The sequence below is a fragment of the Macrobrachium rosenbergii genome, chromosome 45, assembly GCF_040412425.1.
Source record: "Macrobrachium rosenbergii isolate ZJJX-2024 chromosome 45, ASM4041242v1, whole genome shotgun sequence".
In the NCBI taxonomy this organism is placed as follows: domain Eukaryota; kingdom Metazoa; phylum Arthropoda; class Malacostraca; order Decapoda; family Palaemonidae; genus Macrobrachium; species Macrobrachium rosenbergii.
The window spans coordinates 10,252,662-10,324,750 of NC_089785.1; the positions used below are offsets into that span (position 1 = coordinate 10,252,662).

The 72,089-nt window shown below is 35.9% G+C and overlaps 1 long non-coding RNA gene across 1 annotated transcript; it reads left to right on the top strand.

Annotated features, from left to right (window-relative positions):
- The first annotated feature begins 24,903 nt into the window (after window positions 1-24,903).
- LOC136829669 (uncharacterized) lies at window positions 24,904-47,004 on the top strand. The gene is made up of 2 exons (XR_010850435.1): window positions 24,904-26,211; window positions 44,962-47,004. It is a non-coding gene; the product is annotated as an uncharacterized lncRNA (long non-coding RNA).
- Window positions 47,005-72,089: the final 25,085 nt, after the last annotated feature.

Sequence of the window (72,089 nt, forward strand, 5' to 3'; positions counted from 1 at the left end):
AAGTAACTATATTGAATTCATGCATCTGCGGCAATAGCCTACTGGAAGGTAAATCGTACCTAATTTTAAGTTATATATACAAAAACTCAAAGTAAACCCCCACCGCCACAAGAAAAGCAAAATCACTTAATTCATTGAGTTATTACTCGCTGACCTAAACCTTGGAGCACAGCTTCATACCTGCAGCAGATCATTCCGTAATGGGGCGTTTGTGTTAACCACTAATTGAAAGAGATAAGAGGAAGGAGAAGTCATGAGGTGCTCAGCGCGTTCTCGTAAGGCTAAAAAGTTTCTCTTTTTCTTCCAACTTTTCGAATGTGCAAATTCGCGACAGACTGAGCTCCGAATTGCAATTCTATTGGTGGTGTTTTTCCTCTTAACTATGACGAGAGTTTAAGAAGTAACCTGCATGTGTGTGTGTGTGTGTGTGTGTGAGCGCGCGCGCCTATAGATATTTAGTAATTTCGATATATTCTAGAAGAGTAAAAACTGCGTGGTACAATTTTCGAGACATCACGCAGATCTTTTCAGAGCAAATCCACAGAGCTCCTAAAACCCAAGTTATTCTCTGTTCGTAAATTTAAATTGTAAATATATTCAAGGTTTGGAATTATAGGGAACAAATAACCACTGACGAAAGGGACAATCATTCTCGCACTATTTTCGTGATTTTTGCCTGCATAATGTTGGAGATATCTGAGAAAATACGGCCAAAAATTTCCACATTCAATGGATAAAGTTCAGACGAGTTTTATCTTCTTGCTCGCTTTGGGTGGAGGAGAAATTCCCCATTCATGGATGAACTTGTTACTGGAATCACAGCAGCCTAACATGTTGATTATAAGTGCAAAATTATTTTATAAGAATAATGAAGGTATGTTTATTAATTTCTTATTAATTTATTATTGATTGGGCTAACTGAAAATACCTGCAACTTGGGTCATTAAAGCCTCCACTCTTGATGACTGACCGATATCTCACTTTCACGACCAGTAGGCTAAGCTACAAATGTCGTTTAATATCAAATTCGCTCAACCTGGGAATAGACGCCGAGGAGGAATTTATAAGTGAAACGCGATCCTTCACCTTATCGCTTATAAATCCCCCTTCCGGGAATGTTATTCCCAAGTTGAGTGATTTTGACAATAAACGACATTTGTTGTTTACAGTGTGTGAATATTAAACACTCTTACGGCGTGTGTGACAAAAATATATCACTTTATATATGTTCAAATGATATGCAATCATGATAGTAACCAAGCCATCCTATAACCACTGCTTTGTGTAATTTTTCGAATTAACGAAACTATAAAATTGCGCGCCCTTTGAATGACAAAAATAAATAAAACATAAGTGTATCAACACTTCAGCATCTGGTCTCCATTCCACCGATCAGGGTTAGCTTTAATGACCTCGACTGAGGATATTTACGTCAGGTTTCATAATATTTTTATGGTGGTGGATGTGTAGCTCTTATGTTGATACAACTCATAGAAGTTCAGCCTTCGTCCACACCACTACTGCTGCGCTGTATTTGATTACTGGCACTGCCCTTGTGTTTATGGCTTTCGTCATGTTTCCAAATACCAAAATCTAAAAGGATTCAGTATATCCACTATATTCCACCGACAGCAATTTCGAAATTGGTGTCTAAAATCTCTGACAAGTGAAAGGCCGAACATATGTATAATTGTAATAGTAAAGCAGTGATATGACATTGTCAGTAATAATATGACCTATATCGTCATGAATTCCAAATCAAGTTCTTGACGCAACATCAACACCATAGAACAATAGAGGATCTCTGTGGTGAAACACTCCACAAAGACGCCTGCAGCTTTAAAATCTATTCTTTTTTTCTCCGAGTCATACAGATTGCGCTGCCAAGAAGCATATTGGCTTCATACAGCAGCGGAATTCCGATGTTGAAACGGAAAGAGAAACAAACGTTTTCTCCTGACCTTTTTTCCTTCGTTGGCTTGCGTATAGCATTGACAACAGCCGTCACACTGCATATCAACTAGACCAAAGTTAACAAGGCGACATTTTAGGGTTTGAAGTGTTTCAAGGTTTTAGTCTGGTCTCGAGAGTGCAGCTAAGGTTTGTTCTCTAAAGATAATGGGCAAAATCTTATTGTAAAGAATGAATGTTTCATTAACGCAGTGATTAATTTGGGAGTTGTAACTGGTTTTCTGCAGATCTTATGCCAAAGCGGGTGATAGGATAATAGTAACAGCAAAACCGGCCCTCAAATTTCTGGGGTTTTGCAATTATTATTTTTGAAATTAATGTGCAGTTCTTTTATGATAAATTTCGGTCCTTGCTCTAAAGTCACTATTCCATCAATTGTTCCACCAAAGGAGAATCCAGCATAATTTAATAAACAGGAATCCTTGAAACACAACTGAATATAATTATTCTGTCACAAGATCTCGCTTTAACCTCAGGTCAAACATTCCTTAATCACCTTCAGCGAACATCGGCTGATGTTCACTTAATGGAATGCTAATATTATCGTTCAATTCCGTAACAGTAATTGATTGCTGGAAGGCACAGCCCTCTTTGTTTACTGATCAATATTAAGAAGTGATAGGAATTCTCTTCTTCCGTTTTGCATAATCACTGAAGCTATGCTGGTTTTAGGGGAAGGCTCTGCCGTTTACTCCTGTTTTTAAAACTTTTATCATATTGCAGTTTTCTTTTCATGTGTCTTTACACTTCATCAAATAAAACAGTTCATCGCCTTTTCTGACTTAACAAAGAAACTTAAGACGTGGCTTATTTACCGAGTATCAAACATTATAATATTTTGTAGCATCATTCTTTGTACAGTAAAATATTTTGCAGCATAATATAAACACTTTTCAGCAGACGTTCAGATGCATCTGGGTACGGCACAGAAAGAGGAGTCATTCTAGACATCCAGTAATGGGAGCAATTTGACAGAGAGAGAAATGAAGTAGGGGAGACGGGAGTGAACAGAAGAATGAATATGAAAGTAAAAGCAAAGCTAAGAGTGAGAAAAAAAGTGAGACCCTTCAGTGGCATAAAATATTGAGTATGTCGGAAAATTAGGTTTTTATTTATTTATTTATTTATTTATTTTTGTATCTTTGAGATAGAAAGAGCCTTTAAATCAGGAATATACTATCATATAATGCCAAACCGGAGGTCCTCTAAACATAATGGGCGTTCCGGTTTCAATTAGTGATACTTTGGAAGAGTTTATCCTAATCTCTCTCTCTCTCTCTCTCTCTCTCTCTCTCTCTCTCTCTCTCTCTCTCTCTCTCTCTCTCTCTCTCCATTTGTCTGTCTATCTTGCTGTCTGTGAATTAGTGGTAACAGGACACGTTCGTAATAAGTTCTCAAATGTTTCCGTGTTAACGATGGTTGCTTTGTTAACTATTCATGCTACTCCCTCTCCCAGTACTACAGCTGCAAATGATAATAATATTATTAACAGTGATTATTGCCTCCATTATTGCACCATCAATATTATTGGCATAATAGTTATCATTCTTTATTATTATTCCTTTAGACTTTATTGACTTATTAATTCTGAGGTTAATACGTTGTCACATTTCCTAAATCAAAACTCTTTCAGCACTTTTAACATTTTTAGGTAGACAAGTTATGAAGGTGATATAATTTCTCCACTGAGGACATGATGTATGAAAGTCGACCTTTTTCCTGGATATTTCTCGTCATCATAAGATTGAAGATTGAGTTTCCATTGGGATTTCTACATCGTAGAGTTCAGGAGAGAGAGAGAGAGAGAGAGAGAGAGAGAGAGAGAGAGAGAGAGAAGAGAGAGAGAGAGAGAGAGAGAGAGAGAGAGAGAGAGAGAGAGAGTACTATTGCTCTGGTGTTGATTTGAGTGATTTTAGTGTTTCGTTTTCTGGAGCGTTTGTACAACTCTTGTGTGTGTGTGTGTGTGTGTGTGAGAGAGAGAGAGAGAGAGAGAGAGAGAGAGAGAGAGAGAGAGAGAGAGAGAGAGAGTACTATTGCTCTGGTGTTAATTTGATTGATTTTAGTGTTTCGCTTTTCTGAAGCGTTTCTACAAATCTTGTGTGTGTGTGTGTGTGTGTGAGAGAGAGAGAGAGAGAGAGAGAGAGAGAGAGAGAGAGAGAGAGAGAGAGAGAGAATGGAGTCCTTTGTAGTTATGCTTCTAATGTCCTAGTTACAAACAGCTCCATTCCATTTGCCCCAAGAGCCGCCATATATTTTTAATCCCTCTGACGCTGCGGGTTTTGTAGCATAAATCCCACACAAAAACGTCCAAACTTTCCACCACCGCTTAAAAACGTCTGAAGCACCTCACTACATCCCCTTTTAGAAATTTCTTTCGTTGCTCCTACAAGAAATCGCCAGTAAGGAATTTTTGGAGGTTCACTTATTGACTTGCCACGAATATAAATTCCTTCAGATATATGCAGTTTTGCAAAGCGGTGTTGAAGCTAAAGTGAAAGATGTGGATTTCACTTCATTTCAGTAATTTATGGCCTTATGGTAAATATAGCATAAGCGATAAACATTACCAGTTTGCGTTTCAGATTAAATTACTTCCAGTGGAAGGGTCGCGTTTGTTTTGATCAATTTTATATCTGCATAAACGGTTGTAGGAAATATTCTTGAAAGTATGTGAAAGCTTTGACAGTTTTTCATCTTGATTATAGAGACTATACAGTGTTACTGTTTACAGATGATATCTTTCAAGTTAATTATATTTTTATTTGATTCGTAGTATAAAAAATGACAGTAACGGAAGAGATGGTTAAGACTGCAAATCTGGAACCCAGTGGCCGTCATAGCGTCACTCACTTCGGGCCAAATTACCATAACTCTTTACAACTTATCCAGAGGTCTTGGTAAGAATGCTGGACCCGGACAGAATTACGGAAAGTCTTAAAAACGTGGGGTTTAGAATTTATAGGCCACCGTTGAAACAAAGGAAAAATTATATAGATGCATATGATATTTAATACAGTATGCTTTTTAATCCACTTCATTCACTATCGTTGGAAAGGATCCCAGCAATGTAAATAATTACAGACCAATTTCTTTAACAAGCTGCTTATGCAAATTGTTAGAGAAAATGGTAAATGCTCGACTAACATGGCACATTCGAGAAAAATAAAATTTTAACTCCCACTCAGTTTGGGTCTCAGTGTAACAGATCCACATTGGATTCTCTCTGTAACTTAGAAGACCATATACGTAGAGGTTTTGAACGAAAACAAATTACTATAGCTGTCTTTTTGACATTGAAAAGGCATACGATACCACATGGAGGTATGCTATATTAAAAACTTTACAAAACAACAACATCCGTGGACATTTACCTAGGTTTATACAGAACTTTTGACAAACCGCAATTTTCAGGTGAGAATTGATGATGATCTGTCTAGAACATTTCCACTTGAAAACGGTGTTCCACAGGAAGCGTCCTTAGTGGAACACTGTTTTTTAGCAATTAATGATATCAGTAAAATCTACCTATTGGCATTAAAAAGTAACCTATACATGGATGATTTTGCCATATATTATTCAGCATCCCGAATAAAACATGCAGAACGAATCATTAATAAGAGCATAGTAAAAATAGATGAATGGGCCTCATCTGTAGGCTTTAAATTTTCCATAGATAAAACTCAAGCAATCATGTTTTATAAAAACAAAAAGTGGAAAAAAGGTGAAGAAATAGATTTAAAAATCAAAACCATAGTATACCAATTGGCCAAACAGCAAAATTTTTAGGATTAGTATTTGATACCCACTTGAACTGGAGAGCCCACATTACATATTTAAAATCTAAAAGTAAAAGAGCATTAAATCTAATTAAAAACTATCGAACACTACTTGGGAGCCATAGACATACCGGTTTTACTGTGCTGTATAAGGCAACAGTTCTGTCCATCATTGATTATGGAAGTGAAGTATATGGCTCGGCATCTGACGCAGTTCTGAAAATGTTAGACCCTGTTACAACGAAGGCCTTAGAATATGCTCAGGAGCCTTTAGATCATCACCAAAATCATCGCTACAAGTTGAATGTGGTGAACTGCCTTTGTCTCTCCTCCCAGAGAGCTAGTAACAATGAAAAGTGCTTTAAGAATTCAAACTAGTGATTCTCCAACCAAAAAATTATTTGAATTAAAGATGTATTTATAAACAACCATCCACCACCTTTCCCAATTAGAGCTAAAAGATTGTTTGAGTCGCTGAATATAAATATACAAGTGCCTGTAATAGTAAAATCACCTCCTCCTGGACAATGAATAAAAACGAGAATAACACACACCTCAAGTATTTATCAAAAAGTAACTCATATACAACAGAACACCATAGACAGCATACAATAGAGCATATAAACCGAAAAGGTCCACATTATGCAATATATACAGATGGATCTAAATCAGAACACGGAGTAGGATATGCTGCAGTGTCCCAAGACAAAATTTATCAGTTCTCCTGCCCAATAATGCTTCTGTATTTACAGCAGAATTGTGTGGAATTGCATCAGCTATAAAAATAATTAAAGAATCATCATTCAATAATTTTGTAATTTTCAGTGATTCAAGAAGCGCTATAGAAGCTATTCAAAGTTACAAATCTAATAATAATATAGTACAACAAATTAAATTATATCTCCATAAATTATATAATAATACAAAAAATGTAGAAATATTTGGATCCCTGCCCATCCTTTAAGGGATCAAAGGAAATGAAGATTTTCAGACAAAGCAGCACAAAAGCAGCAACTCCATGACAAAATCAAATGTGAATATCCCTGTTACAGATTATGTAACTCACATAAAAATGGGTATCATAAATAAATGGCAACATATATGGGATGATTTTTTTGAAAGTAATAAACTGAAAGAATTAAAACCTAATGTTAAAAATGGAGTTCATCATATCAGAGAGAGACACGCACAAGTAATTTTAACACGCCTCAGAATAGGCCATACTGTCTGACACATGGGCATAATGAGCAGCCCACATGGCCTGGCTCCCGAGTGCTCAGAATGCAGAGTATTAATAACGGTCAGACATTTGTTCGGTGAATGTCCAAAGTATGACCGACAACGAATGTCTACTTTTGGAAATAGGACAGTGAAAGAAATTTTGTCAGAATCTTTCACATTTTTCAATCATTCCAATTTTGATGTTCTTGAAAAACTGTAATTTAATTAACAAAATATAAAAATAGGTTAATAATAAAATATGAAAATCCTTTTAAAATTTGAATTTTACAAAAAGAATTTTTCCAGCATTTAATTTATATTCTCAATTTTAATATACCGTTTTAGTATGTATGGCTGAGAAGTCTAAGTAAATGTATTTATTGTATGAGAGCATGTCACTCATGTGCAGTTTTTAATTTCATTGTAATTCATCCATCTTAGTATTGGATGATCTATTAGGTCCTAGGACTTGACTTCAGGCTTAAAGACCTAGTATTTTAATCAAATCCTTGGGCCAGCCCTAGAGAAAAAGTCAGCTCAGTGGTCTGGTTAAACTACTTTAATAATAATAATAATTCACTAACGTTGTTTTAAAGATAACATTTAAGACAAGGTTATTTCTGTAAGTGCAAAGGTCAGTGGCATGGTGACCTAATGTCCCTTTGCTAGCCTGACAGGAAGAATAAGGGAAAAACCCGTAAGAAGAAAGTAGGAAATTAACATAAGAAAAGGTGTAAGAACTGTGTCCCCCTTTGAGGAAGAAGCGTCATCTCAGGGGGCATCCCCACTGAGGTGAAACAAGTTGTAAACACGTCGGCCTCTTATCGCACGCACATCACAAAAAGATTAGAAATATTGCTATTAAAATAGTTTAACCAGACCACTGAGCTGATTAAAGGCTCTCATAGGGCTGGCCGAAAAATGAAAATGAAATGGAGTACCCGGTCTAGGCCTTAGGCTTAGCACTGGGCTTAAATGATGAATTAAAAATGAAATTATAGAAATAAATATGCAAAAAGGCATATGCTTCCACACTAGAATACACACACACATTAAATACATTTACTGAAGTTTCCATCTGCATAGTAAAAAAAATAGAACTCAGAATAAGTTAATGTTTTTAGAATTCAAATGTTTAAAATCTATTTATTTATCAAATGCCCGTGGGTTTTTGTATTTTCATAAATTACTTCATATTTTATCAATTAATTTAGTATTCCTCACAAATGTCAAAATTGGGACAATTAAAAATGTCGTAGATTCAGACAAAATTTCGACAATCGACTTATTTCGAAAGTTGTTAACCATTGTTGGTTATATTTGGGACATTCACATAACACATGTTTAGCTGTTATTACCACTTTGCATTCTGAGCATTCGGGAGGGAGGAGCAGGGTCATCACTTATGGGAGTTCTTCTAATCAGGGCTTCGTACGATTATCCAGCATTTGCCAAAGGTTCCTTCTCCACTTCCGGTCGTTGAGTCGTATTCAACTTGTTTATGATATGAATGCAATAAGTTGCCGACGAGTGTATATGGCATGTTTACTGCAGTGTTGACTTACCCTTGCGTGCGTTTGCGTGGACGCTTTAGGACAATATCATCTTGAATACCGTACATTTCAAATAATTGATTTCCATAAGTCGTCCGTCTAGTCTTCGAAAAACAACGCAAAAGATGCTTATTATATTTGCTGGAATTTTAACATGGAAATTTAATACATTTTTGCACTTGAGAATTATAAAAAGGTCTTTATACCAATTCTAAAATGAGAGATGCATTTGTGCATGAGACAAGCATACAAATGTCGTTTGAGGCACCGCAACAAATAATAGACAACAAGCCCTTACCCTCGGTCGTTTCCTGAATCCTTGGTTTTTATGACCCAAGCATGACCCCATTTCCTGGAACTTAATATTAAATGCGTTGACTTAACTACGTTTGTCATTTTCTCTCGAGGAGGAAGTGCACGAGATTTGGATGAGGGTCATTTCCCCTCAACCTCAGCCGCTGAAGAGTCAAGTTTCTTTTCTTTATTGAGCAGATTAGAAGAGTGAAGGAACTGGAAACTTAATTCAGAAAATATGTTTTGAATGAATCTTGTTTGTCCATTTTTATTTCATTCATTTCATTTTCATACTTTGGATTCTTTCCCTGCTTCTTTTTCCCGATTATAACCTCTCCTCTTTCACGAGGCAGAAAGGTCCATCACATTCTTCGTGGCATCGACCAGTCTTCCTGCCTCATCTCTTGTTGTTTTCTCAGCACCTGAACTACACGGGGTCTTGGGTCTCCTTCTAATATGCGAAAAAGTTTGTTGAATTTCAGGTAAATAAAGTTTGGTTTCAGTGACAGAAGGGAAGGGCAGCTTCGTCCGCTCAGAAGGGTTATGATAACGCAAAACTTTTTAATAAAACAAAAAATAAAAACAAAATTGATATATAACAGAAAAGTCAGTTAGGAAAAAACCTCATCATCAATAACCTTTAAAGCCCTGTCCCAAAAACGGGCGCTGCACTAAAGGCAAACACTGTTTAACCCGTTCCACTAAACTGGCCGACTGAGTATGGAGCCAGAACGATGAAAAAATTCTGGTAACAGCTTAGCGTGAAAATGATAAAAGCTATGCCCGACGGGCATTCGTGGACAGGCCATTAGGATATTCAAGGGGTGTGTTTGCATCAGGAAAAATTCTGAAAAAGTAACGTGAACTGATAACTATAAGGATTCGTGTCATTTAAAACTTGAGAGATGTTTAAGGCGGTAGAGTACAGAACGAGACTTCAGCTAACATTGGACTTGTGAGATAATTATCACCCTGTCTTATTGAATAACATGAATGGGGGTTCGTGGGATATATAAAAAGACACACATAACAAGCATTCATTCATAACGGTTATACTATTACTGAAGTGTTATTAAATCCCACGAACGCCCATCCCTCTTTGTGACGCCACTAAAAAATCTCTCCAAATACCTCGCCATCAGAATCTTCATCCAGGAAACTCATAAAACCTCTTTCGTTTCTTTGTTGTCATTTCTTTACGGTCGTCGCTCTCTTCTGTTGATCAACTTTCCTCTCTCGATTGCACAGTTTGTCTTCTTTTATTGCGACTCAAACGACGCGAATGCAAAACTGATGCTGTTTACGAAGACACAAAGATATTGCTGTGGGATTCAAGGGAAGTTCATCAGTGGCTGCGGGCGCATCGCTATGCATGTGTGTAAGTAAACACGTTCATATGCACATATGCATGCGTACGCTACACTCGGTTACTCCATACCGATGAATACGCAACATAACTTATTTTCGCTAATTTTTCATAATACGCACTTATCGGTTCAAGTCTTGGAATGATCAGTATAAGTGTTCACAGAATTTTTATTCATTTTTATTTATTAGTAAAAAACGCCAGGATTCAACAAATTACGTATATCGATGATACAAAAAAAAAATCAAATTTTTCAGCATTCTAATGTCAATTTGCTACAGCCCAGACAGGAAGATAAGTATTATTATATGCACTGCCAGGATTAATATTTATTCACAGAATTTGAAAATATAAAGTACTTCAAGTTACCTACATGAAGAAAACTTCTCACATTTCTTATTTAATTGTAGAATTGAAAAATAGTTTCTGGTTGAAAGTTGGGACTATGTTATGGAATTTTCGCTAGATATTTCTGTAATATTACATTTCTTATACCTGACATCAGAAGAATTAAGTATTAAATGATGACACAAACAAGTGAAAAAAATAACGTGTAGAAAACGAAGGCTGTTTTGATATTACGCTTGAACCTATTTCGATTAAACTGACATTCTGTGGCATCAGGTTTGAAAGACTTCAGCGCTATAGAACAAAGAAAGAATTAAGCTTCTGGAGTCATTGTGGTACAAAATACAGAATGAAGCAGAAGGCGTTTCATATCAACCTTTCCTTTCTTTTTCATTTGCAGGTCAAATATAACGAGCAGATATCAAAGAAAAGCTGAAAATGCTTATTATTCAAGATTCAAAATGATCATTGCAAGAGAGTATGACGCAGGGAGTAAAAGTCATTTATTAAAAATAGCAAATTTCAGCGCTGGAAGGAAAAGTGAGATGAGTCTTCCTGATGTGTGATGAGGCAAACTCGAGGGATATCGGGGAAAGCTATTTAGGGCAACACGAACCGAACCACAGAAGAAAGATTTACTCGTAAGAGACTAGCTGTTTTCATTTTCTTTTATACACATTTTTACATAATTATGAACAATTGACACAGATGCGCTCTCTTTACTACATCTGTTCCCGGATGTCGCTCATGTTATGCTGATCTGGTTATTTTGAATTCATTCAGCTGTTAATATTATAACAAAAAATTCAGTTTCAGTGTCAGAAGTGCTTTGCAGTTGAAAGGTGACTCTTGTTCTGGGAGGAAATTTATTTTGAATTCTTGTTGAAATTTTGTTGTCTGTTGTGTCTTCGCTTTTCATGATTTATCTTTGCCTTCCCGCTTGTTATATAGATTTTAAATAATCCTGAAAGTCCTTCATCCAGCAGTCATATATTCCGGTACCTTCCCTTGCATTTGAATAAACATATGTTAAATGTATGACATAACGAAAATGAAAACATCACTGTAAATAATATGCCGCTTGCTCTCTGTATTGGGTGTATTGGAAAACATAATTGCTCAGAGCTGCGTCACTTGTCAGTGTTATTTCATTTTAGAAAGGGTGACTGTAAATAATGGTCAAAGTCGCAATTGAAATGCAGTATAATTATTTCCTAATATTTCACTTCATGTACAAATGACATTTAGAAATGTGACTGGACGGGCAGTCTTATCTGTATTTCATGCCCACACCTGAAGAAAACAAGAGTAATAACAAATAAAAAAAAGTGGATGTATGATACCACAGAAGGAGCGACAGAAGCGCCTCTTAATTAAGGAAAAAAAATGTCATGAAAGTTTGAAAGTGGAAGGGAATCAAGTTATCTAACTACGCAACGTATATGTCACTCGGCAGTAGAGCCTTATGCCAGACTCTGCCAAATCCTTTGGAGCTATCAGGAGCGATAAGAATGATGATCAAACCTCGGTAAAGTAGGTCATCTGACTGGACTCAAAAACGCATTTTTTGCAGGACTGTCTTTCCATCTTCTGAGGTACTTTTGACTTTGGCTTTAAAGCAAGCGCAAATACCATGACACCAGTGCGAACCCAAATGATATTATATATGTTTTTGTTCTTTTTCAATCTTTTTCTTTCTATCTCCTGTTAAAGAGAAGGAAGTATGATGTATGCGGTATCTTTTAAGCGATTCATTATTTAAAAATAACGTACTGCCGCTTAATGATTTTGCTCAGTAATTAATTTGTATTTGCATTTCTCCAGTTATGAGAGAGAGAGAGAGAGAGAGAGACTGTGGTCATTGTATTTATATATCATTCGTCTACATGTCTGATAACACTTCCAGAAGGAATCCTAAATGGCTCTCAGAAAAAAAAGATTGCTGTTGTGTTTAGATTGAGAGAGAAAATATTAGGAATAGCCTCATGAAGTAGGCAGGATTTTAAGCCGGCAGTAGCAACAATAGTAATATCACCAGAACAATACCACACGGCGCAGTCAAATGGTAATGAAGCCTATAGTAAGAGATTGTACGGATGACAGTCTTCCAAGAGGATATTAGGAAGAGTAGTTGTTTAATGGTAACCCAAAAATAAACACCCCGTGAATCTGGCCGTTTTCACTCGTTTATGTATTGTCATTATGAATAGTTACCCCCTTTCGTCTTGCGAGAAGATTGGTGTTACATAAAAGCAATTAATTTTATCAAGAGTTGCGAATTTTCCTCTGTTCGTGTTTTGCATAAGGGTTGTGGGGGGCGGGGGATCTGTCTCTTGCGCTTCATTTAAATCCGACCTTTTTTTCTCTCTCTTATTTATTTAGTTCTTTTTCTTTAAGACTTTTTGATTGATTTATGTATTTATGATTATGACCTAAGAAACGTAGGCCGTGATGAATAAAGGAAAACCATCTACCAAGCTGTCTGCTTTAGTGCCTTCTTGCTATGTTGCTGAGGAATAGCCTCGCTTTCACACCAATATATATATATATATATATATATATATATATATATATATATATATATATATATATATATATATATATATATATATATATATATATACTGTATATATATATACTGTATATATATATATATATATATATATATATATATATATATATATATATATATATATATAATGTATTCTTCTTTCGACTTCATTAGTCCCACTGTACAGCAGGGTCGGCTGCTGAGTAAACTTTCTCCATCTATTTCTATTCTTGCATCTTCTTCCTAGTCCCTCCCACCTCCTATCCCTCCTCACCACATCCATCCATCTGGTCCGCTGACACACTCCTCTCCCCTCCCCCCTCCCCCTCCCCATCTTTGACATGTTCTTAGCTCTCTTGATTGGTTCCACCTCCTCTCTTCTTATTACATGGCCATAGTATCTCAGACGAGCTTCCTCCCTAGCCTTCTCCTTTACATTACATAAACCAAACATTCTTCATATATCTTGACTCTCCCTCTTTTCCTGTACTGATATTCCAGCAAGCCATCTCACCATCCTCATCTCGGTTCTTTCCAACAGTCCCTCCTCTTTCCTCTTCAATGCCCAAATTTCTGCCCCACATAATAGTACGTGCCTGATAACTGTCATATAAATCTTCACTTTGACCCTTAACGGCATTTTCTTGTCTAAAACAACCCCAGTTACTTCTCTCCATTTTTGCCATGCTTCTTTCACTATCTGTCTCACTGCTTTCTCAGTACCTCCCTCCTCTGTTATTATTGATCCCAAGTAGTTAAACTCATCGTTCTGTTTTAGCACTGTACCATCTTCCACTTGAATCTTTACTTCATGCCCTTCTTCCCTACTAATCATTAGCTCTGTCTTTCCAATGTTCACTTTCAATCCTTTCTTTTCCAGTGCCCCTTTCCATGCTCAAAACCTTTCTTGCAGTTCTTCTTCTGAGTCTGCTGTAATGACTAAATCATCAACAAACATCATTTCCCAGTTCTTCGTTGTTTCTTATATATATATATATATATATATATATATATATATATATATATATATATATATATATATATATATATATATATATATATATATATATATATATACATATGTATAATATGTGTGTGTGTGTGTGTTTTTGTTTGCAATTTTTCCCTTTCACAATTGTTGTCTTAGTCCGACCTCGTGGACGGCTGGACGGCAAATCTCTATCACCTTCTACCTGGATATTCAAACTCGATTTGCATGTTGCTGTACATATTGCTTCTGTTATTGTTATGTCTCGGTTTGAATTATATCTGTATTTTTATTTTAGTGTTGCTTATCAAGTGTTGTAACGATGGTTTCTTGTGGTGTTTGTCTTGTGCAGTGGTGGAAGATGGCTCCTGTGTTTCTGTGTGCAAGTAATCTTCGCCTGAGAGTCGTAGATGTCCTGCCTATGTAGTTTTCTCTGGAAGGACTGCATTTATCTTTGGGGGAAGTAAATTCATAAACCACATTAGTAGTCACATCTTTAGGTGTGGGTGAGCAGGTGCTTTTTTTCATTACAAGTGATGTCAGCAGGTTGGGTTTGCAATACACCCGTTTGTTTATGTCTGTATAGGGGGCTTGTGGCTTTGACACCCTTATTAATGTTTCATCTTGATGATGTTGATGTTGGTGTTCTGTTGTTAAAGTTAGTTTGGTAATATATTGTTATCTGTTGTCCTGTCTTCTCTTCGTGTTGGTGTGGTGTTGTCTTGCTTGTAGTATCGGTCAAAAAATCAGCGTATTTCTGATTGTATCTTGTTGGCTTCAAGTCCGTTGTTTGTGAGTAGCTGTTGTATTCTGTCTAGTTCCAGGTGTGTCGTTTTCCACGTGGTACAATGGGCAAAGGCCCGTCACACATAATTATGATGATCGCATTACAGACGGTTTATATGCCGCATTCACCTCTCCCATTATCCGATGTTTAGCTTTTGTGTTTACTTCCGTGTCATTTTTTGTTCCCGGTGTTTACTAGTATATCCAAAAATGGTAGAGTTTGGTCTACGCTATTTTCTATGGTGAAATTGAGTACGGATTTTTCTCTGAAGATGTCTTTCAGTGTCTGCGCATCTTGTTTGTTGTTTGTTGCGATGGAAATATCGTCAGTGTATCTTGCATAAATTTCTGGTTTCTTATGATTACTGAAAACGGTGTTCTCTAGATTGGCCATGTATGTATTTGCCATAAGAACGTCGAGGGGCAACCCATGGCTACACCATCTATTTGGCGGTATGATTCATTGTCCTTTGTGGGATAAAATGGCGCTTCTTATGGTCAGACTCTCGTCAAGGTCACCACCAAAATGGAGCCATGCCCAAACACTACAAAAAGAAATCAATTATTTCATTAGGAATACAAGATGTAGAAATAGAATGTAAAATCAATACCGTAATACAGTTACGCCTTGTAATAACATGTAAATATTATGTAAATAACTAACCAACCCCTTGTACCCTAATCCAGTATTGCCGTCAGCTTAGAGGTATAAATAGAACGGATGATGCTTCTACGCACCAGTTCTTGCTTGGAAAAGTCTGAGACACAGGCGAAACGGACCCTGCCACTTACAGTAAATGGAAACCCCGTAACGACTATGCCTACTTATCCAGAACTTTGAAGAAAGATTGAAAACAGAAGTGAGGAAATACGAAAAAGTTAGCATCAAAGAAGTCAGTGCCCATAGGATGTTGCCCATAGATTGTGACCCACAGGTTATGGCCCATAGGTCATGACTATAGCTTATAACCCATTAGTCATGACCCACAGGTTGTGACCCTTAGCTTTTGATCCATAGGTTTTGACCCATAGTTTTTACCCTTTAGGTTATGACCCATAAGTCATGACCCACAGCTCGTGACCCATAAGTTGATAACCATAGCTTGTGACCTATAGGTTGTGACCCACAGGTTGTGAGCTATAGGTCATAACCCATAGGTCATACCCTTAGGTTGTGACTCATAGGTCATAACCCCAGGTCATGACCCATAGTTTATGACCCTTAGGTCATGACCCATTGGTCATGACCCATAGTTTGTGACCTATAGGTCACGACCCATAGGTCATGACATCACTAGTGAGCCTGAACTCAAGGCTTTGTTTCAGACGGAACCTTTTTTGTGTCTCGGGAGATTCATTGTTGATACGAGCCTCACGGCAGGACACCTGTCAGAGCTAATTAACAGCCATCTGAAACCTTAATGGACATCGTTAAAAGCGAATTATAAACTTGAATGAGAGAATAATTGCTGACGAAAGTTTCATTATTCTCTTATAAAATGCCACTTGTATTCCACGCTTCGTGTGTTAATGAGTGCCAGACAGGATAACTCATTGAACATGGCGTTCTTTTTGTATTTACGGGAAATAAAACATCATTTGGGTATTTATGATGGGTTGCGTAGCTGTTTGATGTCCTCCAATTACACAAAATGGCGTTAATGCTGTAGAAAAGGAAAGTGTAGGGCTATGCAAGAGAGAGAGAGAGAGAGAGAGAGAGAGAGAGAGAGAGAGAGAGAGAGAGACAGGGGGGTGGGGTGGGGGGACACTATCAGTCCGTTGAACAAATTATGAAGATAAGTCTTAGATATTTGTCGTGTGAAGACCGATCGTGATGAGGATGAAAAAATTGATAACGAAATATTTGCAGATTTCTAAATGAGAAGTATTGGTTCTGAAGTGATATCTAGTAGCGAACATCTCAGCATAGACGGTGTACCTTCCGCAATAATGGCTTCCCAGCAGAACAGGTGTATTTTTTCAAAATAATCCTCAGCCGTCTACTCGCAAATTGAATTAAAACGCCGTGCCGTAGAATAGTATGCTGTGTTATGCAGAAATTCAAAACAATAACGATGTATTATTGAATAAAACCCTGAGTAGCAAGTAACCACACAATGACCCTTATAAATGCTGTTCTTCATAGTTTGTGAACTATACAAATAGATTACTCACTTTCTCTGTAGTGCAGATATTTACCAACTCAATTTTTCGCGCCCCAGTGTGGGGTATTTTAAAGTTACTTTGGCATATGTTAGATCTTGGAAAAAATATGAAACATGCTAGATCTTGGAATAAGTCATGTAAAATAAAAGGAGAAATTAATTCAAGTTAATCAGAAAAAAATGGTTGCTTCTCTGTAATTAACGCAATATCATGTGATTTCCGAATACTTCGGTTTCCTGTGATAGGGAACAACTTGAAAGGCTGCGTCAGACTAAGCAACTTCAAGACTTATCGATGTTTAAACAAGATTTTTACTGTTAATATAATTGTGTTAGGATGGTATAGCGTGCACCTAGAATTGCATAAGACTTCAGAGTTGAATAACCCACACTACAATATTATGAGGTGTAAGAGATTCACTACGACGCGACCAAATCGAAGACGAAATGAAGCAATGGTCTGAAATTTTAGAGTGGTTGAGAATGGTCTCAAGTGGTCGGCCAAGCTTTGTTTTCGGGGAAAATGACCAGATCTTTCCTTCCTTAGTTTTGGAGCAGGTCAGCTGGTTTTGCCTGGCCTTCACAATGTTGTGGTCCTTGAGTTCGGTCCCCGATGAAGGCTTCATAGATTCCTTACTGCCCTTTTGAGCAAAGATAGATCTACCTGCCGAATCGTCAGCTGCCCCTGCCTGGTTCCCCTGGTCTTTGTACGGCAGGAAATAATCTGTCCTTTGCCTCTGCCGCTCATGAGCAGCCTTTAAACCTTCACAAAATAGCCATGATGATGAGCACTATGGAGGAAGGGAGATACACTTATTTAGAGGTTTTTGCAAAATTCAGTGATAAATGATGACCCCAAAGCAAATGTCCAGTTTAAACGTCATTATAGGTAAAAAATACAGACTTTTGATGAATCATGAATGAGTAAAACTCATCTGCTTCAAAAGATAAAAGTGATAGGTTACCTTTTAAAATTTATTTCCACAAACTGAGTGAAGTCACTTTGAGCTGAGTACTTGTCAACAGTGCACGTTCACATGACCACATTACCTCCCTCCCATTATACCCCCTAGCCAGATAACCCTGGTCTACTTAACTAAAACTTGAGTCATTGAGTTTCCGCCCCTGGAATAAAAGACTCGTGAGAGAGAGAGAGAGAGAGAGAGAGAGAGAGAGAGAGAGAGAGAGAGAGAGAGAGAGAGAGAGAGAGAAACTATAACTTGCTTGAAGATTATAAAATAAATACGATTCGAAGAAGGACAGACGCACAGGTGATGAAATCAGAAGGAGGAGACTTTTGTTATAATGTTCTCAGATTATCACAGCTTTAAAATTCTTATTTATTTCCATTTTGACCTGAAAGAAAGTAAACATTTTTTTTACATTTTACTTGTCTTCCGAAACTTCATCATTTTTTTATTTTATATATGACTTTATTGCCTATTTTACATTTGATGAACTTTGCTTGTGTTATCAATCTGCTTTATGGCTGGATTCTTACAATTGAAGGCGCTTTTAGTAGAACAAAACTAAAATATCCCCTCCTCCCTGTGCACTATTTCGCTACCTCTGCTGGGTTGGTATAATAAAAATCACTTAATTTTCATTATTTTGGTCCATTACGATCTATTATTTTTCCGCTCATTGAAAAACTTAAATAAAAAAATTCCATCTTGTTAGTGAAACTATATTGAATCCATGCATCTACGGCAATACTGGAAGGTAAATCTGTCTTAATTTTACCAAAGCAAACATTAAAATCACTTATTTCATTGGCCCATTATTCATTGACCTAATCCTTGAACACAGCTTCGTGCCTGCCCCAGATTTATAAATGAAAAAGAGTTTACGAAATTCCCTAATGGCGCTTTTGTTTTAACCAGTTATTAACGAAATAAAGGGAAGGAGGAGAAATAAGCTGCTCCGCGCGTTCTCTTGGTGCTAAAAAGTTCCTCTTTCTCTTCCAGCTTTTTGGATGTTCAAATTCGCAACAGACTGAGCTCCCAATTGCAATTCTGTTGGTGGTGTTTGTTCTCTTAACTATGGCGAGAGTATAAGTAATCTGCATGCGTGTGTGCGTTGTGCATGTGTGTGTGTGTGCCGAAAGATATTTCGTAATTCGATCCCTTCCAGAAGAGTGAAAACTGCAAGGTACATTTTTCGAGAACGAACGCAGATTTTTCAGAGCATATCTCTAGAGCTCATAAAACCTAAGTCTTTTTGTTCGTGAATTTAAATTGTAAATATATTCAATGTTTGGAATCATAGGGAACAAGTAACCACTGACGGAAGGCACAATCATTCTCGCACTATTTTCGTGACTTTTACCAGAAAAATGTTGGGGGCAGCTGAGAAAATATGGCTAAAAATGTCCACATTAAATTGATGAAGTTCAGACGAGTTTCATCTTCTTGCTCCCTTCGGGTGGAGGAGAAATTTCCCATTCATGGGTAAATTCGTTACTGGAATCACTGTAACATATTGATTATAAGTGCAAAATTATTTTATAACAATAATGAGGATATATTTATTAATTTCTTATTAATTATTTATTGGGGTAACTAAAAATACCTGCAATACGTGTCATTAAAGCCTCCACTCTTCATGATAGAGATATCTCACTTTCACGAACAGAAACTTACAAACGTCGTTTCATATGAAATTCTCTCAAACTCAAAATAAACACCGAAGGGAATTAATAAGTGATAAGCGTTGCGTCATCTTCCCACTTACAAATTCCACTTCGGTGAATGTTATTCCCAAGTTTAGTTAATTTGATATCAAACGACGTTTTGTATCGTAGCTACTATTTGTGAATATAAATAAATGTCACGATGTATGTGACAAAGATATATCACTTTAAATACTTTTATGTTCAAATGCTGTACAATCGTGACAGTAACAGATAAAATTATCCTATGATCACTGTCTTATATAGTTTTGCAAATGAATGAAATTATAAAATTCCTCGCTCTGTGAAGGAAAGAAAAAAAATAAAAAGTATAAATGTAACAACACTTCAGCATCTGGTCTCCATTCCATCAATCGGGATTAGCTTTACTGGCGTCGGCTGAGGATATTTATGTGAGGTTTCATAAAAACATTTTTATGGTGATATGTGCGGAGTTCTTATGTTGATGCAACTTTATGAAGGTAAAATTATATATTCCATTAGTGCTTAGAGGAAGGAGAGAGAGAGATAATACCACTTTATGAAGGTGAAATTATATATTCCATTAGTACTTAGAGAGAGAGAGAGAGAGAGAGAGAGAGAGAGAGAGAGAGAGAGAGATTATATATTCCATTAGAGAGAGAGAGAGAGATTGATAAAACTTGATGAAGGTAAAATCATATATTGAATTGCTTAGAGGAGATAGAGAGAGAGAGAGAAGTACAACTTGATGAAGGAAATTTATATATTCCATTCATTAGTGAGAGAGAGAGAGAGAGAGAGAGAGAGAGAGAGAGAGAGAGAGAATTGATACAACTTGATGAAGGTAAAAAATTCCATTAGTGCTAGAGGAGAGAGATAGAGAGATTAGAGAGAGAGAGAGAGAGAGAGAGAGAGAGAATTGATACAACTTGATGAAGGTAAATTTATATATTCCATTAATGCTTAGAGGAGAGAGAGAGAGAGAGAGAGAGAGAGAGAGATTCCATTAGAGAGAGAGAGAGAGAGAGAATTGATACAACTTGGTGAAGGTAAAATTATATATTCCATTACTGCTTAGAGGAGAGAGAGAGAGAGAATTGAGAGAGAGAGAGATTTTTGATACAACTTGATGAAGGTAAATTTATATATTCCATTAGTGCTTAGAGGAGAGAGAGAGAGAGAGAGAGAGAGAGAGAGAGAGATTAAAGAAATTGGATCTCTCTTCTCTCATTCAAAGAGAGAGAGAGAGAGAGAGAGAGAGAGAGATTTAGAGAATTTGATACAACTTGGTGAAGGTAAAATTATATATTCCATTACTGCAGTTAGAGAGAAGAGAGAGATTATAAATTGATTTTCAACAACTTGATGAAGGTAAAGTTCTTTTTTTATACATTCCATTTTACGTTTTCCACTCTTTTTTCCTCGAATGCTGTAAATTCATTTCTGAAATGATTGCTTCAGAGAGAGAGAGAGAGAGAGAGATTGAGAGAGAGAGAAGAGAGTGAGACAGAGATACAGAGAGTAAAGATTCAAATTTTCAGAGAGAGAATGTGATATTTTCAACTTGATGAAAAAAAAAAATTATACATTCCATATGGTGAAATTAGAGGAGAGAGAGAGAGAGATCATCATCAGAGTTGATACAGCAAGCGAGATAAGAAGAGACATTTAAATTACAATTTATGTAAATATTATATATTCCATTAGTGCTGAGAGAGAGAGAGACAGAGATTAAAGCCCTCGAAATTGATCATTCTTAATAATTCAAAGCCTAATACGATTTAATCGAACTGGTTTAATTGATCTTCACTAATGTAGGCGACTTGTGGAAATAGACGTCACATCATTTGCCCTACACATATCCGACTTTGTCTGAGACGTAGAAGGTTCTCGCCAAAAATTCAGAGTTCTTCCATTAATTTCCTCAGGTAGCCAGTTATTCTGATATCACCTGAGAGAAGAGTCATTTTCACCATTATAAATTTATTTTAATTTCATTTTTACATGTTTTATTTTTTCTGTTTACATTTCCCTCTAAAGTTCTTTGTCATATTCACTCGTCTATTTTTGTTCCGTTCTTCGTTTTCCAATTCTCACTCTCTCCGGGAATGCTGTAAATGCATTTCTGACTCTTTGCAGTTCACTGGATCTCTCTTCTCTCTCATTCCCCCATGATTTTCTTTCTTATAACTTGACTGCAAACACCCTGCTGACTCATTAGCCCATGCCCATCCTTTAATTTTGCAGAATCTTCTCTCATTCTCATTTTCATCAGAAAGTTATCTTTATGTACAGTTAGCTTGCCAGGTAAAATCTTCTCTGCATTTCATTTCAACTTCTTTTCTTGTATGGCCCAGTTCCCTTCTTTCATCAGACTGGGTTCGATAGTCATTATCTGTTGTGATATTTTCATCTTCTTCCTCCATAATTCGAATGAAAATATCTATCTCTATAATTTTCATTTCAACTATATAGTCATGTAAAGCATTAACTCTTTTGAGATCTGTTATGATATTTGAATAATTATTGTTAGTACACATACAAAATAACGAGTACATGATAAATAAAAGTTACGAAGGGGAATTTTTAGTTGATAATAAATATATCAGAATTATAGACGAGGAATATACAGTATGTATTACAAGGCAACATCATGAATATATATATATATATATATATATATATATATATATATATAGAGCATATTATATATATATATATATATATATATATATATGATATATACAATAGAAATAGATAGATAGATAGCTAAATAGACAGATAGTTGAAAAGACCGTGAGGGTTAGGTGTACAAAGATAGTTGACAAAGAAATCGCTTCAGAGTTAAGTTTACCTCAACGCTTTTCAGTCTTTTCACCTGATTTTTCATACAAATAAATATAACACACACACACACACACATACGTATATATATATATATATATATATATATATATATATATATATATATATATATATATATATATATATATATATATATAAAGAAATTCTATGCCCTGTGTTTTCCTTTGTATTGAGCATTAATATTTTGTTTCCTTTGCCACGATAACTGTGGGCACTGCTTTTGTCATTCCCTGCAAATATTGTACAGTTATCCTGTGTTACGTAAAATTACACATATCACAATATTTAGAACTCAGACTCATTTCAGGGTCACAATAATATATATGAGATTTTTTTATTTTCTGTTATATCTTCAACGGTCGGGGTCATTAAAACCGAGGACCTTTATTTTACACTGTTGAAATTTCCTGTCGGAAACAGCGTGACTTTCTACGTATCGATACATTCCATTCTTTCTGCAAATGACCGCTGGATGCCTCTGACCACTGAAGCTATGAGGGAAGTTTTATTTTTCCCTGCCTTTGTCAGTAGCCGATGATTGCTGGCTTCTGCCTCTGTGATTGTTACAGAGTTTGGGTTTCCTCACGGAAAATGATCGTCCGGGAGGTTTCTGAGAAATGCTGTTCAGTATCACACTAATTCAGTTTCCTCCTTTTTATTGTTTCTTACTCAGTTCTGTTTCCAGTGGATCTGTTTCATATCGCGTAGGTTTATGTTTTTGTCTCTGAATCCCGGCCACGACAATCCATAAAGTTTATGCATCGTGTTTTACGGAAGTAACAGTCTTAGGGAATATTTTCTTTGTCTTTCTTCGTCGTGTATCTAAGATCGACCTGAATTTTCCATCATCCTGTCTGCTGAGTCCTTCACGGAAATTAGACCATAAAATAAATGTTTGTTGTTTTCAGATTTCGAAAAGATGGTTCGTTTTACCATGAGATTTTTCATGATGACTCTTGAAAGCTTTTAAAGTATTTCGAAAGATTAAATGAAAACATCTTTTTGGGAGTTTTATTATTTATTTATTTATTTTCTAATTTATTTATTTATTAATAATTTTATTTCTGGACGAAAGGTCTACCACAAGTGTATAGGTGGTGCTAAGCAAATTTTTTTTTTTTTACCCATTGTTGTTGTATTGTTTAAACAATTTTGTCCTTATTTCTTCGAGATTGTCGGAGTTCTTCAAGGTTGAATCCACCCGAAGGATTGCCAGTGCTTTCTGTTGCCATTACATCATTCGTAATACTTATCCTGCTTCCCGGATGAAAATCACGTGATCTGCTGCACTTAATTTACCTTCGTGTTCACTAGAAAAATTTGGAAAGCAGTCCTTTTTTTCGTTAAACTGAAGAGCTTTTTTCATTTTTATTAATTTTTTTATGGAGGTAGAGGGCTTCAGGGCCATAGGTGGCACTTTGGAATATTTGCCGCTTTTTCATAAAAGTTTTGTGGTGGCCATATTCAGGTTCCTCTCCGCAGTTGTGAAAGTTTTCGAAGGTCAAATTCCACAAGATATTAACGATTCTAGTCTACAAAACTTTGAGACTTGCTGAAGCCATTCTGACACCTCCACACTTATATTTGGGTATGAGTTTTGTATTGGGAAAAAATCCACCCAGCTTTTGCTACTTGTTAACAGCAATGCTGCACTTTTACTATTTAATTATTAAAAAGTCACGTTACCAAACGTATTGGGTATATCCTAATACAAATTCACCAGACGTAGACTCGAGTTACGTTGATTAGCATAGAAAGGTTTTCTCTCAGTTTCTATTTCCACTGGACGGGGCTCCTTTTTGGGGAGGGGGAGGGGGGGGGGAGGGGTCGGGTCTCTCCTGGATACGGTTTCGGGGCACTGCAACGACATAGGTTGGATTTGGCAACTTCATCCTTACAATACTAGTACTATGCTTTGTTAATTTCGGGCTCTTGTCTTCAAAAGTCCATATTTTCTTCCTTCCATCTTACTTTCCTCCACCCTCTCCCAACAGTTGATTCATAGTGCAACTGCGAGGTTGTCAAACCTTTTACTGTTAATTTCCATTTCAGAACTGAATGACCTCATAGGTCCCAGCGCTTGGCCTTTAGCCTAAATTCTATATTCTATTTTATTTTATTCAAAGTCCAAGGTAGACTACCAACTACAATTCAGAACTTCAGTTCATTACCCTTGAAATATTTAGGAAAACTCCACAAACAGGTATATGAAATTCTACTTGAGGTATACTGGACGCAGTAATAACAATGGAAAACCATTCTTTCATCAGTTGGTAATAAATTGAATTTCAAAATCTACTTCCGGTTCAGGGTGGTAGAGGTGGGTCTTCCGTATATGAATGGATCGGTTGGGAGGATGGCAGTACAATGACTAAAGTGATGCTTTGTAGCTTTCGTTCCACCGTTTGGGGGGTCCTTTTTTTCTGTCTCAAAGCCTCTATTTTCGGAATTATGATACTGTTAAGTGTTGACATCGAGGCTGATAACGATAATGAAATTTATACTGATACAGCACAACAATAATAGTAGAATTATATGAACAATGTGTTTGATCAACAGAGGCTAATTTGATTGCAGGAGGAGTTGGCTTTCGTCAATCTGTTTGTGTGTCTCTTTGTACGGTTCCTACTTGTCTTTATCAACTTTGTTAATTAAAAATTTGTTTTTTCTTGCACTTAAGAATTTCCTACCCGGTTCCTCACCCAGGGCACGTAATCTCAGAAAGACCGTGTGAATATGTATCATAAACCCTCTTGAGGAGAAGTTGTTTATCGGTAATGCATCTTCTCAGGGGAAGGGTTTTTCATGGAAGACTGACAGGGCTTGTACACTTTTATTTATTTCTCTCTCTCTTTTTTTAGACTTTTTTTTTTTTTTTTTACCAGCATACCTGTGCTTCTCCGCGATGGCCGGTGAAAGAGGGAAAAATGGCTTTTTCTTCAACGTTTCTCTGTTGCTGAAGTTTTGTATGATTTCTTTAAGCTTTCTCTTTTTACCTATTGTGTAGTGTCCAAATATTCAAATAATTATAGGGGTCACTTCTTTAAATTATGACAATAAATAAGTAGTTTTAGGTAAGCTGGAAACGGAGATCAAACCCTTAAAGATAGGTTTGCTGAAATGTGGCTGAGGAGGACATAATCTCTATTCGAAAACTTTGCACAGCTCCAGGGTTGCATTAATAATGTTTCTGTGAAACGGAAGCGCACTTAGGGACCGATAGCCTGTGCTTTTCATTTCTATTGTAAAGTTTGGACATTAAAAGTTCAAGGTGAATTGCATAGGCTTCATTCCTTACAAGGAATGGGACTGTGGAAAGAGTGCAAAACCACACTAAAATGTTTAAAGAATCATTCCTCGCTGCGACAATTACTTATGATAAACGACGACAACTCCCCTGCTACTCAGGCCCAACCTGCGTTTCTCACTTTGCGGTCAGTTGTCGTTCACTGAGCAAGTGCGTTTAAGTTCTCACAGTTTTCGCAGATTATATTTGTAACTAAGCTTTAGCTAGACATTATAGACAGCTAAGAGGACAGAGGGGAGGCCCATGTGATTGATTGTTATTAAAAAAAAGCTTTTTTTTACAGGAAACTGGGCTCCAGTGCCAAGGAAAATAAGATTAGAAAGTCTTTGAGGAAATCACCGCTAACTGTAACGGTTCAAATGACGGCGTAAGTGTTCCTTTATTAATTTCTTGTACGTTTACCATTATTCTTGGTTATAAACATGCTTTGGTTTTTCCTATGAGTTTTCGGGATCGTGTAGTTTGAGAGCTGGTTTTCGTGTCAGGTTCCAAAATACTTTGTTAATAACTTTATTTTTGGATTGTGTCCCTCGGTGGTTACTGATTCCTGTCGTATTTGGTGTGTACAGTGTTTCCCGTTTGAATGAAATGTTTATTATTTACAGGAAATGCGTTTTCAAAATGGGGAGGCCGGACAGTGAATGTTTTTATTTTCATTATTGTTATAGGTCTGAATTTTAACGTTTTTTGTGTTGCTTTCAAAGACAAGCACCATAATAATATTATTGTTATCAGTCCTTGATGCTAAGGAGAGTCAAAATTTTCTGGTGTTGTGAGAACAAGTTGGTTCCGTTATTTGAAAATTAGTGAAAGTTTTCGTAAAGAATTTTCTGGTGTTTTTAGTTGCATCCAGCCTTTTCTTGTTTAGTTTCCTCGGATTTTGAATGAAAAAACGGAAGGTTTAAGTTCCATCTAAAGATGTTTTTAAGGATGGGAAGTTAACATTTTTATTGGATTATCTAGCATTTTTTCGTTTTATATTTTTAGGAGTACTTTACAAAAGAAATCTTTGTCAAAGCATCGCTAATTATCTGTTAAAAACTGGGCCCCCATTTCTGGGGGCCTGCAGGTTTAATCGGAGTCCTTCTGAGGAAAATGAGTGCCTGAAGGAGGTCCTTCAGGTAATGAATAGCTGAGTCCTTCAGGAAGTGAGCCCGAGGCCACTACACTGGCAGATTTAATGGCGCCGAGTGAAAAGTTGGTCCGGGTTAGTTATGACTTTGATTAGGGAAGAGAAGGTGGAAGGATTCCTAGGTTGTTGCTTGTGGGGCGTCTTTGCTGGGCTTTCCCTTCGGTGTACGAAAAGGGGGAAATTTGGACATAATGAAATGACAGGAATAATTGAAATAAATAGTACCCGTCGGTACACTCAAAGATACATATTCATTCGTAACAGTGAAATTTGCAAACATAACGGGAGCATTTCATTCTGCACATTATTAGTATACCCTGAAATATGACAGCATTACCGAATGATATTAATTTAGGACTCTTTCATACAAAGCGTCCTTTGGGTCCGTCACAGAAAAACTGAAACTAAAGCCAATGAACAAAGTTGGTAGTGAGAACACCGTCTCCTTCCCTCATTCATTATGGATCTCGAATGCTAATGAGGAACTATTTCCGGCGATTGAATGAAATTTTGATTGACAGATATAACTCCTTTGAATTATTCACTATTATTGTATGTTCAGCCGATTAGCCATCTATGAGCGCTATTTCTTTACTTGTAAGCGTATCTGATATGTCTTTGGTCCGTTTCATAGCTGGAATAAGGCTTCATATTAAAAGGCCATTTGCATAATCCTCACCTGGTAGATGCCTTTCACTTGGAAAGAAAAAACATTTAGATTATCTTGATAGTTTTTAAAATTTTTTAACATTTATCATTGCCAAAATGCTGCAAAATAACGTCGAATTATTGTTTGGGAACACGAAACCCAGAATGATTTCCTTGTTCAGTAATACAATGTAAAGGTCAGAGTTCAAAATTATATAGAGGGGCCTTTTGGGAGCGTGGTACGGTTTGGAACGCTCTCCAGTGGGCCATTTTTTTATTCCGAATTGTGCATCACGTTCCAAGTAAGCACTATCTTATTATTATTATTATTATTTATTATTATTTATTATTATTATTATTATTTAACCCAGGACCCAACGCGTTTTGGTCTTGTGTGCAGGTCAAGGCATCTTTAGGGCAACTGGATCACAATTGTTGGTTTAGATTACCCTTGTGTGGACCTCCGGGCTCTGACACGCCAACAAAGACCAAAGAACAGTGGCTACAGTACCAGGGAGTTAATGTCCTCATGCGGACGGAAAAGGGGTTAGTGTTGATGAACGAATTAAGGATCCTGGTGAAGATTAGGCATCAAGTTAATCTGAGGTCAACAGGCTAATCTGCACCCTCCAGCAATTCCGGTATTTAATAATAATAATAATAATAATAATAATAATAATAATAATAATAATAATAATAATAATATAATAATAATAATAATAGATAAATAAATAAATAAATAATAATAATAATAATAAAATAATGATAATAGGTAATCAAGTTGTTCACTGTGATCATGTTTCAGTGTCCATTAGTTAATCTTTCTTGAGCATAAATGTACAAACATTTTGGTAAACAATTGGAAGTACGGCCTTTATAAGATAGAGGATATATTATTTGTATACATAACCTCATCCTACTTTTTATTCGTCAGTCGTGATGCAATTATTGCTTTGCATAAATGTCTTTAGTTGTGTTAATTTTTGAAATCTAAAGTAAAATAAATCTAGCGAACAAAATATGGGTAGAGAGGATAAACTATAAACAACTACAAAACATAATTTTATAAACACTGTTTTGTTTCCTCTAGAGAAATAAAAGAGAAAAACTCGACAGGAGACACCAGTGGAACGCACCCAATCAACATTAGCGATAAAACAGCTGTTCAGGAAGACTTACAATGCTCTTTGCAAAGGAACGATCATAGATGGCACTCGGGGAAAAGATCGTTGAAAGAGAATCTTTCACACACACACACACAGAGAGAGAGAGAGAGAGAGAGAGAGAGAGAGAGAGAGAGAGAGAGAGAGAGAGAGAAGGAATAGGTAATGAATTTCTTCACTAAATACTTGGGCAATTATTGATAGTTTGTTTTGATTAGGTAAATATAATTAGAATAATTTCTTATATTGGTATATTTATGAAGGGGTCCCTCTTATAAACATATTTCATTAAATATTATAGCTGCATCAGCAAAGTTTGATTTATTTGGATTCCTTTTTGTGTTGGAAACAGATCACGTTATTTATTATGTGATCTTTCCTTATACATAGAAGGGGATCATAAAAAAACAAACTTTATATAAATTAAACTTCGTTGATGCAACCATAACGTCTCCTGAAACATGGAATTATTTCTACAACTGCGATGTGATACCCTGAACATACGGACCAAAGTCAGTCCCAGTAATGATGAGAAGAGGGAAAAAGCAAATGAATCGTGTCTAAGAAGTTCTCTCGACGACGGAATCCATTGTCATCGCGCCTAAGATTACAAACTTCGGATCAAGAAAGCCAACAAAAGAATTAGTAGAGGAGAAATAGCCCAAAAATACCCCTTAACCCGGACAAAAAATTATATAAAGCTGAAAAATTGGTATAGAGGTAAGGGATAGTGTCAGGAATATCAGAAAAAAAACCACTGATTGGAACCTGGGAATTCTGTTTTTTTTTGGGGAGGGTATATGGACGAGAGGTCAAAATTTTGAGATGCCCAAATCATTAAAGCTTATACATCATTGGATAAGAAATTTTGTTCTAGAACTGCTCAGATATGAACGTTTCCTTAAAATTGACCATGTAAAGGAGAATTGATATGAAATGATAACAAGAGCTTATAATTACCAATTTCTGTAGTATAGATTATTCATTTATCAAAATATTTTCAGTTAGAATAGATCATCTTCTATCGATTCTAGGATATCTATTCCATCTTCTTCTTTTTCAATGGCACCAAATTCTTCAACTGCCTAAAAAAGAAACAAAGTTTCATTGTTAAACTTCTAAACTTCACCATTAAAAAAACAATGCTAATATTTCAACCTGGAAATAGCGAAAATGTTTTCAACAATTTTTTCTCATTTATATGACATTTCGTTCAACTTAGAAATAAAGTTAAGAATATTTGACTAACAGAATCTTAAAGAACGTAGTTTACCTGTTTATTATTACAATATTCTCCATGACATTCATGACATGCTGACATGCATTTCAAGCCATGTCTTTTACAAGAACACAAATTTGTACCACACTGATTTTTTGATGAAGATTTACACTTGCACCGAATGACTTTCAGTAAATTCGAAGGTGCAATATCTTTATCCGTTGGTATAGGAACTAAACAGTTATCTACTTGTTTCCAACCCCAATTGGTAGGCTCCAAGTTAAGTTTATCGTTGAGCATTTTCCATGTAATGATCTGCAAATGAACTCTTTGCCCATGGTAGTATGCTGCTTGCTCTGTTGGAGGAATTTTATGTTTCTTGGCTTCCTCAATTACAAAGAGGAGGGTGGAGAATATGCATGTCTCATCGGATGGGTTTAGATCAATTATGGGTAAAAACGTAACTGAGGCTTCTTCATAAAGGGTGTTTTGTTGCGATGTCACGTGCATCATGTAACCTGACCAGTTTGGACGTGAATGATTCTTTGAGGTAAAAAAACCATGATGCATGCCATACCAGATCTAAGTTCATTTCAGGGGAGTGGAATTTTCTGAGGAAAAGGTCCTTCATTGGCTTTAGATTCAGCTTCAATAGACCATGGTAACTTGACCCATTGTATGGAATAATTTCGACAGTAGAAGATAAATCCACGCTTGAGTTATGTTTCAAACGTTTTACTGCTTGGTATTTAGGTTTTTAGAGCTAACAGAAATAATGCCCATTCCATGAAAAGGTTTTTTCCAGTCAATGTCCGTATATTGTGGTCAACATTATCTGCCACCCATTGGGTAAAATGGGCTTCCTGATCTTCAAAGGTGGTGAGTTGACAGGCTGCAGCAGACTGTTTGAATAATTTAACCTCATCAGAGGTGACAGAAAATCAAATTTTGCCAGGTGATCCACAAGCCACTTTGTACCAAATGACTTGTCAATATCAATGCCGATTCCAAAGGGTATTGGTACTATTAATGACCTTGGTCTTGATGCTTGTACGATGCATTGACCTATGCTGAGTTGTTTAAGATTGGAAGATACAAGACTGCTAAGAAATATTTTCAAACTTTCAGGCACCCATTTTGTTTCATAATCTATATCACTCAGCTTTTCAGTGGAAGGATATTTTGATTTATCAGCAGTGATCTCTCTGATATCACTTTTGATTATTTTGGCAGCAGTAGTTATGATGTCATTTGGTGTCTGTTCTTTCTTATTCTTAAAGCTTTCTAATATAAAAGAGGTCATGTCACTGAAGCAAACAACGTTTGGCTGACCAGGGACTTCTGAAAAACAGATGTGTTTTCCGTAATGCCCAGCTAGTTTCCGTTTTAAAGATTTCATAGAGTAACACTCACTGCCTTTGCTGAGCTCCTCCATCTTGCTGTGAACTTCTGATAATGTATATAGTTCGCTATCACCCTCTTCTTCCAGCCACTGACAAATTTTCTGAAAATTTTCCATCATTGTTGAATCTAATGGACGTCCACGCTTGTTTTCACTTTCGATCTGGAGTCTGAATCGATTCATACATGAAATATGATAAATTGCCTCCTCAGCAACCAGATCATTGCAAGACATCAAGTGAGAATGTACTTCATCTCCCATTCATCGCCTCTACTTATACAACGCTTAGTTAGCGTTTCAATTAGTGGAAGAGTTTCTACTCTAGCAACTGTTGAGTACTTATGTTCTGCTGTCTTTGTACAAAGAAAACAGGATGTCTTCCAATCAAAGGTGCTTTCGGTTGATGATCGTAATTTTTTTCCTGGCACAACACTAGCAGTATTCGTGCTTTTTCGAAGATCAACAAATTTTCTTCGGCATGTATGATGCACCAGAATTTTTCCAGCTTCCGGTTGCCGTGATGTGTCTTTAAGGAACCTAGAGTGAACAGAAACGTAAGATGCATAAGAGGCAATCAGCTACCAAACGAAAAATTTCACAAGCTAAAATGTATGACATAGCATACAAAATTAATGTATGAATAAATAAACAATACCTGCATAGGTCATGTAATTGTCGTTCTTCACTGATCCGAATCAATGTATTTAGTCCCCTTTTATGTACTTGGACAGAGAGAGGACTCTTGATCAAAACCTTCTTCACACAAAACACAAACTTCAGCCATTTTCTTTAAATATTTCCTGAATTATTGATTAAAGAGCTGTAAGATAAAAGAAATGAACTATTATTTGAAATATTATATTTGCACTGACAAGTGGATTTACATAATTTCAAAAGAAAATCAGTAATTTTTTCACCCCAACATGAATGACTCATCATTTTTGTCAAAATTGGTTATCTATTAAAAAACATTTAATCTTCATAGATCAAGTAAAATTCGGTATGATTAAATCAATTATTTAAAAGCTCTGGCACTTTTATTTATTGGCTTCTATGATCCAAACCGCATTCATTCCTGCATGCACAGAGTTCCGTCATTTTCCCTAGGCCATTTGCATTTTACTTCCCCCACCTCCCCACGAAAAAAAAGGGAGTTCCCAACCCCCAATCAATGGGGCTTTTTTTTCGGTCATTCCTGACACAATCCCCGACCTTTGTGCCAATTTTCAGCTTTATATGATTTTTGTCTGGGTGATTTGCTAATTCCCCTCTAGTAAATGGAGCATTAAACCCCATATGTCTCTCTCTCTCTCTCTCTCTCTCTCTCTCTCTCTCTCTCTCTCTCTCTCTCTCTCTCTCTCTGATTGTGGTTGAACGTCAATTGCGTTATTAAAGAAACCTTTAGCCAGTCCACAGAAAATGTTGGTCTATAAACCCAAGGATTATTAAATTTTTCTTTTCAGTGTAAACTGGTTCCAAGGAATTAGTAAATATATGTGAATGAATACAGGTGCTTTCAAGCACATATGCTTTAGAATAAGTGAATATTTATTGTACTGTATTTTAGTTATTTGCTGCAACTTACTAATTCAAGTAATAAATTCTCCAGCTTATATAATAAAAACTTTTGTATAAATCAAGTTTTCAGAAGTAATGTTATTTTTACTTGACTAATATGTATTTTTCACATTTGGTGGGACCCTGTCAAATTCTTAGAGGTAGGTGCAAAACATACATAAATAAATCTGTGTTCGAGCCATTGTTTCTATTAGAAAGTTTCTACTTTGACCATTTTCAGGTAGCTATCACTTTTCCTGTTTTTACTTTAATACCGGAATAATTTGTGAATTTTATTCCTTGCCCTCTAAGAAACACTTATCCTACCTTTAAAGGAAAAAGGTATAGTGTTCTATTTAGCAGTCTTAGGGACCTTCTTTTATCCGGTCAGGGTCGATCTAGGATGTAGATCCTTGTTGACAGTGATGTCCTGTGGTAATGACCCTCTCCTGGGAGAATTCTTTTGAAATCTTTTGATGATAAATAGCATCCTGTAAATATCCCTCGTAATCTAGCCTCCTTTGTGATTTTTTTTTTTTTTTATGAAGTTCAGCCTGAGAGAAGGGTCTTCTCCTCTTATAATTTGGTTGCTGCAACAATTTCTTCTTCGGCGGCTTTTTCTCCATTGCTCTTATATCTGAACTGGACGCCTTTACAGTGCGTAAGGGGAATGTCATTGTAATATAGTGTGGCTACGACACTGCTGACTCCATGATGATTGAAGGCTTTCTTAAGTTCAGATAATCTCGTTAGGTAAAGTTTCCTTAAGTAAGATTTAATATAATCTTTTCGGGGATTACATTTATTCCTGAGTCTTTCTCAATGTTGGAATCCTCAGGTTCGAACTGACGAAAATACGCAGTATGAATATATATTAACCCATGAAGTAAGAAACTCAGATTGCTCGACAATTAGATGCAAATTATCCATCGACGCCGAATTTGCCTTCTGTGTTATTATATTCTCGTAAAAGGAAAAGAGATAAAATCCTCTCACACAACAGCACACACACACCATTCAGGCACACCTATAAATTCGTCTCATGACTTTCAGCCAGGTAATTGCATACACATTTTGAATGTGCAACATGTAGGTGGAATGTTCATTACTGAGAAGATGGAAGCCTACCAGTCGGTCTGTATCAAGCCCGATATTCCGAACAATTTTAATTATATATTTTTTTTTGGCGAATGCATTCTGACGGATTATTTAAAGTATAACTGTTTCCTACCAATGATGTTTCCAGGTGGTATTGTGAAAATCTGAAATGGATTAATTTTCCGGTAAAGTATACCAGTGCGTATGATATGACTGTGCTCTGGAAATTTAAGAGATTTGTGATAACGTGTATATATATATATATATATATATATATATATATATATATATATATATATATATATATATATATATATATATATATATATATATATATGTAGTCTCACCATTATCCAATCAATAATTGATACACTCGTTTTAGTAATGATATGTGAAATATCTTTTTTAACTTAAAAACTGTGACATTCGTTAATTTTTTACGATTACTTAACAGACTATGAATATTAATTTTTCTTGACTGCTTGCTTCTGTACGTATTCGGCCCACACAGGTCATATGATCGCGTTATACACGTCATATGCTGGGTTGTAGGTTAAACCGTATGATTTAATTTTGGTGACCTTGTCTGCCCTGGTCGTCGTCAGCACGTTGATACGAGTGGTAAAGGATTTAAGAGATCGTGATAGTATATACCGTAGGTATATACATTATATTGGGTGAATAGGGTGAAGGTCATACGCTCTTTACCCTACTCCCATTTATATAACTTAAGAAAATATGATAACAATAATGAAATGAACACATAATCTACAAAAACCAATATATTTTTACTCAATATAATATAATGGAGGGGAATGGGGCGGGCGGCGGAGAAAGGGAGGCCAGGAAAGTGGGGTGAGGGAGGGATGAGGAGGGAAGGGAGAGGGAGGGGAAGGGGGAGGGAGGGACGGGATGGGGACAAAGGACGTCCGAATGCATAGGTTGGCGATGCTTGGCAACACCATGTAAGCAAAGAGCAACGCCTTAACTAACACCGTTTAACAACTCACTATATTACCAAACAGCAGAGGGTAGAGGGAGGTGTCTTGTACACTGTGTCAAAGTATCATTTCGATCAAGTAATTAGTTTGAAAGAGATTTGAGAAAAACGATGACTCGCGGTCCTTGAAATGGATAGTAGGTTGCTTCCCCACTCGGCGGAAAAAACCTGACACTGTGGAAACTGATGTCTTGCAGATCGCAAACAGGTTAAAAGTTAAGTCAACGACAATTAATAGAGAAGGAACCTTTGCCCGATATCGGGTTATCGTATGGTTAGGATTACGGACAAGTCATTAACTTGTATTCAACCTGTTTGTAATGTGTGTGCAACAAGTTAACGACAGCTGGGTAAAATTTAATGACAAGTTTTACTGTAGTGTTGACACACCATGAGTTGTGAGTATAGATAAAAAACTCAGATACAGAAATAAACTTAATCTCACAAATAAAGAAACAGAATAAACGCACTCAGCTTTACCTGATAAAGAAACAGACATGTTGAATTTTTACGCACGCATGCGCGTTCTCATACGCCCTAAAAACATACATAGACAGCCTCTGTCATGAACCCAGTCTTGCAATTCCTCCCCCTGTGATTTGTGAAACCGGCAGGAGAGGCAACTGTAATGTTGGAGAAAGAAGGGCGCTAAGGAAGAGGAGGGGGAGGAGGTAAGAGAATAGGAACTCAGGACGAGTCCTTCGTATCCTTTGGAGTGGCGAAATTAAATACTTTCAAACGGTTATTTTTGTCGAGGGAAAACCGTCGCCTCTCTTGGGAACCAGTGGCTTTGTGAGTTTAGGAATACCTCTGGATTTACTAGTCTCTCTCTCTCTCTCTCTCTCTCTCTCTCTCTCTCTCTCTCTCTCTCTCTCTCTCTAAGTACAATCATATCCATATTTTAACTAAATATGGACACCTTATGATTTACCATCTTTGAATATTTTGCAGTAGACTAACATACGAGTTTTACTTTACCCTCATAATCGTAAATAGGATATGAACTTTTTGTTTCTTCCATTTCCTTGGAATTGAAGCTCTCTAGAATTCACGATTGGGAATACTGAACTCTTATCAAAATTACCCGACCAGCACCCGCCTAACATTATTACTTGGCACAGGGGACTGAGTAATTCATGAAAAAGATATTATTAGTCAGAATCCACAATATATAGCTGAGATCGAGAAACTAGCCCATAACGAATGTTCGACATTGGGCTTTGGAACGGTTACGGTACTCTGTAACATGTAACATATGTGGAATATTAATGCGTTTATTATAAAGGATTATCTTTGGAATATTTAATACGACATAGGAGTAACAAATTAACGGTCATCTTTTAATATGAGGAGGCTCAGTTAAATAAAATGCGTTGGTTTTGCTTAAAAGCGTATCAGTTGTTATTAATGAGAAAATGTTGAAGTTAGTAGCCAGAGAGATTTTTCAAAGAAAATATACATAAGAAAATATAGTTATTACGTAAAATACTACATCGAAGTCAGTTACGTTCACACGAGCTCCATTTCTGGCCTTAATTTTTCTACGGACAAGCTGCTTCCTACTTTCTCTCTCCAAGATTCGATTAACTACCTATATACTGAAAGGAAAATCCTCCTCTTTCTTGTGAATATTAGGATCTCATATTTTGTACCTATTAGTTGTTTTCTTTGTACCCTTGTTTAGGCCAGACATTAATAAGACGTCTGATTGTGAATTTAGTTGATGTGTTCCGTGCAAATGAAATTATTGGTGCTTTCGTTTTATGGTTGGATTTCAGGTTATATACACAACATTGGTGAAAAATATTTTACCAGAATTCGAAAGACGGTTCTTATCCGTGATTGAAATAACAGCTCATTAGAACCTGTACTGGAAATCATTATTCCTAAATATTTGAATGATTTATCTTCATTCATCCTTTATCCATCCAGTGATATCTCATCACTTTGTGTATACTTTTGTCCGCATTACTGTGGTTTTCTTAGATTTATAATGAGTCTCATCTTTGTAGATTTATGTTCCATTCTATTAAGCAAATTAATCTTTTGGTGTTTTCCTTATTCAAACAGCATCGCCTGCATATTTGCTTATTTTAAGTCTGTCGACTCTCATCCGGTATTTCACTCTAAGCCCTCTCTTCCATTACATTTTCATTTTGAAATCTATGAGAAGGGCGAACAACAAAGGTGAAATAACATCCTCATGCAGCACCCCACAATTTTCTGCAAATTGGTTTGACATGTCCCCATCAACATTTACTTTGTATCTACTTTCATGGATAATATCAGTTAGCTTTACATACAGAATGGGAATGCCCTAGTGATGCAAGACTCTCCGCGTTATTTGTCTGTGGACAGTGTCAATGCTTTCTCGTAATTAATATATGTAATCTGAAGGAGATTTTTGGATTTCATACACTTCTGCGCGATATATCTTGAAACGAATATTTGATCTGTGCAGCTCCTGCCATTTCTAAAACCAGACTGTACATCGCTAGACATTTTATCAATTTTTATTCCTCAGTCTGTTGAAGATAAGTATAATAATTTTTTCATTGCAACCGACGAAAGTGCATTGTCTCTATAGGTACCACATTCGGTCAGGTTACAATTCGTTGGTATCTTTGCCTTGAATTCCAGTCCCCAGTCATTAGGCTTTATTTCCCCATTCCTTATTTTGCAAAACTGTTTACTCTGTGAGGTACACTAAGTATTAATTCTTTTAATCTCAGATTATAAGATGGTGTTTCCTATCAAAGTTTCTCTGTAATTGAATCCACCTTAAAAACTGAGTTCATTCATAAGTACATTCAAGCTCTAGTGTGTAGATCAAGTTATCCCTATCTTACCTTTTATTCATGACCTTACACAAGTATTTCGCCAAACGTTCTTTCTTTACTATTACCCATTCCTCCCTCTGACAACTATTTATTTGTTTATCTTTTCACCCCTGAATATTCATTAATAATTTGTGGGCAACCCAAATACCATTGCCACTCCTTGAACACATATGGCTTTGTCAACATCGTCAGCCTTTCCGTCCAAGTATTCCTCTTATCTTTTCTCGATCTTTCTTTAATTTTCTCTGTCTAGATTTTGCTCCTTCAAACGCTTTATTTTACGTTGTTCCTCTCCCTGAACCGTCTGCACGTATTTTGTTGGTGTGTGTGTATAAGCTTCATTGTATCCTAGGACTCGTGCCATATCTGATGTTTCCATTTTGTTACCACATATCCCAGTAATTCTTTTCTAGTAGACTGATAGACATTTTTTATATCAAACCATTCCATATAGAAAGTGCCCTCCTCCCATATAGTTTCTAGAACTGCAAATCTGTCCTCTCTGTAGGAAGATACAGTACGCTTTACCCCCATCCAACCCGTTTCCCTATTCCTTTGTACTGTGATTCATAAACATCTAGATTGTTCATTCCATATCTCATGAATTCATTTTCTGCCTTTGCTATTGTTCTTATATTCCAATTTTCTGTTTTCAGTTTACCCATAGTATTTGTAAACCCAGCGATTCTTAGCTGAATCACTTGCTTGTTACTGGGGCCATTTCTAAATTGCGCTTATCCATTTATTTGTCAGGATCCATGGAGGATTCATTGGCTAAGTACACTAAAGGATAACTAATTCCTTGAAGTGTGCAGTTGCTAGCTGTATAAGTCCATTGACCCCCTGCAACTGATTTTCAATCAAGGTCTTCCACCAGGCTTCCACAGATGAAGCAGAGGAGACAAAGCACCCAACACCTTAACCCTATCCTATTCAGTGCTTCTTCTGAGCATGGCTGCAATTTTCGATTATGGATTTTACCTTTACCTCATGAGGCATCAAGATCCTAATCGGGGTATGAAGTCCGCTACTAACGTTCAGTTATGCCTGCACTGTCGGCCTGTATAGGCAAACCTGAACGTTAATGTGAACAACCTGCATAGTTTTTCTCGTCTGCGCAGGCGGCCTGAGCAAATAGCTCTTCTCAATCAATAAGCCTCCGGCCTAAGTGTCTGCGCATGCGCACTTCAACGTTAATGTGGTAAGGCAACTTTTTTGGCTCAGTTTGCTGTCAGTCCCCGAACGGTTAACGTGTACCACTCGAGAACATAGAGTTGAGTTGTATTAAATTTAAAAGTGTTTATCCCTAAATTGTTGATATACCGGAGGTACTTGTTTTTCAGTTTTCTGAAAAGAAAACTATTGTGCCGTCTTGTCTGTCCGTCTGCACTTTTTTGGCCTCCCTCAGACCTTAAAAACTACTGAGGCTAAATGGCTGTAAATTGGTATGTTGATCATCCACCCTCCAATCATCAAACATACCAAATTGCAGCCCTCTAGTCTCAGTAGTTTTTATTTCATTTAGGGTTAAAGCTAGCCATAATCGTGCTTCTGGCAGTGATATAGGATAGGCCACCACCTGGCTTTGGTTAAAGTTTCATGGGCCCTAGGTCATACAGCATTATACCAAGACCACCGACAGATGGACGTATTTTCGGTGGCCTTGATTATACTCGGTAGTGGCTGTACAGAAAGCTCGATTACACCGAAGAAACTTCGGCGCATTTTTCTTGTTAATAATTGATACGGATATCAGAACAATATAAATTTATAATTTCGCCGTTTTTCCACGGGAAAAGTAATTGTGTATAGTGAAGGCCGAAAGTGGCAGCAGCATTCCTGAATATCTTGTAGATTTCATTGAAATCTATATGAATGAGACTTTGCTTGGGCAAGTAAAATCCAAAGGCTATCGTAACAGATTAAGCCTATGTGTGTTTATTCGTGGTTATAAACCATACATGGAAATCAGTTTTTAAATGAGAATAAATATTTATTATGGAGAAGTAATGTAAAACAAGAATAGGCCTATAATGCGCCTATTCATGATTATGCATAATATAAGTAATTCATTTTTAAAATGAGAACAAAGTAATATTCTACTGTCTGATGAAAAAACAAAACAGTATTAGACTGCATGTTTGCTCTTTGCTCAAATCCCATGTAAGCCAGTTTGGAAATGAAATTATACTGATAAACATAGACTAATAAACACACAAATGAAACAAAGGAACAGGAGTAAACTATGGATGTCCGTTCGTTGTAAAAAATCATAAGAAGTCATTCTTAAAATGAAAACAAATCAATATTCAGCATTTTAATGAAACAGAAATAAACAGTATTAGGCCTACATATGTGTGTGTGTGTGTGTGTGTGTGAACTTTAAAATGAAAACAAACAATTACGAACTTAACATAATTATCTTGTTATGGAACTCTTCCTTCATTCATAAAATATTTATAAACATTATGAAAGTCCTTGGGGCCATTAAACTCTGAAAATTCACATGGGTGTATTGAATTAGTTTTTTTCAACCACTCTTTCACTAAACGTCTTACTTGACGTTTATGAATTTTTTTCTGCTCTCAGCAAGCCAATTGCAGACAGAGCATCATCGTCTGTTGGCACCATGGCTGCTACGGAGGACTGAGGAAAAAAATTGTATCGTTAGCGGTGCAGGTTTGCCTGCACAGGCCGACTGTGCACTGCAGACATAACTGAACGTTAGTGGCGGCCTTGAGGGATAGGGAGCAACTCCTGAAGGTATACACAGATACCTTAATGATTATATATACTGTCTATGTATGTATGTATATATATATATATATATATATATATATATATATATATATATATATATATATATATGTATATATATATATATATATATATATATATATATATATATATATATATATATATATATATATATAGATATATATATTATACATACAGAGAGAGAGGAGTATTTATAGGCCGAAAAATCATTGCAAAATTCTCTCTCTCTCTCTCTCTCTCTCTCTCTCTCTCTCTCTCTCTCTCTCCTCCTCAGCATGAAGCGATTGTCGCTATTCGTGTGGTTAAATATTGGCATCCGGTGAAACCCGAGTTCTTCATAGTATTTTGTAAAGGGCCATTCCCGACCCGAATGGAGCCGGTTCCTGTTTGCTGTGGGAGTTTTATGCAGTTGTAAACATCCCTTATTGAAAGAAAGAGACCGCGAACAAACTCACTAATGACGTCATCGCAACAAGATCACGGAACATGACCCTGTTTAGTCACGCGAGCGTCTATGTTTTTCGGGAGATAATTGAGATGTTGCTGCGTAATTAAACGAATAATAAAACAGCGCGAGAAGTTTTAATTGACGCCATCATTCCATACTTCCGCAGTTTTGTTTGCTTTCTAAAGCCAAATGTATTTTTCATGTAGGTTCAGATGTTTTTGTTTCTTCATTTGCACATTTGTGTTATAAAGTTCACTTGCATATTTATTTTATAAAGATAGAAAATTTAGAAATTACTGAGTAAGATTTGAAAATGGCCATGACATTAAGCCTCCATCAGGGCTGTGCAAGAAGTAAACTTATGAAATATTCTCAAAAAACATAAAGATAAATGAAGATATTTGTGAAATGTTGCCATTATATTGGATGAAAAAATGGATGGAATTCATCAGCCATAGTCTCAAGTTATTACTATCAAAAGGCCCAGTTTCTTCATAAAAGTACCAGATAATTTCTCTATAATAACTGCTACGATGAATAGGAGTTTGATCAAAGTGAACACTTCTAGGCAGGCAATAAACAATCTGGAATATCAAATATAAATGAAATAACGGAATAGACAACCATAAGTGAAATTTCACAGGTAGATAGATCTACTGTACGTTTAAACGAATATCAGCAGGTGAACCTCACCCTTACGAAAAACGAGACCGGGTTCAAATATCAAAATCATATTTCCCTAGCCATGATACCTATGTATTGAAGAAGCCATTGGCGAGAGCAACAGGAGGACTTTAGGGAAAAGCGAAAACAAGTGAAGATAGCACTGCTCAAAATCATTCTCAGTCTGAAAAGGGGGAAATTCAAGCCAGTTAAACCTTGAGTGCTGTCGGAGGATTTGCGTCCGAGAGAGGTTAAAAGAACGATGTCCGGATTTATTGCTCCGTTCTTCCGCTTCTTATTCTTATTCCTGTGCAGCTCCCAAAGCGATGGGAAGAAGAGAGAGAAAAGCAAATGTAAAATGCTTTGGGGAAACAAATTGCTGGAAAAGTTGTATAAAATTCATTCTCGTGCAATGTTGCAAAGAGAGCGTTTATGTTTTTTTTACAGAGTAAATAGTACGTAGCTGGGAAATAATACATACAGAAAATTACACGAATTTAGTACTTGAGAGAGAGAGAGAGAGAGAGAGAGAGAGAGAGAGAGAGAGAATCATTTCATAAGTAAAATAATTATATGATCAGCCAATCAACTGACTTTCAGCTATTATTCCATTTTTTCATCAAGGTGGTGTTCTGCTAATTCTAATCATGACACTGACGTACATTTGCCGATCTGTCATCTGATTATGTAAAGACACAGGGAGAGCACACCTTAGGTGCCATGCTGGTGGTCACACCTTCGGAAACCACATCCAGAAGTCAGGTGAATGCCGCTGGTTTTTAAGAAACTTCACCAATTGAATATAGGCAGCTTGGTTACAGTTATTATTATTATTATTATTATTATTATTATTATTATTATTATTATTATTATTATGAACGCCATTCATATTGAACAAACCCTCTGGGGCCATTGACTTAAAATTCGAACTTCCGAAGAATATGATATTCATTAGAAAGTAGTAACAGAAGTGATAGGAAATAAAGAAAGAAGACACCAACTTTTAGAAAATATATTAATTAAATAAATAGATAAAAATCTAACTTATTAGAATACAAGGAGAGTTGTTTCAAGGTAGTAATACATTGCTTCTTAGCTTGAACTGTTGAGGCTCCAATTGCATAACACGCTCAGGGAGCCTGATCTACAAAGCCTAAATGCAATATAAAAGTTCCCGCTCGAAATTTATGGTTGGTACGTCAGGAAGCGTTGTTAAAGGATTATCAGCGCTTGTTATCATAGGGTGATCATCAAAGCACGCTTGCATGATCTTCTTGTTGCAGTTCGTTAATCTTTTCATCTTGAAGAAATCTCAGTAATCAAAAAACAGTTCATTAGATGTTAATAATGGTATGTTAATAATGGCATGTTAATGATATGTTAATTTTCAGTGTTCTTGTCAACTAGGAAATGTTTGTTTTCTGTAATCATTGCATTTCCTCAGCTGATCTATACATTCTCAGTTCAGATAACAGGTACAGTACCTTGCTATATACCATAACTGGTTAGTGAATTTCGTCGAGGAAATAGTATTCTTAGAAAAATAAATTAACAAATTTAACTTTGTATCAACACAGCTCACTGGAGCCTCCCCAACCCGAGTTGAGAAAAAGGAATTAACTCTTACATTTCGACGGTACGACCAGCTGTTGACCCATCCAACTTCATTAGAATAATTAAGACGAGTAGACAGACAGATAACCGGGGCTCGTTTTTGCCAAGCAGATTATTCGCGGTTTCTTCCGGAGGATTGCGAGGATGTGAGCTTCAAACGTCACTGTTTTAGAGGCTCTTCTGAATGATTATCTGTGGACTTCATTAGTGTTAGTGAAAGTGAAAATGAATTTCGGGTAGAGTCAAGATAATTTAGCCTACACACACACACACACACACACACACCACACACACACACACACACACACACATATATATATATATATATATATCGAGAGGAAGAAAGGATCCAGCTTTGGAGCTTGCTACATAGCTAGTTGGCAATATAATAAATTTATATATATATATATATATATATATATATATATATATATATATATATATATATATATATATATATATATATATATATATATATATAATGTATATATAGACATATATATATATACATGTATATATATTTATATATATATATATATATATATATATATATATATATATATATATATACATATACATACATGTATAATTTTCCGTACAGCCCCGTAGTTTCTCTTCAAGTTTTTAGGAATGAGGTCGCTAGCCCTCCATCCCTTTTTCTTGATCCCACCAGACGTTCGTACACATTTTTGGATGAGGTGAATAGTTACATGGCCCTTTCCTTTTAATTTGTGGCTCACCTCAGTCTACTGATGACCAGGAGCGAAATTCAAAGTGTACTGCAGTAGACGTGAAACGGTTTTTACATAAACAAGCCTTAATCGTTCCGCCTCGCATGTGGGACAAATGCGGACGCTCCCTCTAATGAGGCAAGTGTCTTGACCACTTGTTCCAGCCTTGGGTGAGGTTTTATGGTGTTTACAGATTGCACAGATTTTAATAAATCTATGCAGTATGTATTACTATTTATTATTTTGTGAACCCACCAGGCTAGCTTATCTTTATTTTCCGGGCTCAATTCCAAAATTAGAGATATATTTGTAGGAAGTTTCGAAAAACGACTTCAAATTCGCTTTGACGTGTCTTTGATAGAGAGACTGTATTATTATTATTATTATTATTATTATTATTATTATTATTATTATTATTATTATTATTATTATTATTATTATTATTCAGAAGAAAAATCCCCTTTCATATGGAAGAAGCCTATTGGGGCCATTGACTAGAAATTCAAGCTTCCAAAGAATGTGGTGTTCATTTGAAAAAAATTATTGAAGGCACTGTGAAATACAGAGAGAAGAGATCAGTTATTAGGAAAAAAAGATGAATTAATATTTTTTAGATAAATATAAAGAACTTAGCCAAATACAAAGTGAATTGTTTTAGGGTAGTTATGTAGTGCATCTTTACTTGAACTCTGAGTCTAATTAGACAGCATCCTTAGGAAGACTACAGTATTCCACAGTCTAACAGCTTGAGGAATGAAAGACTCGAGGCATTCCAGTGAATTTGTTCATCTCATGCTTGACCAATTGCGTTCCTTTTCCCGCAGCTTCTCACTGTCCGAGATGCCTCATCCAGTGACTGGTTCAGGCAGTCAAGTTGTAAATCTGACGTGGTGAACGTTTGGAACGATGCTGCGAATCTTGGCCGAGACGAACCACTCGGGGCTGGAAGGGATTGTCAGTGGGATGGCGGAATCGTCTGTGTGAAATAAAATTTTGTTGCTAACAAGTCTTCAGACCGTCTAAGTACAACCAAATTTTGTTGGTAGCAAGCCTTAAAATTGTCTATGTAAAATCAGACTTTGTTTGTCTTATGTCTTCTTAAACACCGAAGAAAAGCCAGTGGGTTTTAGGAGAGAGAAGCAAAAATCCATCAGATGTTTCTCAATAATGAAGAGATTTTCAACCTTGAGTTGATAGTTTCCTTGTAAGATTGTCTCCGCAGTAGACGCCATCTTGTAACTCTTCCTATAGATTCTTCGTAAACTTTAAAGATTTTATCAAATATCCCCGATCATATTTTTTTCTTATAAGAATAATACCGAAAGTGATGAAATTTAAGGAAAACTCTTAAAATGCTAAGATAAATATTTTTAGTATATGACGTAATTACTTGAAGAATGATGTTATTTAAAGAAAATATAAGTATTTCAAATCTGTAGACTCTTTTCTTAAATACACAAACACTGACCATATGACGTCACAAAGAGGCAGCGGGAAAGTCTAAAGAATTAAGATTTGAATTTTTTCCACGAAGAAAACTCCACATCTAGACCTGCGAGAGACGATAAACATAATTGTCCCGATAATCGGTAATTGGGTTTTAGTTAACAGAATTATGGGCACTCAAAACGGGAAGAAAAAATTAATCAAAGGTGAAGGGTATAAGAAAGAGACGATGAACTCAATTCTTTCTTGTTATCAGAAATAAGAAAAAGGACTCGCATTTTTCACACAAAATCCTTTCCACATTATTGATGGTGACATATAATGTTAACTTTATCATGCGTAAATTGCAATTCGTGAGTAATTGGAGCAGATTAGACAAACTCGAACAACCAGCACGCCAAAAACCCGTCAGTGGAAATTTCTTAGCTGGAACGAAAGCCTCATCAATTCACTTGATGTTTTTATTCGGTTTATACAGGCCGTGACGAAGATGTCGTTGGTCAAATGTGCAGCAAAAAAGATCAAAAGAAATGACCTTTTGGTAATGTCGCCAGTTCAGTTCCGTATTTGCCTGCGTAACTTCATGTATTATAGTCCCGTCTTATAACAGTCAAATGCTGATTATGTTCAGGATCAGAAATTTTTCGGGGATGCTTAACGAAGTGGCATTTTCTGTTTTCATGCTGACCTCCAAAATCTAATTGGAAGGTTATATTTCTTGAGTATCATCAATGACATAAAACTAAATTTGAAGTTTTTCCAAAATGCAAATAGAACTGTTGCGTGTTTTGTCTTTCTCGTGTACTGTAATGATTGAGTCTCTTGAGTGCCACAACAGTGAGGTAGAATGAGATTTATTACACTTAATAATTGGTCTTGGTGTAAATTAATTTATTTTCCCAACCTAGATAAATAGCAAGGGCATACGTCTGTAAACATGTACCAAACCTAGCCGTTCATTCAAGTGTACGAACAACCTAGAAAAGACTCGTCAGAAACAGCGACCCTGACTAAGGATTAAGCTGTAAAGAAGGAAGCTAGTAAAGAAATTGGCCTCGGAAGCTGTAGCAATATCCTTTTGTCGATGTTTTCTATTCAAAGCATTTTCATGATATAAGAATCAATTGCAATGTATATTTAACTTATTATAATCTTGGAAGTAAAAAAAAAATTAAGGGAGAACAGTTACTTAATCTAAAGTGACTGAAGGCGTTTCTCCTTCCTCTCTGTGAACTAAAAAAAAGTCTTTAATAGGTTTCTCCATGGTAATTATAATGCACCCATGTGAAGTTCATTAACCTTTGGTTTTTATCATGTTAATGATGTTTGTTAACCTCTGAGAGGTGGTTATTTGAATGTAATCCTGTAATATTCATTAACCTTTGAATTGTGGTCATTTTAATGAAACCCTGACAAGTTCATTAATCTTTTATTTTTGTCACTTTAATCACACCCTGTTAAATTCATTAACCTTAAAGTTAAGGCAATTTTAAAGTAACCCTGTTAAGTGCGCCTACCTTTTAGTTTTGGCAACAAATGTACCCAAGTCATTTTATTGAAAATAGAAAAACTAAAATCCACACTCTTCTACTTCCAATGCAAAGGTCAGAGTTGAAAATAATTCAGCTGGGACCTTTCCAGACCTGAGTAGACCCTGGAAAGGTCCAGCGGTGTTATTTGAAACTCTGGCCTTTTCCTTGTATGAGAGGATTTTAAGCTCTCCGTCAAGTGCTTACGTTATTTGGCAGCATATTTGAAATAATGATAATAATACCTACAGTAATAGTATCAACTGCAGTGGTATTGAAATGTTCCAAAATACCTTTATCTCTCACGAAAATGTAACAAAGTTTTTTTTTTCAATTAGGATTATGCGAAGGCATCTACCCAATCAGGATTATGCAAATGGACCTGTTTATATCCAGCCGAGAACATTGTTAGTATAAACACATCTTCCTCACGCACACACACAATACACATATGTGTATATATATATATATATATATATATATATATATATATATATATATATATATATATATATATATATACATATATATACACATATATATATATAGTATATATATATGTATGTATGTTATATATAATATATATATATATATATATATATATATATATATATATATATATATATATATATATATATATATATATATGTGTGTGTGTGTGTGTGTGTGTGTATGTATATGTATATTATGTGTGTTTACACTAATAGTCGTTTATTTCTTCTTAGCTGCTTCAGAATCCCTTGATTTAACGTCACATTTCCATTCAACAGTTTCATACCAGCAGAAATACGTGTTTTACCAGTTTTGGCCAGGTTTCATGATCAATAATTGACGAATATATGCTCAATCATGCATTTGGGAGAATTGCACTGATGAGCGTTGTGCGTTGCTGCTGTTTAGTTTACCACGCCAACACTAATGACAAATCTTTTGAAAATACAGCATACAATACACGAGTATTATACTTGTTAAAATTAATTTCTGACTTCAATATTACGAGGAAAATCTTGTGGCAAACATTACTGGGTGAGCCTACGAAATACATGAGTAATTACTCAGAAAAGATAAGAGAGTTATACACAGCAACACAGTCAGTGGCCATAGTTCTCCAACCAGCCTAATCGCCGTGACTCCTTCACAACATAATCACCGAGAAGTAATTAGTTTCTCTGGATTTCAGGAAAGCTGAGAAGGATGCGGCAGATATCTATTTGGCGGAGGAGAGGTCATGTTGAATACATTATGATACTGGGAAAGGATATTGCGGCTCATCAAAGCATTACATATGAGAAAAGTCTTTGAAAATGAAACATGTTACAAACCAATTATCATTTGTAGTCATTATCTTTCACCTGGAATTGTATGGAAAATATGAATACCTTCTGTTGCTGGTGTATACCTTTTCTTCCGGTGTGTAACTTTATTTTATGTGTAGCTTTTATATTACAGTTGTTGAGCTGATATTCCTGCAGAATACGTGATTTGGGAAATATTTGTGTCAGCAAGACAAATATTTACCATCTGCATTTATTGGATATTCACTGAATAAAGTCACTTACTAGTGATGACACAAATAGTGATTTAACATTAGTGAAAATTTTGGGATTATCACCTGCTGCCATTCATATTTGGAGTTATTTATTTAATATGGCCATATACCATTTATATATAGGCATATATATATATAGCATATATATACATATATACATATACATATATATATATATATATATATATATATATATATATATAGCAAGATATAGTAGTAAGCCACAGTTTTGTTTAGTAGGTGCTTTAATTGCTGGTTTGTTTTAATAAAGCTTGGTATATTTGTTGAGACTTCTGTGCTCAAAGATACCCATGTTTTACTGTTGTTTTTCTTTTTGCCTGATGATACCATAAAGAACATGAAATGTCGGCAATGTAGTCACCTGATGACTGAGCCATTCCTGTCACCCTGTCCTTCATATACATATATACATATACATACATATACATATACATATATATATATATATATATATATACATATATACAGCAGTTATGGTTATATGACAGGTTTAGTAGAGTAAAGCTTAGTTTATAAGTAACAGTTATAAGGGTTTAATTGAAAGTAAAATGGAACAATCAAAGCAATGTTAATACTGATAATTGACAGTAATCACAGTATTACAAAAGGACATTCACACAGTGGGGACAGTCATCAGGTAATGTTCGATAATTGACACAGTAATACTTCAGGTAATCCCGGATAAAAGGAACAGACTGCACAGTAATACTTGAAATGGGGACAGATCACTACAGAATACCACTGATATAAGGACAGTCAGAACAGTAATCGTTGATAAAATGACAGTCACCACACCCGGACAGCAACCAGTGACCCCAGACAAAGAACACCACAGTAATAACTGATAAATGGGGACAGTTAGCAGTAATACCAGAGGGGTTAGTCAGCATATATTCCTGATAAATATCAGCACAGTGAGGTGCAAGAAAATTTTGTTCTTGTTTGGGCAGCTAGCTGGTCAGCTAGTATATGCATATATATATATACATATATATATATATATATATATATATATATATATATATATATATATATATATATATATATATATATATATATATATATCTGTATATACTGTATATAGTATATATATATATATATATATATATATATATATATATATATATATATATATATATATATATATATATATATATATATATATATATATATATATATATATATTAAGGATCAACCTGGCACTGCCCGAAAAATTCTTGCGTACCAAAAATTTTCCGTACATCCTGTGCTGACTGTCTCTTTATACAGGAATTAATGTGCTGGATTGTCTCGCTATCCAAATATTACCGAACTGACTGGTCCATTTATTCAGGGTAGCCACCGTATGACCGTCCCTTTATCTAGAATTATTGTGGTTAATTGTTCTTTCAAATATTATTAATGCTGATCGTCCAATTCATTCAGAGAGTTATTGAGGTAAAAGGTCGTTTATTTAAGAAGAGTTGCTGGTCATCATCCAGAAAAAGGAAATTGTTTTCATGTCATTTCAAAGAACCACAGAAATGCGCTTATTCTGCAATATTTGCGTAAACACGTTATAAAGCCATGAAATTGCAGTGAATGTCTTCTTCATTTTCCGCCACACACTCCTTCTTTCACGATCCGAGCACTCCGAAGCCTGTTCTTTCGTTGCACCAGCTCAGTGCTCGAAACAATAGCTTTTGGTAAGCTGAATATATTTACGGAAAGATAACATAGAAATTCATCAGAAAATAAAGGATAAAAACATTTTTGGGGAGATATTTTTTTTAGATGATACCCGTTTTGTTGTACTAAAGCTGAAAATAAAAGAGAAATACCCAGTATAGCAAATCTTTCAGGAAAGGGCAAATTAGTTCTTTTTCGTTCATGTAGTGAATATATTAAACGACAGTCAATTTAGCTGTTGAGAAACTGCCAACTGTTGTAAACCAATACCTACATTAAAGACTGTAACCGAGACTTAAAGTGGAGCAGTTAAAAGTTTGTTTCTCGAGTGCACATAACGATTTTTTAAGAACATAAAGTTGAATTGTAATTCACATAAATACCAAATAAAAAAATGGTATATAGACGGAAGCGTTAAGGAGTGATATAACAGCAGCGCGTGCAGGGAGTTGTTGTTGTGCCGGGAGGGAACGTCCGATTAACAGGACGACAGAGATGGTTATTCCCGAGAGCAAGTGAGTCTGTGCTCGACGGGTTCGTAGGATAATGTCAAGCGCGGCGATTTTACCGAAAGTGACAAAAAAAAGAGAGATACGGAAGTTCAAACATCGCCCATTCATCAATATTTCGCAGCGGGCCAGGACGGTCCACATTTGCTAAACAGCGACGGCAGCAAAGTAGGCTCATACTTTTATAATAGTACGCAAATATATTGAGCATTACCGTTAATCTTACATTATTGTTGCTAGTTGTTCATTTAGTTACTTTACTCAAATTCCAAAATATTATAACCATACCTAGCGAGCGTGCCGTCATTGGGATGACATATACCAGTCGTACAAATCAAGTTTATCAACGATTTAATACATACGTTGTGCGCTTTTGACTTGACTTTGTTTAAAACGTTTGTTTTAACAGTGCCCGATTGCTTCGACATATCACCACCTTGCGATCAAATCAGATTGAACACGCTCACACCAAAAAAATTTCACGTACAGGTTTTCAGTTGTTAGTTTAAACCCTCGAGGCACATAAACATCCAGTAAAGTATGGATTTTACCGACTTATAAATTGTTTCCTCATCAGTACTAACATGCAGAATACAGTTGCTCAGTCTGTATTAGGTTACAGAATATGAATATATCCAGCACACATTTGACAAGAGTTCTTCAGCATTGGTGAAAGCTTCTGATACTGTTGTGCAAGTAGATGGCATGTTTACAGCAGCCTGATGGTTTGTAATAGTAATGAACTGCCACGGCACAACAGCAATAACTAATATTAATATCTAAATATATATATATATATATATATATATGTATATATATATATATATATATATATATATATATATACATATATATATATATATATATATATATATATATATATATATATACATATATATATATATATATATAAATATATATATATATATATATATATGTTATACAGTTATGTTACATATATAGCATATAGCAGCATACATACTTGTTATTATTTAATATGTATATACATATATATATATATATATATATATATACATATATATATATATATATATATATATATATATATATATATACATATATACGACTAAAATATATTGATAAGACAAAGAAGATTTAAAAAAGGAAAAACAGTAGTGACCGAAAATCTCTGCTTTTGGCCTAGTGTCAATGTACAGGAAAAGGCATGAATGAAAAGAAATCCTGAAATATCATCGGCATCCTCGCACGTAGCTTCTTCTTCTAGAACATAGACGGTTCGTCCGAATGCCAGTGAGAAAGAGACACAGCAATGCACGTAAGCTTCGAAGAGAGACGAAAATTGTGCTTACCTGTCTTCATCAAAACCAGCCAGTGGGGTCAACGAGCATGTCGATGCGCCAGCCTGTGCCATGTTTCCCAGGACTGCAAAGGTTACTGTCTATTCAGCAAAAAAATAATAAATAACAAATAAATAAATAAACAAATGGGTCAAATGAAAAAATGAGAAATTTGAAGAAAAGCTGGGAGAAAATCTCTCAAAATGGCACGAATGCATGAAACAACCAAATAAGAAAATTTTATATGTGTTCTGTAAAATGTAAGCCATGATGATAGTCAGAATGGGTCTGGTCAGTAAAGTTGATAAGTCTCTGTTTGTAACAAAGCCACATATAGTTTTCTGAAGATGAGAAAGGTCATGCAATTAGTGCAAAGGACATGTTAAAAGATAACTGAAATATTTCATGAGTCACTCTCCTTCAGAACAGACTACGATTTATAAGTGACATTATTCAGTAAAGGTGAGCCCTGCAGTCGACAGATGAAGGCCGTTTATGGCTGATAGTGATGAAATTAGCTTCGCCCGTGATTGTAGCAAGTCAACATGATAAAGCTGAATGTTACCTGCAATTCGTGTTGGATATCTTTTAGCCAGGTCGTGGTAATGGTACTGTGCCAACATTGGATCATCATTCTTTTTAGCAGATCGTGCCCGGGTCTTCACCTTGCATTACACTTCAGTATTTCGTAAAATATCACAATATTGAATGCTTCAAGTGCCGAAAGACTTGGTAACGTTAGTGTTTCCATACACGTAACTCACGAGTCAAGCGTTTCATAGTATCAACTGGGCATATCGCCCGATATATGCCCGTGATATATATACTTCCTGCACCAATTTTTTCCTTATTTGCCGAAATATCCATTATTTACTATACTAGCACGACGAGTTTCGATGGCAATGCCAAAGCTGACAGTTCCCGAAGGATAGTGCTAGAAATACAGTACTCAGCTGGTTTTCACGATTTTCATAGCGATCAACGCAAAGGCGAAATATCACGAGCGTACTCTCAGCACTGCCATAGATGCAGTTTTTCAGATGTATGTTGAATTTCGTTCTCGCCTCAGAGTTGCGCTCAAATGCTTGCTTGAAGTTATTAAGCACAGCTTCTAAAATGTTAATAACAATCGATCGTTCTTCGTTTTAGCAGATACTGTTCATTTTCAATTATATTTATAGATATGAATGAAATTGCAGTAGCTATATCAGGTATATTATCTATAAACGCAGGTTACGTTAGAAAATACTACAACATAAAATGCTGAGTTTCACGCACGACAGCCGAATGGTTGCGGCAGGCCTTCAGAAAATAAAGGTAAAGAAAAGATTCAGCAGAGAAAAAGAGTAGGTCTCCACACAACAGCTTCCTATTTGAAAAAGAAAATAAAAAGTTGTGAAGAAATATTAAATCCTGAAAGCTAGTTATGTTCAGAAAACATTCAATAAATAGTCCGACGGTTTTCTTGTCAAAGAAACTCTTCCAGAAGTGCCATTGAATACTTGGCTTGAGACGCCTCTGAACACTAATGTTGTTTTGTATATATAGGTGACGTTTGCTTAAAACTGTTTAATCGCAATAAAAACTCCGTTTTTCTATTCGACTGCTGATCAATACCAAAAGAATATACATATATATACTGCATGCATATATTATACAGCAGTATACATATATATATATATATAGCATATATATATATATATATAAAGATGATTATTATCACTTCTGGTATGCTGCATACATATACATACATACATACATATACATATACATACATATATATGTTGTTATGTTATTAAGATGACAGCAGTTATTTCTTTGGCAGTCCTGTAATTTTTTTGAGGCCTTCGCTTGAGTAAATGTTTGGGAACATGATGGAATGTTTCAGCGACTGTGGAGATTTTAAGAAAATGAAAATATCAACTCTGCCATACATAAAGGCGTTTAACACAGTGAACGACAAAAAATGGTATCTATGGATGATCGACGATTTTACATAATGCTTATGACGAGATACCATAGTTGTTATGAAGTTTAAGAATGAGCTGACTTCTAAATAGTGAGAATTGGTCAAGTTTTGATTTATTGCATTAGATACTTGCTTTCGTCAATTATTCATAGCTCCTGAGTAGTCGAAGCTGTAAAATAAAGTGAAAATCGATTAAAGTGTCAGCACGCCCATCCGAGGCAGAAGTCGTCGCGTTTTCAGCGAAGAGGGAGTCCAGAACCCTTTCTCACTTTCAGCGCGGAAAGCAGTTGGAAGAATGCGCCGGTTGCGCGAGCACGCGTGTCGTGTTGCGTTAGAATGGTGAACACAGACGTTCACTTGCGGCTGGGGGAGTTTCGCTCGAAGAGGCAGTCGTGCTTTCGTTTTCATTTGGGCTGCACAGTTTGTAGATAGTCACTTAGTGCGATGTCATAAAATACACCAGAATAGCTAAGTGTTTAATATCCTACCTATATACATATATATATGTTGTTACAGCATAGCAGCGATACATATACATATACATACATATATATAGTTATAAATATTAAGTCTCCGAGAATTCATAAGAGATGGAGTTCGGGACAGTGAGAGTCAGAGAAGTGGAGTTAGCTCTAAAGACGAACTGGTGTAGTTCAAGGAGCAGTTCCTTTCAGTTAGTCAGGCAATGGATTAGCAGCCCATTTGGGAATATATTCTAGTAGTAGTCTTGTCCCCTTGTCATGTTAGTTCACTTTCGTGCAGTGGCCTTCATGGGATGTTGTGGGCACCCCTGCTCAGTATCTGAGGCCCATGGAGGAGCACGAGCAAAGCAGACAAGACACTCAAACCAGCTAAACTGCCTGCCTATGCCACCGAGCAGGTCACAAGTACCTGAGTCACCATCCTCATTTTGTTAACGCACGCACAGCAGAACTAGTTGCCTTGCAGTGCACAGTAGTAGCTGGTTGCTCGGCTGAAATACACTGAGCAAAAAACAGTTGACTTTCCTCCTAATTTTCTCATATTTTCATTTCAAAAGTCGCTTTCAGGATACTCATTACGCCAAAATTTACACGGAATAATCTCGTCGAGGCATCACAGTTTACCGATCCTCCAGCGTGATTATTGCAACAGCATAAATTTTCATGACGAAGTTCATCTGAATAAATTGCCATATACGTACACACCAGTTGTTTCGTAATACGCTCGTAATTTGCTATTACTCATTGGCTGCCTGCTAGCGCTATTTCGTTACAAAGCTATCATCTAGAGTTATACCAGTCGTTTTCTGAAAGCTGCTATTGCTCTTTTAATGAGGTTTATTTGTTAATATTTGTTCATTGGTTTCAGTATCACTGTGTCATTTATTCCATTGCGTGGGTTCCCATCTCCGTGTTCTATTAGTCTTCACACAATTATAAAAGGATTGTTGTTGATTGTGCCATCATTGAATGGCTGGATTGCTTTCAGCCCTCAGTTGCCTCTCACTATTGTAAATTTGTTACTGTGTAAACAAGTAATTGTGCACAACCCATTTAGTAGCTAAAGCAGTACGGTAACCTTCTCTTGTTTAATGATACGTGAGCCAGTAGTAACTTGTGTGTGCTACATTTTCACATGTGCCATGGTGTTTAAGTCTGTCTAGCCAGTTATTTTCAATTGTTATATCTATCCAAATATGTAATAAGAAATATATATATATATATATATATATATATATATATATGTATATATAATATATATATATATACATATATGTATATATGTATACATATACAGTATAATATAGGTATTTATATATATATAGTATATATATATATATATATATATATATATATATATATATATATATACATATACATACAGTTACATATATACATATATATATACATATATATATATATGTTAGTTACATAAAAGTTAAAAAGGAATTTTCTCAAAAGGAAAGATCTCAACGAAATAACGTACGACAGATGCACAAGCATAGTTACTTCCACTGGAGATAAATTACGTGAAATGAGTCAAAGTGAACATAACTAAAATAAGATTTATCCTAGATTAGCTCAGAGTTCCTGGACTGAAAGCATTCATTTACTTTTTTCACCGTGAAGTTTTGAGGTATCCTTCCTTTTTCCTCAGGCAGCATCAAGTCAATCCCAAATATATTTGAATCTATCTATTTCCATCTATCTAGCTACATTCATTCATTTTGCTCCATTCATATTCATTCACTAGTCTTCTCGTTCTTTTTCTCAGCTGAAAACTCCATAAAATCTAGTCTTTCGTAGGTCAAAACTTATATTAAACTTGTCTGTCTATTCACTATCTAGCTTCCCATCTGTCTGATCTTCTTTTCTTTCTCAGCAGAAAAATCGTTATGAAAAATTGTTTTAAACCCGTTCATTCATGGGTTTTGCCTGCTTCTCCGCTCATGCTGCTTGAACTCCATTCTAACCACAGGCTATTCATTCATTCATCTATCTCTTCTTCAATCAACCGTTATGAAAATGGCTTCAAATTTGTCTACTGGCGTGTTTTAAATCCTTTAAACCTGTTCATCGTACTATCTGTTCATATCTATTTCATCTGATTCATCTACTCCACTATTCATTTTTGCTTTTTCAACTGAAAATCCCAGACAGAGTCAACAGCACTATGAACCAGCAGGCCCAAGCCTTGTAATATAGCTACTTATTTCCTTCAGCACTGTACCTGCTTTAAACATACGCGCAGCTCAGTGCCGTAACGCTTGATTCTTTCTCCGAAGTTCACATATTTGGGCAGTGATACCGTTATTTTCTCATTACGCTTCGGCGCGACGAAGATAGCTTCAAAGAATTGAGCCAGCTTCGAGAACTGTCACCCAGGTTCATCGTTACAGCAAGATAACTGAACACTTAGAGTAGTACGTCAAACATCGCGCCAGTTATCTCCTAGACTTCGCTTCATTCAACTCTAATAATAAATGCTGAAAGCCACTGTTCTCCTTAGCTAGCTTTTCTGGTCAACTGTACTAAAACGAGCTTTTTACAAATTCAGGTTTCTACACACATCCTTAAAGAATTGCGCCACGAAGACTAAGGAGCCATTTCCTCAATTTCTTCTAAGAAAACTATTCAGCATTATTACCTTATTTCCATATACATAGAAATGAAATATCTACTGTCATCGTACTCATCCGTGAAGAAATAAATTACCTTGCGTTATCGATAAGCACGTTGGTTCGGCAGCATATTTTTGGTTATTATATATGTTACTTTTAAAGAATGATGTTCAGAATGACATACTCTTTTTATGTTATGAAACTAAATATCAGCTTGTTACGCCTCTGTCTTATTACACAAGTAAGTAATGCGAACGATGAGGTAAATCTTGAAACGAGCCTCGTTACAGTCATTCCTCTGAACATCTGTCATCTTCTTCGGCAGTTACTCGAAGATAGCCGAAGACTTCTGAGAGTCAAACTTGAGTTTACATCTTCGATGACGACAATCATCACATTCCCCGATTAAAACGAGGGAAAGTAAACAATGAGTATGATAAGATTAAAAGCCACACAAATACGCCGATGACCATGACAAAAATTAAATTAACGAAAGTATTTATTTACATACTGCATATCGTAAAACAAGTAGATGATTTAGCGTGTCAAATTAGATTAATAAAGGTTTTCCTTACATAGCTTTAAAAACGAATTCTAAAGATAGCATAGCCATGATGTGACAGCAACTATAGTGAGTTATATCCTGTCTCGTAATATCCTATCTCTCCCAACTGGGTCAAACCTGTTTGAGTGTCTCTGGAATTGATAACTCTTCTGCCACTCATTTCTCGAACGGCAGCCTGCCACGCGAACACATACGAGTATTGTCACACAGCCTCAAGTCAGCATATTAATGGTAATGACTATTGTTCATTAGCTTTATGACAATTACTTTCCTTTCATTTCAGCCGCGACAGTTGTTTGTGGCTTACCGCGCCACAGATAACAATACTCTTACAGTTTCAACTCAGTAAAAACAGACAGACGTCTGCCTCCTCTCTTCCTCTCTCTTACTCTCTCTCAGCTCGTTGTCGTATTAAATGGTTACACCTTCAGTTAGGCTCGAGCCTGACTCCGACTGGTCAATGAAGAACAGAGGAATTAATTTCTGGTGACAGAAATTACTCGGTATAATGTGGGCCTACCACACAGTTGTGGTGCCGTTGTTGGGTACCAGTCTTCTGAACACGTAAAATAAAGCCCACTATTAGATCAGTCAGCGGTCTCGGTTAAACTAAGGTATACTTACTTTCTCTCTCTCTTCTCCTCTCTTCTCTCTTCTCCTTCTTGACGCCAAGCCCAAGTATTAAAAGGGAGAAAATGTCTCAATATGCTCTGCACATTTGCAGCTGAACAGTCACCTTCACTAAAAGTTCAGCCACTGCTTTAATCGTCTCAATGAAGATCTGGGAACATTAAACGCATGACGCGACAGGTTAACACACAAACAGCACCCGCAGATGCCTGTGAGGGGATTTTTCATATGACTCACTCCTGTTTATGTGAAGGTGTCTTAATTAACAAGAACTTCTTTCTACTATACTTGGAGATTGTCTTGTACTGGCATACAGCAAGATAAGAAACCAGGCACACGAACTGCCTGCAACAGATATGAAAGCTTAGGGATTTCGATCCCTCCAGGGACTAGCATAACACGAGAAACAGGTGGCGTCACCGCTCTCCGTGTTTAGTACTAGCTCCTTGGGGAATCAATGTCCCTAGTGCATTCAAAACTGATAGCAAGACCATGCATTATTTCTGCTGCATTCTCACATGAAATCAAGTACATTTCATACATAACTTCATGAAACGCCCAACATTCGCTGCCCGTAATGAAATTCTCGGTGCAGTTCAAATGTCAGTTTCAATTGCCCGCTCGTAATATATACAGCTGTCGGATATTCTTGAGAAACTAACAGTTACATCCATTCTGTAAATAGTTATGATTCTCTGGTGAAAATTTGCTTCATCGAGATAAACACTTTCACGATCTAAGATCAGCCCGACACCATGCTATATGAGATTTTTATATTAAAATAGTAGTTGATTCAAGCAATTTTGCTTTTCGTAAAATAAAAACTATTATAGGAAGTACCTGTCCGTCCAGGCTTATTTGAACTGTTAAACACCAGATCTTAAAATAATGAAGTTAGGTTATCATTCACCTTCCACTCATGAATCATACCAGATTGCAGCCCCCAGTCTCAGTAGTTTGTTTTGTTAAAAGTTACCCAGTTACACTGTGTTTTCAAGGAAGGTTATCGAGCCGTGAGCCGTTATGGGTCAGAACATACAGCATTATACTGAGAATACGAAAATCCATTGGTGCACACGCTGTAAGTGGTTGTACAGAAAATTCGACAGCGCCGAAGAAACATCGGCGCACTCCTTTACTGTTTCATTCTTTCAAATAGCGTCGATCTACCGACGTCGTTAGCCAGTAACGCATAGCTTTTTACGTACAGTTGTTCATAAAGCCATGCGCATATTTTCATTTGTAAGCCATAGTTTAAAAACCGGACAACCAGAAGCTCCTATGTCGATGATAAATTGTTAATAATACAAATGGTACTAGAGAATATCATTCATATGACAATTTTCTGGCGGTGATTAATGAGCAATATCACCTGATCGCAGCTTAGCGCACAGCAACAAAGCCATATCAGACAAAGGTAAACATTAAAAGCGCAGCCACATTTCATGTAGTGTTAGCACGCAAACTTTAGGGTGGTCATGGTTGCTCCAGAAGAGGCCCTGAAAGCTACGGTGCTTGACGCACCAGCGCAAGCAAAACGTCAGTCGCAAAGTAATAGCAAAGAAAGGAAACTGTCAGAGTTCCGAATCCAATTCAACTACTCTAATACTCATTCAGCCAGGTGATGGTGAAGAGGTCACCATTTAAAAACGAGAATAAAGAGAGCGCTCAAATCAGGCAGCTCGCGATAAAACCGTTACCCTTCTCGCTCACGCAGACGTAGTTAATAAAATGGCTCAGGTCAATGCAGCCAGCAACCGAAATAAACTATTTTGTTCCAAGTCGTAGAAAATGATACTTAGTGCAGCCGCGATTGGTGATGTTTGTAATTCGATATATACACCTTTTTATTTCATTTACTTATTTGTTTATTTGTCAGATATTTTCGCACGTGATAATCATTGTCACGAAGGCTGACTCCTTCTATAATACGTTCGTGAATAAATCTCCAGTGTTTTTCTGTTGAGGTTGTTGAATTCGTTTATCGTGCTAACATTGTCACCGAAAATTTTGTTGACAATAGCTTTCTTCCACGAGTATCACGTTCATAAACATCTGAATAAAAGACAAGGTGTACGACAGAATGAAATGTCAGGTTATATAAATATAAACAGAATGAGTGCTTCTTCGGTTTTTTCTTACTTTCTACAAATGCTTCGGCAACGGTTTCAATGATTTTATCATTAATTACTGGAGACTTGAAATTTGGGATAGTTACAAAAGATTTAACAGCAGCCAATTAAAGTCTCAGTTGTTGAATTACGGTAATGAAAAGTGTTGGGGGACACCAGTTCATAAAACACACAAAATGCGTTTATTTGATTGCTGGAAAAATGCATCAGCTTCGAGACTTTAATTGCTTTCTAAATGGCTCATTACTCGAGACCGACTTTCATTATTTGTCTGGCATTTGCTCGTCTTCTTCCTTCGCAGAAGACTAGTTCACATCGATAACGTGTTACTCTGCATATAAAATAACTAGTTCATTCGAGCGTAGTGTGCACCAGTGTCAGATAGTCCGTACTTAGGCTTCCGCAAATACCTTTATCGTTCTGCGATGGAATGCAGTCGCAGTTTCGCGGTCGAGCGAGTTTCAAGAGAATTAAAAGTTAATATCTACTTCTTGATGTGCCGTTCATCACATAGTTACTTAAATCATAATTCAGATCAGCCACTGCGAGATTATCGCACGGTTATTTTTCTTTGATTCTGGTTATTGCATTCGATGAATTGCAACAGCATGCCATAAGTACGTGAACCTATTTGCCAGTATGAATGAATAATGATTACTTTCTCATTTATGTTCAATATCGTCATTAAAACCAGAAGATCTTTTTTAAAGTCGATGACACACCACACAATTGAGACTTCTATTAAAGCCGCCATTGCTTAGTATATAAACAATTTCCATAAAGAGGAAATTCCATCAATGCCAGCTTTATAGTTCATACTATTCGCATAATTATTGTCGGAAGAATGAATGATAGCTTCAGATTTTTTGCACTTGTTGTTGCACCACGTGTTCTTTCTGTATCGCCTGTTAATAGCCGACCGAGATCGGTTTCGATCCTCTCTTTCACTGTTTCACATGTGATTAAACAAGCTGAAAGCAAAAAGCTTAGTTAAAAAAAGTCGACGACTTCGATGGCCATTTTACATGTTAAATAACAATATTCAATGAAGAAAAGACGTTTGTTTCACATTTAGTTAAGCCACGAAATAATTATTTGCGTTGCTAATAAGTTCGTAAAGTTGTTAACAGAATAAATTATCATTGAAATTGTTAAAATGACATGATAATAAATCAAAGAATTTATGCATCATCTTCTTGTTTGTCGAATACCTTCATTGGGTCGCCAGCGCCACGCCCAAGTCAACGACATTTACGTATAACGACAAAGGAAGTAAGGCATACATGGGCGACTTGTTTTCGTTGTACGATCAAGATATTCACATTGCTTTAAGTCCAGTTTATATATCGTTGAACGTCCATCGTAATTACGCAACAGTTTCAACAGCTCATTCCAGAATAAGCACACATTGTGTAGCTCAGCACTCATCAGGTACCATAAAGCCAAAACCGCATAGCAACAAATCACTCTCCTCTCGACCGTATTATTGGTAGTAGTTATTTCTCCATTAAAATTATTATTATTTGCACTTGTTATCCATTTTTTTTTCAGATCATAGCTCGACAGGATTCCAAAGCACGACAGATAAAGCGTTGCTTTCACAAATAGCATTGACAGCTCATGATATATTTGCTGTCTTTAAATTTTGCAATGGTAGCATGTTTGCCAAATACACGATACCGAACGTTGTCATTTTAACACATCTTGTTATTTGAGGCCTCAGCTTTAAAGCCAGCGCGATGATGATGGATCGACCAGCTTTTATAATATGAAACATTAAAATTTGAGTCTTTATTATGAAAGTTGCAATTTGCGGTTAGTTAGTCTTCTGAAGTATTGCCTTTAATGAAAGCAATGTGTCGTGAAAATGAGTGTTAAACATAATGACATTTCATAATTCTTATTGAAAATTGCAGTGAAAATGGCAATATTAAACATAACGCGCGCAAAGTGCCACATACTCAGCATCATAAAAAGCACCGATACGTAAATACCTTATTTATCAAACACAATCAATTATCATTGTTCAAATCATTTATCATTCACGACGTGTGCATGTAGTTTTCGTTATATGTTGACTTACTGGATGTCTCGGTTTCAACATTTCGACATAATCCATTGCCTGTTTGGAAAATTACGAAATAATTACAAAAAAATTATTTTATTTGTTTTTTGGAACTAATAAATAATTGTTTTTTTATTTCATATTTTTATAAGAAACCAATATTCTTTACAAAACCTAGCCTAGACTGTGTTCAATGAAATTGCGCCGAAAACGCAAAATGGGCCGAATTTAGTGCAATCGATTTTTTCTGCACAGTAGCATCAGTCACCGAAAATAGACTATCTTCGATTTGTCTCGGCAGCGCTGTAAGACGCAGTTCACGAGAGACCACGCGCCCGACAACTCTATCGTTAAACAGACGCACGATTGGTTAACTTTAATCTTAAATAAAATAAAACTACCGAGGCTGGGGCTGCAATATGTTGATGACAGGGTGACGATAAAGACACCACCTGCAGCCCTTCATTCAGCCGTTTTTAGCAGCCTGGAGGGCGACAGCGTGACAGAAAGGCGGACGAGTCTCAGTACTCTTCTTACAGAAAACTAAAGTAATTCAAAGGTGATTTGAAAGAAAGCTGTTCAGATGGTTTGTGCCTGTTATGAACAATTGTCTATTTTACTATAGTACGAAAATTTCTAGTATTACTAATACTTATGTTTGCTTATCATTTTAATAAAAATTATTTGCACAATGCAATTCTTTTTGTTAGCTCATCAGTGCAGTTTCATGAAACTAATGATGAGTTAGCAGTTGTCGTTTCATTAGAATCGTATTCTTCATTTAGTGGTAGCAGTATGGTTGACAATAAATCATATTTTTCTGATCGCGATTAAATGATATTGCCGACATTGTCACCTATTCAAACTACGAATAGTTTCTGGTTTTCGCGAGTGATTTTTTGTTGGCATCGAGTCTTCTTTGTGTTTCGAAGATTTTGGTCAGTTCTGGTAGATTGAACTGTTTCCGCCGCACGATTAAGCAGGCTGGCGCTTGTTTTCAATTTCTGGAGTGTTCTTTGCTTTCGCATCATTACACAATAAGCAGTTGGACAACAGATGAGAGGATACGGCGATATAGCCCGAGGATGCGCAGCGAATAGAAACAGATGGAGCAAACACGAAGACCCGCAGCGAGACACGATCGGTTACAGCTACACGCGAATGCAGAGCGCGAACGTAGCGAAACAAGGGCTAAATTCTAAAGACAGCCCATCTTCACGAATGAACAGGGAAAGAGTTCACTAAGTCAATTTCCATCACAAAGAATAAAGCATTGCCATTTCGTTCTTTCCTCTTTCACTGAGATTTCACCCGGCATATTTCGCTGCTCAGTTATTCCAGCGCCAGGTTTGCAGGATTGGTTGGCGTGGTTCATTTGAATGAACTATTAATGGTAATACTTTATGCATTATCAGTCCACACACGCTGTGATAAACACACACGCATACACACGTTCATTCATCAGCAGTGACGACTTTCCAAGCTGAGATAAAAAAAGCGAGTAATCTTATTGTAAAATGGTTTGCCTCAAGTGATACCAAATTGTAAGTGAATATGAGAAACAAATACATTAATTAAAAATAAATATGAACAAATCTTCTTTATACTACAAAACCTGTGTTACAGATCACTTGGAAAGTGGTGACCAGATCAAACATATAATGTCCCAGACAAATTTCTATTAGTGCTGGGAAGATGCAATTAACTACTTAAATTAAACAGAAACTGGTAAAGCGATTGGTGATAAGGCTGTCCCTTGAGAGAGAGAGAGAGAGAGAGAGAGAGAGAGAGAGAGAGAGAGAGAGAGAGTTTCTTCCTATATGTGATCAGTTATTATGTTATTAGCTCAGCACATGCCTGTTATCAGATAGGGCCTTCCAGAGTATTTTTGTTATTGCATGATACAGATAACAGACCAGTATTCTCTCTCTCTCTCTCTCTCTCTCTCTCTCTCTCTCTCTCTCTCTCTCTCTCTCTCTCTCTCTATATATATATATATATAGAGCATATATATATATATATATATATATATATATATATATATATATATATATATATATATATATATATATATATATATATATATATATGTTGTTAGTTATATATATATCAATAGATACTATACATTACATATTATTGTCAATACATATGTGTTACATATATAATACTAGACATAAATATATAACTGCTCCTTTAAATATTCACAATTTAGAATTCATGATTTTTATCCGCAATAAACAAATATATTAAAAATTATATTTTCAAAAATACTAAAAAAAGTTTCTCATTATCATTTTTAAAGCCATTATTTTTATTTTCAACATTTGTAATTAAATACAAAATAATTTCAGCTTGTTGAAATCATCAACAAAATACTTGTATTTCATGTTTTGTTGCATTGTTTATTTTTGTTTTCGCCCTCAGTATAAAATATGAGTCGTTTTTTACACACTTTCTCTCCGTATTTTTGTCATGGCATCCTTATAATTGAAAATGGCTGAAATATATTGTATTGCCAGTTTCCTCAAAATATTTCAAGTGAATTTTTCCGTGACTTAAAGACAGCTCGTTCTTTCTTGTGTAACAGACAAAGGACACGTGTCCTCTTCACAATGGGAAAATCAAGCCTCTTCTTCAGAATTACTGTATTTTCACTCTTTCTAAAAGCCACTGGCCTGTCTTCATCTTCCTCAAGGTCCGAACTTTGGCATTAGAGCACAGCCAACATGCTCACCGTATTTGCTTATTTATTTATTTGACTGCTTTTCTCCGTCACGTAGTTTAAATTACTTTCACTATACTCAAATAACAATATACCGTACGCAGCATCTTCCGCATCTGTTAGTAAATGCCGAAACTTCAATGAGCCAAACTATATTCGTTTCAGCCGCAGCCAATTAAAGTCTCAGTTGGCATCGTCAGTAAGCACGCGCATTCTCGACATTCTTTTCATGAATCGTAACCTCATTCCTTACTTCAGTGCGGAAAATGTTATTTGTTAAGTATGTCATCCTTGCCGAAAGGAAAGGAACCACAAGACGTCGAAATCACGATGGCTTGCAGCATCGACATCTTCTCGTCAGCAATGATAGTGCCGAGGACGGACTAAGGGTCACGACATGCTCATGTGAGCAGAAGAGCGAGACGCACACCGCTCATTACACAATCACGATTTAAAAGCAATATCACGTCAAACATGGTTCTTTCTCATAAATTATGCATAATTTTAGTGAGACCACATAATAGTTAACACAGTTCACATTGTTTTGTGAGTGAAAGATCACAGTGACTGTGTTCATGTTGCTCAGATAAGCGATGTTTAGCCAGATGCATCAAGGTTTACCTGAAGATCTAGCTCGAAATCTTAGTCATTTATTCATAAGGTCTGTTAACCAAAACTTAAAATAAATGACTAAGATTTCAGGCTAGATAGCCTGGCCGAGGTAGAATATTGATAAATGCAATTTTACAAACATCCATACTTATCTGAAACTAACTTTTGCATTTGGGTTTCATCACCAAAGAATGTTTTTTTCCTCACAAAACAATGTAATTTGTAGTTAACTGTTATGTGAGTCATATGTTTTACTTCTTTGTAAAATTTATACATAATTTATGAGAAAAGGAACCATGACAATTTGTGTCTTAAAGCTTTAAATCATTGATTATTGTGAAATGGTTTGGTTATGCGTCCTCTCACTCGCTCATCTTTCATACTCCATGGAAACATGTCGGCTCCAAAAGAACCCTTAAAGAATTCATCCTTCCTCAGCATATCATTGCTATTGAGAGATGTCTGATTGCTCACAACCATCGTGAGTTTCGACGTCTCCATGTAAATTGTGGTTCAGCTCCTTTCGGTAAAGTTGAGCATACTTAGCAAAATAACTCGACGGACGAGCGTTACCTCCGCACAAGTAAAGTGGAGTTGCAGTTCATGAAGGATGTTTTAAAGAATATCAGGAATGCGTGCTACCTGTTTTGATACCAAATCCAGTAACTGAAGACTGTAATTGAGCTGCGAAGCAGACGAGATAGTTTTGTACAATTTACAGAGTTTATTCAGCAGGCACACTTACAACAAGATTACACTGCAAAGCATTAGGAGTTAAATACGTACAGTATATATTGTTATTTTATGATATAGTGAAATGAATTTAAATACAGTGACGGAGAAAAGTAGTCAAATAAATAAATAAATAAATACGGTGGGAAAAAATGAACAACGGATGCTCTGTGCCAAAAGTTCGAGACCCTGTTTTCAAACTTACGAGGAGAGACAAGAATTGGAATTAGTGGCTTTTAGGGAGCCGAAATACAGTAATTCGCAGAAGAGAAGGGAAGAACGTTTTCCCGTTGTGAAGGGGACACGTGTCATACGGTCTGTTGCACAAAGAGAACGAGAGCCATGCAAGAACGTCCACGGGAGAAAAGAACCGCGAATGGCAGGGGAGCTGGCGAGCTGTGACATATTTCAGCCATTTTTCTCTAATTATAGGATGCCATGGTGTCCTCTTAAAATGCGGAAAGTTGAAGTAAGACGTCATATTTTATACTAAAGAGGGACAGGGAATAAAAATAAACAATACAGCAAAACGTAAATGCAAATTATTTTGTTGTGGAATTTCAGCAAGCTGGAAATTATTTTGTATTTAATTACAAATATTTGAAAATAAAAATAATAGCTGCAAAAATGTGATAATGGGGAAGCTTTTTTTTTTTTTTTTTTTTTTTTTTGAAAGAGACAGTCTGAATTTTTATGCACTCATTTTATTTGTGTACGGGTAAAAAATCATGAATTATAATTTCATTGAACACATTGCTCCTGTGTAGAGGTTCTCAGATATTTAAAAAGGGTAGTTATATATTTATGTTTGTGTATATATATGTATACATATGTGTGTGTATGTATGTATGTATAGGTGTGTGTGTATATATATATATATATATATATATATATAGTTATATATATATAGAGAGAGCATATATATATATATATATATATATATATATATATATATATATATATACATATATATATATATATTAGAGAGAGAGAGAGAGAGAGAGAGAGAGAGAGAGAGAGAGAGAGAGAGAGAATACTGAATTATTAAAATCCTGGTATGTAATATCGTACAATAAATAATCAAAAATGCTCTTAAGATTTTATCTGATAACTTAGGAATATGCAGATATGGCATAATAGTGATCACGTATAGGAGGAGTACTCTCCCTCTCTCTCTCTCTCTCTCTCTCTCTCTCTCTCAAGGGACAGCGCCTTATCACCAATCGCTTACCAGGTTCCTGTTTTAATTTAAGAGTAGTTAATTGCATCTTCCCAGCACTAATAGGAAATTGTCTGGGACGTGCTCTATGTTTGATCTGGTCACCACTTTCAAAGTGATCTGTAACCTGAGTTTTATAAAGTATAAAGAAGATTTGTTCATATTTATTTTAATTAATGTGTTGTTTCTCATATTCACTTACAATTTAGGTATCGCGGGAACCAAACCATTTTACAATAAGATTACTCGCTTTTTTTTTTTTTATCTCAGCTTGGAAAGTCGTCACTAGCGATGAATGAACGTGTGTATGCGTGTGTGTTTATCCACAACGTGTGTGGACTGATATTGCATAAAGTAATTACCGTTAATAGTTCATTCAAATGAACTCCGTACAACCATACAACCCAATCCACCTTAGGTAATTAAAACTGAAAAGGAGAAGTTTTACCGAGCCACACAATATAAATTGACTGGAATGGCTGAGCGAAGGGCGAGAACCAATGCCCATTGAAAGGACCGGGGTATTGACAAATCCTCAGTGAAAGAGAGAGGAGAGAGGACGAGAAATCTAGCCCAGTAAACGATAACAGCAGTGGAATTATTGCAGAGTAATTAGAATTTTTTCCCTGTTCATTCATTAAGTGTTGTAGAAAACATCTTTAGAATTTGCCCTTGTTTCTATTTCCTTACGTTCGCACTTTCTACATTCCGCATTAACTTACTTCTTCTTTCGACCTCATTAGTCTCACTGTATAGCAGGGTCGGCCGCTCGAGTCAACTTTCTCCATCTATTTCTATTCCTTGCATCTTCCTCCCCCAGTCCCACCTCACCCATATCCCTCCTCACCCATATCCCTCCTCACCACATCCATCCATCTGATCCATCCGCATTAACTCACTCTGTGGTATGGTAATGTGCGAGACGATTGAGTCCCTAGAACGAAAACAAAGAAGACTTCCAAATTCAAAACAAAAACATAGCCGCCACTTGGATCACTTTGCTGAAGCTTTAATCGTGCAACAGTGGGATAATCCTACCAAATTTCTGTCAAATCTTCAAACACAAAAGAGATTTTCAGTACCAACTCCCCTAAAAAAATCACCTCCTTGAAAACCAAGAAAGACATATTCATGGATTTGAGATAGGTATTAATGTCAGCAAATATCCACAATGTCATTTAAATCACTGATCGGAAAAATATGATTTATTGTCAACCATAATAAGTCCATCCAGTTCTGCCACCACTTATAAATGAAGGAATACAGTTCTAGTAAGGAGTGCTTTTGACGAACTTGTAGCTCATCATTTAGGTTTCGTAAGAAAACTGCACTTAATTTGGTGAAATATTAAAAGAATTACATTTATTACCGTAATTTTTTTTTATTTAAAATTGGTAAACGAAATAAATTATTAGTAATACTAGAAATTTTTTTCATGCCTTGTAAATAAAATAGAACCAATTGTTCATAACGAAACCAAACCATGCGACGGCTTTCAGTGCTTTTTCGGAAAGAATCACCTTTAAGTTACTTTTAGTTTTCTGTAAAAGAAAATTACTGAGATTAGTTTGTCTGTCCGTCCGCGCCTTTTCTGTCCGCACTTTTTCTGTCCGCCCTCAGACCTTAAAAACAGCTGAGGCTAGAGGGCTGCAAATTGGTATCTTTATCATCCACCCTCCAATCATCAAACACCAAATTGCAGCCCTCTAGCCTCAGTAGTTTTTATTTTATTTAAGATTAAAGTTAGCCATAATCGTGCGTCTGGCAACGATATAGGACATGCCACCACCGGGCCGTGGTTAAAGTCTCATGGGCCGCGGCTCATACAGCATTATACCGAGACCATCGAAAGATAGATCTATTTTCGGTGGCCTTGATTATACTCTGTACAGAAAACTCGATTACGCCTAAAAATTTCAGCCCATTTTTTACTTGTTTTTCGAAGAAGACAATTTTCATTGAACACAGTGTCAAAGATAAGGTTTTGTAAAATTAATTGGTTTTTCATATAAAATATGAAATAAAAAAAACAATTATTTTGTAGTTCCAAAACAAATAAAATAATTATTTTGTAATTATTTCACGTAAGTTTTCCTAAACAATTTAGCTTCGTTTATGTCAAATCTTGAAATGCTCAAAGACGCAAATGAAGTTAACCCATATAAGCTTGAAAACTACACATACTACTTTTTTTACGATCATTTCAGATGTCGTGAAGTTTGAAACTAATAAATAGTGGTTATTGTTCTTTTATTAAATACAAAATTTATTACAATATCGGTGCCCTTTTTGTGAGGTGCGGGTATGTGGCACTTTTTTTGCGCGCGCGTTTGTATATTTTAATATTGCCATTTTTCACCCTTTTTAGTTAAATTTTCAATAAAAAAAATTGTAATGTAATCATTATGGCAGCTTACTCGTTTTCACGACTGATCATTTGCCATTGCCTCATTAAAATTGTCACTTAAAAGATTTAGTAACCACAAAATTACAACTTTCATAATAGCTAAAAACTCAAATTTACAATGTTTTCATATATTATAAAAGATAATTTTTTGGTCCGATCCGTATCAAAATATCATACAAAACGGCTTTTCTAAAGCTGGGAAGCACTCCAGAAAATAACAAGATAAATGACAAAAATGATAACGTTCAGTTACATCGTTAATATTTAATAAACTATGCCCCCACCGACATAATTATAAAATTCATGACAACAGAGTACTATCATGAACTGTCAATGTAATTTGCAACATCGGAAGAAGGAGAAGTATAGCGCCAGGTCATGTCATTAAACTTTGAATCACTTTAATCAGGCTATGATCACAGAAAAAAAAATAGATGTACAAAATGCCAAATGGTAATAGTTTTAATGGAGAATAACTATACCGATAATACAGTCCAGAGGAGGGTAATACAATTTGTTGCTCTAATACTTGGTTTATTTGGTTACCTGATGAGAGTGCTGAATTTTAATGTGCTTTGTCTAGATGATTTGTTGAAATGATTGCGTAATTACTGATGGACGGTTTGTTCAACGTGCATATAAAACTGGACTTGAAAATATTGTGGATTATATTTGATCCAGCTTGCAGTTACGAAGCGAAAACAAGTCCTTACATGTATACCTTACTTCCTTTATCGTTATACAGTAAATATCGTTGTTTCCAAAGAGCTTGTTCATTCGTAGCCTTAACATTGTAAATTATTCGACAAACAAGAGATGATGCATAAGAGTTCTTTGGTTTGGTATCCCCATGTCATTTTAACAATTTCAATGATAATTTATTCTGTTAACCTAACTTTGAACTTATTAGCAACGCAAATGTGATTAAACATATCTTTTCATTGGTAACGAAAATGTGAGCAAACGCGTCTTTTCTTCATTGAGTGTATTGTTTAACATGTAAAATGGCCATCGAAGTCAATCGACTTTTACCCTAACTTCGCTTTTTGCTTCAACGTTTAATCACATGTAAACAGTGGCTTTAAAAGGGATCAGTGATCTCAGTTATCGGTATTAACAGGTATTTTAAAGAAAAACACGTGAATACCCCCAGCGTAGAGACAAAAAATCTGAAGCTATCGTAATTCCTTCTTCAGGCCGTGAAATTCATCATGGAATAGTATGAACTATAAAACAACATTGATCGGAATTTCTCCCTTCCTTTTATAGGAAATTGTTTATATACTAAACATCTTTGCAGCTATGCGAAGTCCTCAATTGTGTAATTATTAATCATCGACTTTTAAAAAGATCTTCTGGATTTTATTGTGACTTGATAATTGAACATAAAATACATTTTAGGAAAGTAATCGTTATTCATTCATACTTTTGTAAAATAAGGTTCACGATTTGCCCATGAGGATTGCTGTTACATAGTATTCATCAGTCTGGCTATTAATGACACCAGAGTCAAAAAAAATAGAAAAGGAATACGTCTGATAATCTCACTGTGGCTGATCTGGATTATAAACTAATTGTATCCGGTGATTTGTTCTAAATTAATATGTGATGGACGTAACATCAAAGGATTAATAGATATTAACTTTAATTCTCTTGAAATAGCTCGACCACTTTGAAACTGTAACTACATTTCCATGTTATCATGAACTCACGATAAAGATTTATTTTGCAAGAGCCTAAAATTTTGAGACTGTA